The sequence below is a fragment of the Panicum virgatum genome, chromosome 2K, assembly GCF_016808335.1.
Source record: "Panicum virgatum strain AP13 chromosome 2K, P.virgatum_v5, whole genome shotgun sequence".
NCBI lineage: Eukaryota > Viridiplantae > Streptophyta > Magnoliopsida > Poales > Poaceae > Panicum > Panicum virgatum.
The window spans coordinates 56,800,189-56,869,908 of NC_053137.1; the positions used below are offsets into that span (position 1 = coordinate 56,800,189).

Sequence of the window (69,720 nt, forward strand, 5' to 3'; positions counted from 1 at the left end):
GGGGGAGATTGAAAGCATCTAGGCCCCTAATTCGAGTTTTGGTAATTAATGACAACGATTTGTGGATTAACGATTTCATTTGAGATAATGAGTATAGGTTGATCCACGAATGAAAGAGATTTGGTTGTGAATGTATGGAGTTTTGGAGATGATGAGCAAAACTCGGGCTCAAGGCAAAGGTATAAAATAGGGCTTTTGTTTTTTACCGGTCACAAGGCGTTTAGTGGATGAAAAGTGATCGGATTTGTTGGATAGATAGCCGTACTATCAAGAGGGGTTGTGTACTCGTGTTTGACGGGTCTTTAGTGCCATTTTGCTCAAAATGTCTAGTTGCATGCATGAGGGCTAACGGCATTTTGAAAAGATTTGAAAAAGACTAAGTTTGAGAGTTAACTGAGTAACGGCGGACAGTCCGCACCCGAGGGGCGGACAGTCCGCGCCTGTTCCAGAGAGCTTGCAGAGGCTCTGGTGGGCTGGCGGACAGTCCGGCCCAGGTGGGCGGACGGTCCGCCACTATATTTCAAATTGTACCAGAGAGGGTGTCTCTCTGGTGGGCTTCAAAGTTGAACGGCAGACAGTCCACCCATGGGGCGCGGACGGTCCGCCGGCTAATCTCAGATTTGTACCAGAGAGGTTGTTTCTCTGGTTTGGGCTGAAAAGTGAACTGTGGACGGTCCGCCCTTGGGGCACGGACGGTCCACAGGCTAATTCGAATTTGTACCAGAGAGCATGTTTGTCTCTGGTGAGTCAGATCTCTTAACTGCGGACGGTCCGCCCCTGGGCGCGGACGGTCCGCCCCTGGGGCGCGGACGGTCCGCCTGGGTTTAACGGCTAGTTCTCACACGCATTAAATGCACTCTGACTCACTGGTTTATAACGGCGAACGGTCCGGTTTTTGAAATGCGGACGGTCCGCGACTTCGCAGAAAAGAGTGTAACGGCTAGTTTTTGGAGGGATGTCTATATATACCCAATGCCCGGCCATTGGGTCTCTCTCTTGGCCATTTGGACTGCATACTTGACATCATAGAGCTAAGACATCCCTCTCTCATACACACTTACTTAGAGATTGCATTCTTGAGAGTGTGAGGGCATTCTAGTGCATTGCATCAAGAGTTTGAGCTTTGGGGCACTAGGGAAACTTCAAGCAAGCGTCATCGACTTGTTATTCTTGGGAGTTGCCGCTCCCTAGACGGCTTGGAGAAGAGGATTTCGTGGAGCTCCTCCAAGGAGATTGTTGAGGAGCCCCGATTTCGATTGCGATAGGTCTTATGCTCACCTCACCGGAGTGGTGAAGAGCAACTCTAGTGGAATCGAGGTGTGGAGCGGTTCCTTGATTCAAGCCGGCTCAAGATCAAGAGGTTCTTGATAGAAGAGCGGTTGATTCTTGGAATCCACCTCAACATGGATTAGGGGTGACTGGCAAGTCATCGACACCACGGGATAAATTCTTGTGTCAAGCTTGGTTACTTCTCTTTCTCACTGTAATTCTTGTTTTTACTTTGAGAAATTTACTTTACTAGAGCTTGTTTTGTATCTTGTCACCCTAGGTTGCAAACCCATCTAGAGATAGCAAATAGCATGACATAGGGCTTTCCTTTTTTACTAATTAAATTTCTCTAGTGTTGTTGGCTTTAAACCGCCTATTCACCCCCCTCTAGTCGGTGTTCTTGATCCTACAGACCATTAGGTCGCACCGAAGAGTGCCCTTGGAGTCGTACTCCCGGTAGACGTACTCTGGTGGGTCCACCACTCCAATGTGTTCCAGGCGGAGTATCAACAACTTAGGAAGGCCGGGCTCTGCGTGACAGATTCCGCCAATCCATCCATTGTCAGCCATCTGGAACAGGGCAAGAACCAGTGGTGAGTGTTTGTGTGAAAGAAGGATTAAGTAAAGAAAAGTCCTAATGTGAAATGGCCAGAAAAAGGGTTTCGCTCCTAGGGTCACGTCCTACGGCCAACCTACGGCTCTGATACCACCTGAAGTGTCCCCTCATAAGAGAAGACTTAAATGTATTACAAACATCAGTCCCAGGAGGCTGATGACTCATTTATTACATCAGATGGTTCATTACCGTACAACTCTACGCGGTAGTGAGCAGAGAAGCGCCACTATCGTGAGGATTACAATCCACACAAACGCAACGATATTAAATATAAAAAGAAATTCATCAGAGTCTTGCGCCATGTGGTATCTCATGCGGGTGACCCTAATCCACAGGCAAGGCTGGGTGCAGGACGGTACCCCTACTCAACGTCGTCAGGTACAAAGTCTGGATCTTCTTCTGTAAAAATAAAGAATGGGGTGAGTACAAACGTACTCAGTAAGTCCAACCACACCCACGGAGGGGGTATAAGCAGAGTAATATGCACAGGGTAATTCAAGGATAAGGTTAAGGTTTACTTTTGCGGAAACAATATTTTATGCAAGGGTTCATTTGAAAACAAGCATTTCTAAAACCAGTTTTATTGTACCCAGTAACACGAGGGGTTGATCCAAACAGGATCCAAGTTTTAAGCTGCTATCGGACTCCTCATCCGCCGTAGCACACGGCACAACTGCCGGACACATTTCCAAAACAACTCACGCCAACCCATCCCTCAATAAACACTAGTTATGTGACCACACCGTAACTCACCCAGTACCGTGGGCACGGCTATTCGAATAGATTCTTAACTCTGCAGAGGTGTGCAACTTTACCCACAAGCGGGGTACCGCAACTCGATCACCTTAGTGTCGGTGCAGATCCCAACAAAGCCATTACCCACCTTAGCTAGACCTGACTAGCCATCACGGGATGCACCGAGGGGTCATTGACCTATCACACAAAGGTTTTAACCGGGACATAAGTCACACAGAGCTAATCTCTTCTCCTTGATCACCCGTTGCTCTCAGCTCTCCTGATGGCTATCAGACTAACTAGTGGGGTTTATGCTAAGCCGTTGCCCATACAACGGTCGAGTGGTTTGCACGATAGTGGAGTTAGGTGAGATGACACACTAACTCAGTCCTTAGTGGTGACAAGATGGATATCTCCCTTCCTTGCTCTGCCACACAGGCACAAGCACACCAAACGGCAATTCTCACAGAAATGCCATCCATCCCATCTAGACTCATCTTTCGAGAATCCATTTTTATCCCTCCCCCCCCCACACACACACCTTTTCTTTATAAAAACAAGTTGTATTGTGTATAAGATCCTAAGCATCCTAGCAGCGATTAACGTCCAAACAAAACACATTCAGACATTAATCTAGGTGGTCAAGGAATGGTTATAACAAATCAAGGGGTGGCTATCCAACCGTGTTTTCAGCAGGCAAAACATATGCAATTTTGTAAAACAGGCCAATAGGTTGTGTTTATAAAAACTAGGACAAAACATGCATCAAAGGATGAGATTGAACTTGCCGTCTTCAAAGCCTTCGGGGAGGTCCTGGTCGAAGCACTGTCCTTCGGGCTCGGGATCGCGGAACTGGTCCTCGTTCACTGGCTCACAGTACTGCTCGTCAATGGGCTGTTCTTCGTTCACACCGTGGTCTACGACGCATACAAACAAACACACAATCAAGAAAAAGAAATAAAAGTTTTATCGTTGAGCTCGAATCGGAAATAATTAAGATACGGAGTTTGGAGTAACATTTTCGGGCGGTTTCCTAATGGTATGGACAAAACTATGTCAAGAGAAGTGTGGTAAAGTTTTAGGTAGATCCGAGGTCATTTGGCGCATGAAAATGATACGTTATATAAAGGTTTAGGGGTTAAATATGGGTCCAGGGACTTGTTTGTAAATATATTTGAGAAGGCAGGGGCTTGGTTTGTAATTTCTAGAAATATTTGGGCCTATTAGGAAGGTGTAGGGGTTTATTTATTATTGGGTTTATAAGTTGGAGGGCTTGTTTGCAAAATAAGAAAACAGGAAGGGCTTCTTGGGAAAAAGGTTAAAAGGGTAGGGGTTTCTTTCACAAAAACAGGGAAGGCTAGGGGGTTTTGGGCATAATAGCCCTTCCTCTTCCTCCTTTCTCCCGAATAGAGCAGGGGAGGGGGAATCAGGGGCGTCGGCGGCCATGGGCCTACGGCCTGGGGGCGCGGCGGCGGCCGGAGTGGACGGGGAAAGGGGCAGCGGGGTGCGGGGATTCAATTCCCCCGCTCACCTTGGCCTAGGGCGCGGCGAGGAAGCGGGGCAGCAGGGGCAGGCGGCGGCGGCGCTAGGTGGCTCCGGTGGCGGCGCTAGGGGAGCAGAGAAGGGCTATGGCGGCGGTGGTCGCTCGTGGTGGCGAAGGGCGACACGGGGGGGGGGGAGGGGAGGGGCTTTTATAGCCCGAGTAGGTCGGTGGAGCGGTGCGGGGGTAGGTGGCCGGCTTAGCGAGGTCCGCGGGCGGCCATTAATGGCGCTCGGCCGGTCTCGCGCATCGCGGAGTGGTGCGAGCAGCGAGGCCGCGGCACAGGGCGAGCTCGCTGTGCGCGGGCGTGGCTCGGCGTGTTTGGCAGCGGCCCAAGCGTTGGCGCGACGCGGACGGCGGCGTGCGTGCGGCTCGGCGGGTGGCGCGGTGATGCGGCCAGGTGACGTGATGCGTCGTCGGCTCAGCGGGCAGAGGCGAGCGGCGCGGCGGTGCATGTGGGGCGCAGGGTGAGCGGGACCGGGCGGCGTGGTGCGGCCGGCGCGGTGCAGCGTGTGCGTCTGTGCGCACGCGTGGGCATGCGAGGCGGGTCGGGGTGCACGGCCAGGGGACGCGCGCGGAGGCAGGCGGTGGCCGAGCGGCGTTCGGGGGGCGGCGGGCGTGCGCGCGGCCGAGCGGCCGGGTCGAGCGCGCTTGGCACGTGGGCGGGCAGGGGAGACGGCAGTGTCGCGCGTGCGCGTGGGCCAGGTGCGGCGGTGGGCTGAGCAGAGGTTGGGGCAGGAGGGCGCGCGCGTGCGGGACAGAGCAGGAGGAGGGAGAAGGAGAAGGAAGGGAGAAGGAGGGAAAAAGAAAAGAGAGAAAGGAAAAGAGAAAAATGAAGAAGGAAAAAGGGAAAAGGAAAAAGAAATGGAGAAAAGAAAAATAAAAAGGGAAAGAGAGGGAGAAAAAGGTAGGAAGATTGCCGGCGCCGATCCCGGCGAGCGGTCGCGCGTGGCGACATGCCGCCGAGCGGCGTGGGATGCGACGTCGGTGAGGAAAAAGAGGGAGGGTTCGGTTGGCGTTTGAAACCGGATGACAGGACAACGGAAAAACTGGGAGGGGATTAGGGTTTAGGGTTAATTGAGCTCAACGATGAAAAACAATTTTGAAAATATTTAGCATACGATTTAATTTAGTGAATTTTGGGATGTTACACCCGGCAGCAGGGCGGCAGGGGCATTTCTGAAAAAAAATTCGCAAAGAAAATTTTACGCAGGTCCCTGGGGGCCGGTCACCCGGCAGCGGGGCGGGTGGCCCCCCCCCCAGGCCGCCCGGCTGCAGGGCGACCGGCTCTCCCACCCTTATATAAGGGTTGGCTAGTCCCCCCACCCCTCATTTGCATCACTAAAATTCCAGAAACCAAGAAAAAAGAGGGAGGGAGGGAGAGAGGCGAAGCCCTGCCGGATTTTCAAGCCGGCAACTGCAGGTAATCAAAATTCTTCTACGCTTTGTTGAAACAGTAGATTAGCAATCAATTTAATATCATGATTGTGTGTCCAGATATGTTGAGCAAGCTTCATTTTCAAGTTCATTATGGTGATGGATATATTTCTCATGATGCGTATGGAGTCGATCTATCAGCTTTTGAACGAAGAGAGTGCGGAATAGATAAACACTTAGAGAGGAGTTTTGGTTCCATACGCAAATGGCTTCACGAGATATTCAATGTGAATCCAAAGACTCATTTCCTAACTGTTCAGACTGTGATGAATTGGGGAACTGAGGGAGATTTCTGGGAGTTGATGCTTATAGCAAACATCGAAAAATGGCGGACTTACATGCAAGTAGCTCTTGACCGCGGGTGGCCTCTTGCAATGCTAATTCAGATTCACCAGAAGGCAGCCCATTTCGGTGAAGGGTCAACATGTACATCATCTCATATGAACCAAGCAGTGGAACAAGAAAATAAAGATCAGAACATGTATGTCACAGAACCTGAGCCGCAAGGTATAGCTGATCAGGTAGGTGTAAGCATCTAGGCCCTCAAGGTATGTTTCGGTGATTAATGACAACCATTATTGTGACTAATGAGTTTGTGCAGCTTAATAGATCATTATCGCTCATTTGGTCATATGTCAAAAGAGGCCCCTCAATTTCTTTATTCAAAAAGGCGATCTCGGTATTCAACTCAATTTTATGTCAAGACTAAGGATCTTTCTAGTCCTAAGTGTCATAAGGTTGAGAAGGACACTTAGGTTAGTTTAGGTTTTATAGTTTTGTAGTGATCGCACTATTAAGAGGGGTTAAGGCTAAGTAACTTGAGCATGGACATGATCATTTGAAAATGGATGCACACTATGGTCACTCAGGTTTCTAGAAGTTCAAATAAGTGGTTCTCAAACTATATCTCAAGAATATTTGGATTTCATTCAAGACTCAAATCAGAAAAGACAAAATCAGAAAAAGTCTATACACCGGTTTAACCGACGCTCTCAATTTTCTATACGTCGGTTAAACGAAGTCAGCAGAGTCTGGACAAATTCAATACACCAGTTAAACCGACGTGTTTGAAATTAACGTCGGTGCATTAGTCCAGAGTTGGTTTTTCCAGGGTATTTCAAGTTCTATACACCGGTTAAACCGACGATGTTTGAATCAAGACGTCGGTGCAATTGACCAGTGAGATGGTTTTTCAGAGGATTTCAAAAGTTGTACTCACCGGTTAAACCGACGATAGGTTTGAGTTAACGTCGGTGCAGTTGTCCAGAGACTTGGTTTTTCAGTTGATCAGTGGACAACTACACTCACCGGTTAAACCGATGATACGTCGGTTAATCTGCCCAAGTGGTAACGGCTAGTTTTCAGAAGTGGCAATTTACATTCACCGGTTAAACCGACGCTGGCTATTGGAGGGACGTCGGATTAACCGGCGCTACGCAGTTTTCTGGCAGCTTTTCTCCAACGGCTCTATTTGTGTGAGCTGCCTATATATACCCCTCCAATGGGTCTTTTCGCCCATTCTTGACACCAGGCAACATCCATACACTCATACTATAGTCAAGAGCCACCTTGAGCTTCATCATTCACATACTTGTGCATTCAATCAATCAAGAAGCATGATTAAGGACTTGAGTAGAGAGAAGCTAGTGTGCATCCGTTCTTGGTGATCGGTTCTTGCTCAAGTGAAGGCCTTAGCTTGTTACTCTTGGTGACTGGCATCACCTAGGCGATCTTGGTGATCGAGGTGTTTTCTCGCGGAGCTTGCCAAGAATTGTGGGAGCCCGGAGAAGAAGATTGTACGTGGCTTGATCTCCACCACGCCGGGATGGTGAACGGAGACTCTTAGTGAGCGCCCTCGTCTCGGTGACTTGGGAGGTGACAAGACTCTTTGAGAGTGTCACAATGTGGATTAGGGGTGTGTGCCAACACATCGATACCACGGGAAAAAATCCGGTCGTCTCTTGTTCACTCTCTTTATTCAAGCATTTTTTTTCTTGCAATTTACTCATGTGCTTGACTTAGAGATCTTAACTTAGCTCTACCTTGCTAGGCTTTACTTTGCTTTTATCTCTCTTAGCTTGTGTAGGTAGCTTAGTTATCCGGTTGGTGAATTGGTGCCCTACTAGCTTTGCATAGGTTAAGGTTGCTTTACTTTGTTTTAGAAATTGAAAAAGGCCCAATTCACTCCCCCCTCTTGGTCCATCGATCCTTACAATTGGTATCAGAGCCTTGTTGCTCATTTGGATCATTAGGCTTCACCGCCTAGAGCTATGGCCAAGATGGGTGGTTCGCCGCCTCACTTCGAGGGCAAGAACTTTGCTTATTGGAAAGTTCGCATGGCCGCATATCTTGATGCGATTGCCCCCGAAGTGTGGTTGGCCACTAAGACCGGGTTCACCGGAACTCCCACCACCGAACAATTAAAATGGAATGCCAAGGCTGGAAATGCAATTTTCGAAGCTATTAGTGAGGAAGTCTTTGCTAGAGTAAATGGCATGGACTTAGCAAGTGATATTTGGAAGGAGCTCATTGAAATTCATGAAGGTTCCACTAAAGTTCGTGAGCAAAAATATCACTTGTTTAGAGCTAAGTATGATTCTTTTAAAATACTAGCTCATGAAAATTGCAATGATATGTACTCTCGCTTGAATGTCATTGTCAAGGACATTAATGCACTTGAAATATCCAAAATTGACAGTGCCTCCATCAATCGCAAGATTCTCATGCTCCTCCCGAAGCCCAAGTATAACATCATCAATGCTATGCTTCAAAAGGAGAATCTTGACACAATGGAAGTAGGAGAACTTGTGGGCGAAATTCGCGCTCATGAGATGAGTATCCTTGGTATATCCGAAGAGCCAACTTCAAGCAAATCAATTGCTCTAAAGACCAAGGCAAATAAAGCCCGCAAGCTCAAGATGATCAAGCAAAATTCAAGCTCAAGCAATGAAGAAGATGATCATCATGAAAGCTCATCCGATGTTGAAGATGATGGAGAGCTTGCTCTCATGATGAGAAAGTTCACTCGCCTGAATGACAAGATCAATAAGAAGGGTTTCAACTTTGACTCTAAAAAGGGAATGTTCCGGCCAATGGATGTCAAGAACAAAATTTGCTACAATTGTGGAGAAAAAGGTCACATCCGTCCAAATTGCCCCAAGCCGGACAAAAGAAATAAGGACAACAAGAGCAAGCATCGCCATGATTCAAGCGATGATGAAGAAGAAGAAAGGAAAAACAAAAACAAGAGACTTGGGAAGAAAAAGAGCCATGACAAGAAGACAAAGCTCTTCCCAAAGAAGAAAGGGCACACCAAGAGAAGCTTCTTGGTGGAAAAACAAGAATGGGTGACCGATGTCTCATCAAGCGAAGAGTCAAGTGATGAAGAAGACATAGTCACCATCGCCCTCACAAATGAAGAACCATCACTACCCCCACCTCCAATGTGCCTCATGGCCAAAGGTAACTCTAAGGTATGTGAGAGTGAAGATGATAGTGATGATGAGCTTGACCCTAATGAGTTTGCTAACCTCATTAATGAGTATACATCCGTTATCAAGAGGGAAAAAGGGCAAAGTCAAGGTTCTTGAGAGCACTTGTGCCAAGTTAGAGCTTGCCCACTCCGATTTGCTTGGCAAGTACAATGACTTGCTTAAAAAGCACAATGAGTCACTTGTACTTGCTAAGCAAGTTGAAGAGAGCCACAAAAAGCTTAAACAAGAGCATAGGGAGTTGGCTCACAAGTATCAAGAACTTGAATTTGACTATGAAGCAATTGACCCAAGTCTTGAGAACTTTGCTCATGAAACTATTGAGAAGGTCAATGCTTCTACTTCATGTGATGACCTACTCATTAATGCAAATGTTACTAATGTTTTGCCCGAGCTTGCACCTTCTAGGGGAAAAAAATTGATGGATCAAGTTGCAAGCCTCAAGAGTAGTGTGGAGAAGCTCTCAAGAGGAGAATACATCCACAAAGAGATTCTCTTCAACAATGCCCGTGACTATGGCAAAAGAGGTCTTGGTTCATTTCCGGAGCCAAACATAGCCACTACTCCTTCTCCGGAGATAAAGATTAGCTTCATCAAGGAAGTTGGATCATATTGCCAACATTGCCAAGTCACCGGGCACCACACTAGGGAGTGCACTTTACCATCACGTCCTCTTCCTAAATTAGCCAAGAATTACTCTTCAATGTTTCAAAATAACCATTTTCTCTTGAGTAAAGTGAAGGGCAAGGTGAAGGCCAAATTCATTGGCAAACTCACTAAGGAGTCAAAGAAAAAGCTCCCCAAGCAACTTTGGGTCCCAAAAGCTCTTGTCACACATGTGCAAGGCCCAAAGCTTGTTTGGGTTCCTAAAACTCAAAAGTGAATTCTCATGTGTGTAGGTGAACTACAAAGCCGGTGGAAAACATTGGGTACTAGATAGCGGTTGCTCTCAACATATGACCGGCAATGATAGCATGTTCACCTCCCTTGAAGACCCCGGCGATCATGAACATGTCACCTATGGTGATAACTCAAGGGGAAAAGTTTTAGGTTTGGGTAGAATAGCTATCTCTAAAGATTTATCTATTTCTAATGTCTTGTTTGTAGAAGCACTTAGTTTTAATCTTATTTCTATTGCTCAATTGTGTGATCTTGGACTAACGTGTACCTTTGACAAGAATGGTGTTGTAGTAACTCTTGAAGAAGACAAGTCAATGGTATTCACGGGGTTTAGGCATGGCAACATCTATTTAGTGGACTTCTCTTCAAAGCAAACAAGTACCATGACATGCCTCTTCACCAAGTCTTCTCTTGGGTGGCTTTGGCATAGAAGAATTGCTCATATTGGCATGAGCAACCTCAAGAAAGCCCACAAGAGAGGGATGATCACCGGCTTGAAGGATGTCACGTTTGACAAAAACAAGCTATGTAAAGCATGCCAAGCTGGGAAGCAAGTTGCAACACATCATCCCATCAAGACGATGTTGTCTACCTCCAAGCCGCTCGAGCTTCTTCACATGGATCTCTTTGGTCCAACTACATACAAGAGCATTGGTGGTAACCTCTATTGCCTAGTAATTGTTGATGATTTTTCACGTTACACTTGGGTCATGTTTTTAGGCGATAAGGGTGAAACTCCGAAAATCTTCAAGACTTTTGCAAGAAGAGCTCAAAGGGAGTACAACTCTCCAATTGTGAAGATTCGGAGTGACAACGGCACCGAGTTCAAAAATATGAAGATTGAAGAATGGTGCGATGAAGAGGGCATCAAGCATGAGTTTTCCACCACCTACACACCTCAACAAAATGGAGTGGTGGAAAGAAAGAATAAGACACTCATCACCCTAGCTAGAGCAATGTTGGATGATTATGGCACGTCCGAGAAGTTTTGGGCGGAAGCAATCAACACGGCGTGTCATGCATCCAACCGAGTATATCCTCACCGACTCCTCAAGAAAACTCCATATGAGCTCATCACCGGGAAGAAACCAAATATATCATACTTTCGAGTCTTTGGTTGCAAATGCTTCATCTACAAGAAGAAAAGGCTCGGTAAGTTTGAAAGTAGATGTGATGAAGGTTTCTTTCTTGGTTATGCATCAAACTCCAAAGCATATAGAGTATTCAATCAAACCTCCGGGTTAGTTGAAGAAACATGTGATGTGGAGTTTAATGAATCTAATGGCTCCCAAGAGGAGGTTGTTGGCTATGAAAATGTAGGTGATGAGGAGATTGATGAAGTTTTGAAGAATATGTCCATTGGGGATATCAAGCCGGAAGAGTTGCATGAAGGCAATGATCAAGGGGGAGGACCTTCCTCATCTACACCAAGCACCTCCACGGCGCCCCAAGTGGATGAAGATCAAGAAAAAGATAATTCACAACGTCAAGAAGATGTGCCAACGCCAACACCCCAAGTTCAAGAACAAGAAGAGCAAAGTGTTCCACCACAAGCACAAGTCACCCATGATCCACCCCAACAAGCATCCACGCAAGTACCGCTAGTGAAGCATGGTCGCATCTCCAAGGATCATCCAATTGGTCAAATCATTGGTAGTCCATCAAAGGGAGTAAGAACTCGCTCTAAACATGCTTCATTTTGCGAATATCACTCGTTTGTTTCTTGTATTGAACCCACTAGCATAGAGGAAGCGCTTGAGGACTCGGATTGGGTGATGGCCATGCAAGATGAGTTGAACAACTTCACCCGCAATGAAGTTTGGGTCCTCGAAGCTCCTTCGAAAGACAAAAACATCATCGGCACCAAGTGGGTCTTTCGAAACAAGCAAGATGAACATGGGGTGGTGATACGCAACAAAGCAAGACTTGTGGCAAAAGGGTTCTCTCAAGTCGAAGGTTTGGATTTTGGTGAAACTTTTGCTCCGGTCGCAAGACTTGAAGCTATCCGTATTCTTCTTGCTTACTCTTCACATCATAACATTAAGTTGTATCAAATGGATGTGAAAAGTGCATTCTTAAATGGCGTTATTAATGAACTTGTTTATGTTGAGCAACCTCCCGGGTTTGAAGATCCGAGGAATCCTAACCATGTTTATAGGTTGCACAAGGCACTCTATGGGCTCAAACAAGCTCCAAGGGCTTGGTATGAGAGGCTTCGTGACTTCCTAATCATGCAAGGCTTCAAGATCGGGAGGGTGGACACCACTTTGTTCACTAAAGACGTCAACGGCGATCTTTTTATTTGTCAAATTTATGTTGACGATATTATCTTTGGCTCAACTAATGATTTACTAAGCCATGAGTTTGCTACCATGATGTCTAGGGAATTCGAGATGTCCATGATTGGCGAATTGACCTTCTTCCTTGGTTTTCAAGTCAAACAAATGAAGGAAGGGACATTCATCCATCAAGAAAAGTACACCAAAGATATCTTGAAGAAGTTCAAGATGGATGAGTGCAAGCCAATCAAGACACCCATGGCAACCAATGGGCATCTCGACTTGGATGTGGACGGTAAACCGGTTGATCAATCCCTCTATCGGTCTATGATAGGGTCTTTGCTTTACCTTACCGCATCTAGGCCCGATATAATGTTTAGTGTGTGCTTGTGTGCCCGCTTTCAAGCTAACCCAAAGGAGTCACACCTCTCGGCTGTGAATAGAATCCTTCGGTATCTCAAGCACACCCCAAGCATAGGCTTGTGGTACCCCAAAGGCGCTAGCTTAGATCTCTTGGGATACTCGGATTCGGATTTTGCCGGAAGCCGTGTCGATCGCAAGAGTACCTCCGGGGGTTGCCACTTGCTTGGGCGTTCTCTAGTTTCTTGGTCGAGTAAGAAGCAAAATTCCGTAGCTTTGTCCACCGCGGAAGCGGAATATATAGCGGCCGGTGCATGTTGTGCCCAAATCCTATATATGAAGCAAACCCTTTTGGACTTTGGTGTGAAACTAGATAGGATCCCACTCCTTTGTGACAATGAAAGTGCCATAAAAATTGCCAAGAATCCGGTTCAACACTCTCGCACAAAGCACATTGATATTCGCCATCACTTCTTGAATGATCACGAAGCCAAAGAAGACATATCTCTTCAAGGTGTGAGATCCGAGGAGCAATTGGCGGATATTTTCACAAAACCATTAGACGAGAGTACCTTTGTTAGGCTAAGGAATGAGCTTAATGTGTTAGATGAGGCAAACGTCATGTAAGTTGCGATGTCATATAGAAAAATGCATACATATAGAACACTTGTCTAACCATGGTAAGATAGTGATGAGCAAGGATTTAGCTAGAGGTGGTGGTCCACTTGTGTTCCTCTAGGCTTGTAGAAAGGCTCATCATGAAGAAGCTTCCCGTGGGTTCAAACTTGACAAGTATATCTTAATTTCTTGTTATGCATTTCTTGTCATATAGATGTGCACTTCATGTTTACTTTACTTTCGCATGTGGTTGTAGCTTGCATTATCATTGCATGCGTAAGGGTCACAAAGGAGATCACTTGATGAAAATGAGACTTGTTTTGATATACAAGATCTTAATTCATGAAAAGTGAAAAGAGCAAAGAGTTAGGTGCGTTATTGCCTAGTGAGCAATGTCATGATGAGTTTGAAGCTTTCTATCTTCAATATTCCTATGACATGGCTCATACATTTTATTTGGCGCTTTGTCTCTCTTGCGGCTTTTCCTTGTGTTTAAAAAGAAATTTATTTAAGTAAGTGTGCTATCCTATTTATTTTGAGGGGTAAAGTCGCCTATGCAAGTCCATTAACTTGAGTTTATTTGAGTTTTGTAAGATTATTGGACTTAGCATAGAAGAGTGAGCTGAGTGTGGGGTTTTTGGCTTCACCGGTTAAACCGACGTTCAAAGGATCTATACCCATCGGTTTAACCGGCGTTACTAAGTTGTGGCTCAGCTCAGTCAAGTTTCAGGCGTTTAACCGACGTATACAAAAGTCAGAGCATCGGATCAACCGGTGATCATAAGTGCAGATCAGACCAAGCAATCAACCGGCGTTTTGATCAATCAACCGACGGGTTCACATTTGGCATCATCGGTTCAACCGGCGTTCAAAAACAGGTCTGGTAGAGTCTCGGGTGAACTACACCGACGCAATCAACCGGCGTTCAAACCCTACGCGTCGGATCGACCGGTGTTAAAGAAAATCGCGGGTCCCACCTGTCATATATGTGTCTTGCCCGCGGACGCCTGGCTCCCCTTTTGTTTTCCCCGACTTCCCATCGCGCCGCCGCCTGATCCTGTTACGCCGCCGCCGCTCCGCAGTCGCCTCCACGCCGCCACCAGTCGCCGTCACTCGCCCACGACTCACGCCGCCGCTCGCCTGCACGCCGCCAGCAGAGCCGCCGCTCGCCTGCACGCCGCCAGCAGAGCCGCCGCCGCCTGCGCGCCCTCCTGCGCCGCCTGCGCCCGCGCCGCCACCATCTGCGCCGCTCCGCTCCCGCACTCGCGCCCGCGCTGCCAACACGCCGCCCGTGCGCTGCCGCCACCGTGTGCCTCCACGCCGCCGTCAGGGTCAGAGCCGCCGTCCCTACACCACACCCCTTTCACGCCGCAGCAGCACCCGATCAGCGCTTACCAGGTGTTCGAGGTTTTGACTGATAGAGATGGGTCGCGAGAAGAGGAAGGGGAAGGAAGTCGTTGTCGAGAAGCCCGCTCGCAAGCGGACTCGTGTAGAGAAGGAGGCCGAGAGGGCCGAGATGGTGACCAAGGCCGCCGAGGAGCAGGCATCAGGCCGTGCTCGTCCGTTCCAGATCAGGGAGGACCCCAGAGGCAGAGGCAGAGGCAGAGGCAGGGGTATGGGCAGAGTGAGAGGTGCCAGGGCCACCAGAGCCGCGACGGCAGCAGCAGCAGAGTCAGATCAGTCAGATACAGCTGCAGATTCAGATTCAGAGGCAGAGCAGTCTGAGCAGTCTCAGGGGCAGAGCACACAGGAGTCACCGACTCTACGACGGTCTGGCCGCACTCGGCAGACATCCCCAGCAGTAGAGACTTCACCAGCGACCGAGCATCGCACTGGACCGAGGACGCGAGGAGGTCACCAGCCACAGGAGCCTCGCAGGTCCGCAGCTGCAGCAGCAGCAGCAGCTCGTAGAGCCGAGGCCCTAGAGGCCGAGCGCGCAGTGTTCCGTATGGACACCGTTGTGCGTCTGGAGCCAGGTGTGCTGCTCCAGAACTTGACCAAGGCCAATGCGGCGAAGGTCAAGAGGCTCAGGTGGAGTGTTCAGGAGGAGGACTGGTTCCCCGTGACCCGTGACAGCCGAGTCGACCGTAGGTTCTGGACGCTTCTTCAGGCCAGTTTCTACGAGACCTACCAGAGGCGGGGTCACAGGATCTTCCCACACAGAGTGCTTGACTGGGTGTCTCTGAGGACAGCAGCAGGGGGAGCAGATGTCAGAGAGCACTTTGCTCACTTCAGGGGCCTGCCCAGGTTACTCCAGATTGAGCAGAACAGATATATTGAGGATTGGGTCAGAGTCTTCTATGCCACGGCCTGGATTGCTCCCGAGCGTCGAGCAGTACACTTTGTTTATGGAGGCCAGGTCTTTGGTTTGTCGAGAGCGACGATAGCAGGGATTCTCGGAGTTGACTTAGTTGACGTCTCCCTGCACGAGATGGTTTACGGAGATGCAGATCCACCGCGCAGAGCGATGATTGGCGGGATTGCACCTTCTCATGAGGCGATCTCTCAGTGTTTCCGCCAGCCGTTCCCTACCTCCTACGCCAGAGTTCCCAGCCTGCTGACCCCAGAGGCATACGCAGTACACATGGCACTCCGTAGGACTTTGCTACCGAGGAGTGGCTACCCAGAGGGGTTTACAGGACTGCAGCAGCTCTTGCTTCTACACATCCTCACTCACGAGCCGTTTGACATAGTTGACTTTATTCTGGCTGAGATAGAGGATGTGATCACAGACGGGATGGGTGTGGTGCGACAGTTTCCCTTTGCACACTGGATCAGCTATATATGTTCTATGATTGTGCCAGCAGAGTCACCCATCAGCGCTCCCTACCGTCACGACGAGGCTCCCCGGTTCCCAGTTTACCGACCGACAGCTCCACAGGACCGGAGGAGGGGCAGACAGGCAGAGAGAGCTGCCATGGCATAGTTGTCACCAGAGGCACAGGCCCGTGTGGCACAGGAGGACGAGGCACTGCTTGCCGCCGAGGCACAGCTTCCCGGAGGAGAGGATGAGATACACTGGTCTGAGCTTGAGTCAGACTCCTCCGAGGACGTAGAGTACTTCCCTGCAGCAGCCCCAGCTAGTCACGACCACGAGGCAGGGGGGTCTAGAGAGCCAGCTCCAGAGTCACCAGCACCTGCTACAGTCTCTGAGTCCCAGGTGTCTCAGCCGTCCGAGCTCACCGCACTTCTACAGCAGCTCGTGACTCAGCAGAGAGAGGACAGGCTTGCACAGGAGGAGGCCAGGAGAGCCCATGAGGCTCAGCTTGCTGCTATACAGAGAGAGGCCGCCCGAGAGCGGGCTGCGACCGAGGAGCGTTTTGTCGGGCTTATCGACAGAGTTTCACAGAGGACAGACGCTCAGTTTCAGCAGATGCAGCAGGGGATGATGGCGATGTTCGGGATGATCTCACAGCTTTACTCTCACACCGGACTCGCCCCGCAGCAGCCAGGACAGCCATGCCTTCAGGGTGTTGGAGCACCTCAGCTTGCCGTTACACCAGCTCCAGCCCCTACTGCAGCTCCAGCTACCTCAGCGACACCGGAGACCACATTCTCGATGTCCGTATTACTTGGGTCTGCCGGTCGTCCACTATTCTCTCCACTGCCAGCGACTTCACTCTTCCAGGAGTCTCCTTCAGCAGTCCAGTCAGTCGCCCTCCCCGTCGTACCACAGACACTACCTTCAGGGGGAGGAGGAGAGGGTTCCTTGCTTCAGCAGCCGTCACAACCGGCAGCTTCAGCACTCACTACTTCAGATGTTGACACATCTTCTGCTGAGCCGGTTACTACTTATACGGACCCTCTTCCAGGCAGTGCCAGCACGCGAGCCTCTACCACAGCTACACCCCCAGTCACTTCAGATCCAGCAGGCAGTTCTGACCAGCAGCTCCCGTCTGTCACCGAGGGTACACCGTCCGACGACGACGACGATGATGACCCGGACCGCTTCCTTGCAGTACCACGACAGCCGAACCAGTAGCTCGCCTTTTTGGTGCTTTGACGCCAAAGGGGGAGAGAGTCAGGGGGAGTCAGAGTTAGGGGGAGGGTAGAGCTAGAGAGAGCTCGTAGTTATCAGGACTTTGATTCTTTGTATCACATTTGGTGTTAGTTCATGGATATGTACATTTGTCGCTTGAGTATGCCGTGCTTTGAGACATATCTATGGATTTCGTTTGAGTCGTTGTGCTCTTTGGTCCTTCTTTTCGAGTTCGCTTGTGTTTATCTTGCTTTATCTTTCTCGCTCTCTCGTTATTTATGGTTGTGTTGTCATCAATCACCAAAAAGGGGGAGATTGTAAGCATCTAGGCCCTCAAGGTATGTTTCGGTGATTAATGACAACCATTATTGTGACTAATGAGTTTGTGCAGCTTAATAGATCATTATCGCTCATTTGGTCATATGTCAAAAGAGGCCCCTCAATTTCATTATTCAAAAAGGCGATCTCGGTATTCAACTCAATTTTATGTCAAGACTAAGGATCTTTCTAGTCCTAAGTGTCATAAGGTTGAGAAGGACACTTAGGTTAGTATAGGTTTTATAGTTTTGTAGTGATCGCACTATTAAGAGGGGTTAAGGCTAAGTAACTTGAGCATGGACATGATCATTTGAAAATGGATGCACACTATGGTCACTCAGGTTTCTAGAAGTTCAAATAAGTGGTTCTCAAACTATATCTCAAGAATATTTGGATTTCATTCAAGACTCAAATCAGAAAAGACAAAATCAGAAAAAGTCTATACACCGGTTTAACCGACGCTCTCAATTTTCTATACGTCGGTTAAACGAAGTCAGCAGAGTCTGGACAAATTCAATACACCGGTTAAACCGACGTGTTTGAAATTAACGTCGGTGCATTAGTCCAGAGTTGGTTTTTCCAGGGTATTTCAAGTTCTATACACCGGTTAAACCGACGATGTTTGAATCAAGACGTCGGTGCAATTGACCAGTGAGATGGTTTTTCAGAGGATTTCAAAAGTTGTACTCACCGGTTAAACCGACGATAGGTTTGAGTTAACGTCGGTGCAGTTGTCCAGAGACTTGGTTTTTCAGTTGATCAGTGGACAACTACACTCACCGGTTAAACCGATGATACGTCGGTTAATCTGCCCAAGTGGTAACGGCTAGTTTTCAGAAGTGGCAGTTTACATTCACCGGTTAAACCGACGCTGGCTATTGGAGGGACGTCGGATTAACCGGCGCTACGCAGTTTTCTGGCAGCTTTTGTCCAATGGCTCTATTTGTGTGAGCTGCTTATATATACCCCTCCAATGGGTCTTTTCGCCCACTCTTGACACCAGGCAACATCCATACACTCATACTATAGTCAAGAGCCACCTTGAACTTCATCATTCACATACTTGTGCATTCAATCAATCAAGAAGCATGATTAAGGACTTGAGTAGAGAGAAGCTAGTGTGCATCCGTTCTTGGTGATCGGTTCTTGCTCAAGTGAAGGCCTTAGCTTGTTACTCTTGGTGACTGGCATCACCTAGGCGATCTTGGTGATCGAGGTATTTTCTCGCGAAGCTTGCCAAGAATTGTGGGAGCCCGGAGAAGAAGATTGTACGTGGCTTGATCTCCACCACGCCGGGATGGTGAACGGAGACTCTTAGTGAGCGCCCTCGTCTCGGTGACTTGGGAGGTGACAAGACTCTTTGAGAGTGTCACAACGTGGATTAGGGGTGTGTGCCAACACATCGATACCACGGGAAAAAATCCGGTCGTCTCTTGTTCACTCTCTTTATTCAAGCATTTTCTTTCTTGCAATTTACTCATGTGCTTGACTTAGAGATCATAACTTAGCTCTACCTTGCTAGGCTTTACTTTGCTTTTATCTCTCTTAGCTTGTGTAGGTAGCTTAGTTATCCGGTTGGTGAATTGGTGCCCTACTAGCTTTGCATAGGTTAAGGTTGCTTTACTTTGTTTTAGAAATTGAAAAAGGCCCAATTCACCCCCCTCTTGGTCCATCGATCCTTACAGTAGGAGAAAAAGAAGATCAGAACGTGCATGTCATTCAACCTGAGCCGCAAGATTTAGCTGATGAGGGGGAGCGGATACATGGAATAGTGGAAGCTGTACAGAATGAAGACTAAGAAGCTCGAATGATGGAAGAATGTGGGGACTCATTAGACGATGAGGACTACCCGTTGCTAGGTGAATGGTGAGACAAGGGTTTTGGAAATCCAGTGATACATGATATTAGGAGTAATGAGTACGAATCCAGAGAGAATGAGGTTGTGCAGGGGGCAAAGTATCCTAGCATTGAAACTGTGAAAGATGCTGTGAAGCTTTGGGCTATATCGTTGAGGAAGGAATTCAGAGTTGTGAAGTCTAGCAGCAAAGAATATGAGGAGAAGTGTGTCAATGGCGATTGTACATGGTGAGTACATGCCTACAAGGGCAAGTACAAGACACACTGGGAGTGTTCAACTGTTACACCACATACATGTAGATTAACTGCTGCTGCGCAAACTCACCGTAACATCACATCCACTTTCGTGGCCAAGAAGATGTATGGGGTGATTCTGGATAAAATTGATTATGAGCCAAAATTAATAATTAGGGACATCGACGACCATTTTCAATACAAAATGCTTGGGAGGTGGAGGCCTAGCCTGCGGACGGGGAGGAGGAGCCCTCTTCTTCTGGGCAACCTGGGCTGCGGCAGTAGGGAGCGCATCGAGGAGATTCCTCAGCTCATTGGGCTTTGGAACCCAAACCTGCTTCTGCGGAGGTGCTTTCGGTGGTTCTTTAAGCACACCATCCGCGGGATCAACAAGCGAAGGCTGTGTGCTCGTGCTAGCAGTGTTTCCAGCAGCCTTACCAATCTTACCATACAACCTGTCAAAGTCTGACTTCGTGTATGTGTGACCGACCCCAAACCCATCACCACGCTTGAACTGCTTAATCATCATGCCCAACTGCGGCTCACTGCTAGAAACCCAACTCAGAATCGCCCTAAGGTATGTGTTCTCATTCTCCAAGTTGGCTTTCTCTACCGCAAGATTATCTAAATCAGAGATCAAACCAGGGCAAACAGAGCAGTCAATAGGTAGGCTAGACTCTACGACCTTAGTCTTTCCAAAAGACTTGATCAAAGCATTCTTCTCCTCTAGCTCCGACCTAAGCGTGGGACAAAGCTTACAAGCACCAAGCAAAGCAGGCCTAGATCTAAGCTCCTCTAGTTCACAAACAACAGTAGCAAACTTGGACTGCAAAGAAGCTAGATCAGACTTGAAGATAGGACACTTATCGCATTCAAGCACATCACTAACAATGGGAGCGTCCTTGATAAGTTCAAGCTCATGCTTGGCCTTAGCTAGCTCGTGAGACACGTCAGAAAGCGAAGTCTTAGCAACATCTAAGTTCGCGACGTTCTCATCATGCTTGGCACGGAGAGCAACAAGATCATTCATGTGAGATATGCAGCCAGCGCACTCATCCTCACTAGATTTCTCCTTAGCACAAGCCAGCTCAGCCCTAAGCTTTCTACGCTCTCTAGCTGCTTCCTTAAGCAGCCTTTTCTGGTTGTCGAGAGCGGCGTACAACTCCCTAACCTCTGTATTAAGCAGGTCAATTGTGGAGTTTACCTCTAAATCGCTCTCGGATCCAGGAGAAGAGCCGGAGACCCGGAGTGCGTCGGTGTAGCATGTCTACCCGAAGACGCACGAGCACCATCGGCTTCGCCCGCCATGGTGCAGAAGCTCTTGCGCCGACCGGCCGCCAAGCAAAGGTCGATGAAGCCGGTGGCTTCCTTGTCCCGCTTCTTCTTCTTTTTGTCGTCGTTGTCGGAGGTCGGTGAAGAAGAGCGGTCGGTGTCGGAGCTCTTGTCGAGGTCGCTGAGCTGCGCCAGGAAGGCCTTCTCCCGCTTCTTGGCCTTGTACTGGAAGCGCTTCTTGAGCGACTCCTTGTCGAAGCATCCTCCCCGGTCACGACTGCGGTGCTTGTGGCGCCGACGCTCCTTGTTGGAGCCTCCCTCGTCGCGGTCGCAGTGGCGGTAGTAGTCGAAGGAGTTGTTCTGGCCACCGCTGGACTTCTTGGGGCAATCGGTGATGAAGTGGTTCAGATCGCCGCAGTTGTAGCACCCGGGGTTCTTCTTCCTCTGCCTGTTGTGGTAGACGCGCTGGAACTTGCTGATGAGGAGGCACAAGTCGTCGTTGCCCAACGTCTCCAGCTGCTCATCTGAAACAGAAGGCAAAGAGGCAAGAGAAAAGCCAAGAGCAGAGTTAGCGTTAGAGCTCGATCCACCACCTGGGCCAGTCACAAGAGCGATTCTCTTGGAAGGAGGGGCACCATTGAGCTTGGCTCGTGTCTGGTTATCCACCTCCATGGCCTTGAGCTTGCTGAAAAGCTCGTTCACGGTCAGAGTCTCATAGCCTGCAGACTCAATGATTGTGTTCACCTTGAGATCCCACACAGAGCGGTCAAGTGCATAGAGCAACTTGAGAGCCTTCTCGTGCTCTGTGTACTCAAGGGCACCAGCAGATCTGTTCGCATTGACTTTGTTCACAATTGACTGAAAACGACTGAACATCAAGTCAATGCTCTCACCCGGCTCCTGTGTGAAGTTCTCATATTCATGCCGGTGAGTCTCGAACAGTCTGGCCTTCACCTGAGGTGTACCCTCGTGATAGTTCTCAAGGCACATCCAAATCTTGTGGGCTTCTTGAAAACCCTCGACGCATGAAAACTCCGCACGAGAAATGCCAGCGAACAAGGCATTGACGGCCTTGGCGTTAGTCTCGTGCTGGGTCACCTGGAGAGGTATGGTCTGAACAGCAAGCACCTCGTAAAGCTGGTTGGTGGTAATTTCCCAGACATCAGCTCCCATGCTCTGCAGGAAGGGTCTCATGCGAACCTTCCAGTAGGCATAGTCCTCGCCGGAAAACACCGGGATCTTACCAAGACTCGCCATGATCGCCGAGTGGTTTTCGAACCGGTTAAGGTACTGAAAACCTCAATCGAGCTCTGATACCAATTGAGGGACTGAAACTGGCGACCAGAGGGGGGTGAATGGGAGCCGATCAAAATTTCTTTCGAAATTCAACCCATCGGCCTATATCCCAAAATCACCCAAACCCTCAAGCGTTCTAACCAAGGTTTGGAATAGCTATTGAAAAGCTAAACCAACACAAAAGGCCCAGAACGAGCGAGCAAAGACTCAGAAGCAAATTGGAAGCGAATCGAAAAATTACAGAACTGATCTGCCAGGACCGGTCTGACCGGTCACGGCTGTGCAAAAGCTAGCAGACCGGTCTGACCGGTCTTGCCTACCGGTCTGACCGGTGGCACCAAGAAAACCCCCAAAAACTTAGATTCAAACTGTGAATCTCCATCAAACGACCACGAAAATCGATGAAACTTGGGGGATAGCTTCGCCCCTACCCCGTGAACATATCCCCAAGAGATCTCGACCTAAAAATCAAAGAAACTCGAGAATTCGAGGGGAGATAAGAAGGATTGGGGTTTTCTCAAAAGCTCAAGAACTTTAATTCTGAAGCACTGGTGATTCCAGAGGGTTTGGCACGAGGCTAGAAGCACGGGAATCACTCCAAAGAGCTCTACGAACCTTCACAATCTAGTGCACCAAAATCGAAACGAGAATCCATCACAAAAAGCACAAGAGGGACGAGATTGGATTGATTCAAAAGCCCAGAGGGCACAAGGGGAGGATGGGGCCTCCTTTCCCAATCAAATCCGATACAAAGTCTCACAAATCCATAACAAATCCTACTCTAAAGAGAAGAACAGGGGGAGGGAGACGCAGGGGTGGCGGCCTGGAGAACAGAGGAGTCCACAAATAGATTACAAAAGCCGCATTTGACCTAACACAAGTGAAGGGGTATTTATACCTGCGGGACCGGTCAGACCGGTAATCCGGTGCCAGGGACCGGTCAGACCGGTTTGCCTGCAGCACCCCCTGTACACGATCTCATCCGACAGCCGAGGTTCTTTCTTCGAAACAAAGTCTTCTCCGCGATGCCGCCATCTTGATGAAGATCAGGTCCGCGGTTTTGAAGGGTCCGCGAAACCCGGGTAGGTGGCCGGTTTTGAGAAAACCGCCAAAACCTCACGCGCGGGAAGATTCCCGCCTCCACGCTGTGGCCCTAGACGCTGTTCCCGCCTCGGCCTTCTGACGGCCCTAGACGCCGCCCGACGCCCGTCACCTCCTCGCCCGCAACGAGGCCCTAGACGCCGTCGACGCCCATCGCCTCCGTCAGTCCCTAGACCGACGCCCGTGCCTCCACGACTTGGCGTCTTCAACCGCCGTCCGCCTCCTTGGTTTTGTGGCGCAAACCAAGAAAACCGCTTTCCGTCGCCGCTTGCGCCCTCGATCCAGGAATGGACGCCACAGCTGCCTCCCGGCCTGAGCTCCGGTCCCGGCTGCCCTTCACCGCCGTCCACCGCACGGTCCATCGGCCACAGCACCTCCACGGCAGCTCTCCGTCGACACTTATCGCCCGTGTACCTGCAATCCAAAGACCAAGCGCACGATCACACCGCACGGTTGACAATTCACTCATCACAAACAGGATAGAGTACTCAACATTCCTCACAAACACCTATTGTCTGGTCCTTGTAGTTGTAGAATTGAGCAACGAAAAAGTAAAAGGAAAAAAAAAGTTCATGACAGCTTACGACCTCATCACCGTGACACTGTATAACAAGCAAGCACATCATCACGTAAGCGTTTCAACTGTAGCTTGAGACAATGGCATTTATTTCAATTCAGACGAGGCCGCGGCGAGCCTCCACGGATCAGAGTTACTATATCACAGAAATATACAGAGTATAGCCATAACAAGTGTGATTGACTTCTTGTTCAGTTTATTTTTTTTTCCCACGAAGGGCCTAGCCTGAATTTCATTACTTTTTGGGTAACGAAATTACACAGTCTGCAAACGTTGCCAGTATGGGAACGACCAAGCAAGCTTTTAACGAGCTACAACCAGGAAAACAAGGCCCATCGGCCAAAGTCTGAACCAAAAAAACAGATACGGGCTCCACACCCAACGTTGAACTAAAACTACTGCAGAAAGGACACAAAGGCACTAGAGCTCTCACTGAAGCTGCTAACCCCAGAGCAAAGAACCAACACTACTGAAGAAGAGCTATTCCCGCGCCATTGCCAGAAGCCTGTGTGTGGAAGTGCAGCGCCGTCTTCAAGAGGGCCGCCGCATCGGCTTCGAATTCCTGCTTGTTTCGTCCCGTTTGTAGACCTGCCCAATATTTTATAAAGGAGCTGGCTGAGAAAACTATTTCTGTTGGTGATCTTATTGCTTTTTTCTCAAAACAACTATCATTTCTGGTCGTCCATAGCGCCCAGCAAATGGCAGCCAACCCAATTATATGAAAGTGTTTCCTATTTGGCAACAGAACAGAGGCCCATTGCCAAAATTGTCCAAATGAGATGGGTCTATGGCTGGCTCCCAAGACAGAAGCCACCAGACTCCAGGTATATTTCGAAGAGACACATACAAAAAAGAGGTGGTGGATTGTTTCCACCTCATTGCAGAAAAGACAATGCATGTCACCTGACCAATTTTTTTAGCCAAATTATCTTTGGTAAGAATTGCATTGTGTTCGATCAACGAAAGCCATATCTTGATTTTGAGGGGGAGCTTTGCTTTCCAGATCAAGTTATATTGCACTCCCACCTCATTGATGCAGAGCTGGTCATACATCGACTTGACAGAGAATCGACCATTGTTCCCCCAAATCCACTTAGGTTTATCCTTGTCACTATTTATCGCAAAAGACGACAGTAAATCTCTGAGCTGCCTGAACTGGGTTTGCAAGCCCTCATTTAACCATCTCCTGAAAGACATATGACAGCCTACATTTGCAGCCCCTGCCACTGTAATCTCTGGTTCGTTACTGATTTGAAAAAGCTGAGGGAACTTGTCTTTCAGGGGAGTTTCACACACCCAAGTATCTCTCCAGAGGCTGGTGGCATTACCTTTCCCTACAATCATTTTCCTCCCCTGTATGTAAATGTCCTTGACAGATAGAAGTTGGTTCCAAACAGGAGAATTAGTAGATTTCTTTTTGAGGCGAGATATAGCATTGCTTTTCATATACTTCTTTCTCACAATTTCTTGCCAATGTCCTTCATTTTGCTCCAACTTCCACCACCATTTGCACAATAGGCTAATATTCATTTTCTGAAGGTCTTTCACCCCAAGTCCTCCTTTTTTCTTTAATTGGCAAACTTTTTTCCACTTGACCAGATGATATTTCTTTTTGGTTCCACCGCCTTGCCAGAAGAATCTTTTTCTAATAACATCTATCTTTTTGAGAATTGTTTTGGGGGAGAAGGTACATTGACATGATGTATATAGGAATGCTACTCAGACATGCATTCAGCAGGGTTAGTCTACCTCCAAGGGATAGAACTCCTCCTTTCCAACCATCAAGTCTTTTACTGATTTTTTCCACTAAGGGCAGCCAGTTAGATACTTGTATTTTGTTCCCAACTGGGACTCCAAGATATCTAATAGGCCAACATCCTGTTGCACAATTGAACATCTCTGCATAATTCAGACTTTTCTCATCATTTTGTGAAATCATGATTACCTCACTTTTACTGAAATTTATTTTCAGACCCGACATGTTCTCATATAAATATAATAGGAGCTTCAGATTTTGAGCTACTTCCATGTCATCTTGAATACATAAGATTGTGTCATCAGTATATTGTAAGAGGGCTATGCCCCCTTCTATGTATTCAGGAATCAGACCTCTGATCAGTTGACTATTTTGGCCCATATGCACCATCTTGGCTAAAACATCAGCAGCTATATTGAAAAGCAGTGGTGACAATGGATCTCCCTGCCTTACCCCTTTAACACTTTTGAAGTATGGGCCCACCATATCGTTTACTTTAACACTGAGAGTGCCACTAGTTACAATTCCTTTTATCCATTCACACCACCTTTCTGGGAAACCTCTTTGTCTTAAACAGTCAAATAAGAATTGCCAGTTAATTTTGTTATAATCTTTCTCGAAGTCCAACTTTAATACTACACCATCTTTCTTTTTGACTTTGGTGTCATGAATTATTTCATGCAGGATCATAGTTCCCTCCATTATGTTCCTTCCCTTTAAGAAAGCAGACTGCTCTTTATTGATGATCCTCTCCAAAACTGACTCTAATCTGAGCATGAGTGTTTTAGTGAAAATTTTGAAGACCACATTAAGAAGGCAAATTGGTCTGTATTGCTGTATTTGGTTGGCTTCTTTTAACTTAGGGATCAGAGTTATTATGCCATAATTCAACCGGTTAAGCTCCAACTTGTGTTCATGAAATTCTTCAAACATTTCCATTAAGTCATCATTTATGACCTCCCAACAGACTTGAAAGAATTCTACAGGTATGTGATCAGGACCTGGAGCAGTTTTTTCTCCATGTCAAAAATGGCCTGTTTAACTTCATCCATCTCAAACTTTTTGCACAGAGTCTCTTTTTCTGCTTGGGATACCTTCTCATCATTAGTCCAGCAATCTTGGTTTATTCTTATGTCAGTGTTGGTTGAGTGTCCAAAGAGATCCTTATAGTATTCAGTTGCCAGTTTAAGAATATCTTGTGTTTCTTCTATTTCCACTCCATCTTTATGGATACTAAATATAGTATTTTTTCTTCTTTTGCCATTTGCTACCCTGTGAAAGAAACCAGTGTAAAGTCACCTTCCAGCAACCACTTGTTATTTGATCTCTTATGCCAATATAATTCCATAAAAGTTTCACAGCAACCAGCAACCAGGGTTTATTTTTTTTGAAACGGATTCTTGTTCAGTTTATGGAAACACCACAAAATCAGGAACACATGAGATCCCAATAAATTTTTCTGAAGAAAGTTTCACAGGGAACTCTGGCACCTGCCTTTTGTTCGGGATAGGACCTCCCCCTACTCGACTGCATAAAACCCTCTTCGTGCCTCGTGAAAAAGGTAGCACCCGCGCTTCAGCTCGCCCTTGCGCCTCCGTAGAACCCCCCCCCCCCCCCCCCCCCACCTCCGGCGAGGGCTTGCTCGAGGCCTCCGATAGCGTCACGAGGTGAGCTCTATCACCGCTCTTCTCGGCGCTTTGTTCCTTCGTTGTAGCCTGTACGGCGATCCTGGACTGTAAAGCCGACGGGGAGCGGAAGGAAAGGGGGAAGGGTCTAGAGAATCTTGTAGCGTCTCACGATCGCGGAGTTCCTGGATTTTCCATGGATTTCAGAGCGGTTTCAGGCTTTGAGAATGCAAGTTCTTGGCTTTAAGTCCTTTAAAAAAAGGTTCTTGGCTGTCTTGATAAGAAGGATTGTTCATTAGTTTTCGACAGCTGCTTTTGATGTGAGGTGTTCCTGTTCGTGGACTTGGCTTACCTCTTCTTGAAATTGAGACCCTTTGAGTTTTTGTTTCCTACTAATATGCTAGATTTCTTAAGCTAGTAATCCCGCAGCCTGTATCTTTTTATCTTATGGCATGGAGATTAATATCAATTGCAGAGAGCTTCTGTGAAGAGGAAGCGGGTGAGCCATGGGCAACTCATGCGCCAAAGGTTCTGGTACTGACAGATTCTTTACCTAGTTCAGCTTATTGCTTGCATCATTGAGAGCGCCAGAACATTTTTGCATCATTCAGAGCGCCGAAGGTTTCTCCTCTAGATTGCAGTACTGGCTTTTGCTGTTTTTGATCTTTCTTACTTTCTCCTTGTTTTTTCTCCGGCAGAGCATAAAACCTTCAAGTGGACCATTGACGGCTTCTCCTCCCTTCTAGACAAGGGTGCAGGATGGACATGCTCCAGCGTGTTTGAGTTCATGGGCATGATATGGTACGGTTTTGATACTGCTCTTGTTGCATTGCTTAGTTCCTACAACTAGAACTGCTCAGATCGACTTTGGTTTAAATCCTGCCTGAAAAACTGAATGGCTTCAGAAGTCTAGCCAACAATGAAACGCCGGGTTTTGTAAAATCTCCCCAAACTTGTTATGGGTTGGTCATAATTTCCATGGGGACCTTTCAAAAGAGATAACATTGCCGGCAGGCAGGCATCCATCTCATGAACAGATCCTCAGTGCTGTATCTTGATTCTTTTGCAGGTGCCTAAAGCTGAACCCAAAGGACAGAAGGAGAAATGATGCGAAGGAGCATGTCTCTCTCAAGCTTAAGCTGATGGGAACTTCAATGAAACCTGACACTATCATAGAGGCATCTTTCAAGTTCTTGATATATGATCAGTCCTTTGGAAGGCACAGGGAGCATCTAGGTAAATAAAATAGCAGCTTATACCTGATAGAAATAACTGATTGCTTCACGACTGAATCAACATTCCTGGTTACACAGTGAGATATAACTTCCAACCTGTTTTTATGTTTTTTTTCTCTGAGAGTTCTTGACAGTGCTATACTCATTGACTAAAATGCACCCTTGTTAGGCTGCCAGCTATTACTTAAAAATTTTAATGCTTTTTTTAGTACAATCTTTGTTTTTTCATGCTTCCATTTAGTTTTTCCATGTGAACATCTGTGCACTTATTCCATTTGCAGACATCTTGTTGCGGTAAACGCTATTTCTGAACAATATTTCTGCTTGAATTAATCAGGTAACCACAGTTTCCAGACTGCAAGCACAACTTCTGGCAGCTCATGCATGATACCCCTGAAGAAACTGAAGACCTCTGGATTTCTTGTCAACAACAGCTGCACCTTTGGTATCGAGTTCATCAAAGTCGCCACTGTCAAAACCAGTTCGCCATTAGAAACACTCTTTGTCACGAAGATGAACGTTTTCAACGAGGCCAAAGTTTACACTTGGGAAATTGAGGACTACTTTGCACTTAAGAACCCGAGCTACTCACCAAAGTTTGAAGTCGGTGGATACAGATGGTAATAGCCCTTTCAGTTTACAATGCTTAAAATGAGTACATGAATGGATGTCGATAATGTCGTCTGAGTTTTCTTACCATCCTAAGCATGGTTCAATATTTCAATGCTTTTGAAAATTGACCATAAAGAGTACATAGTAGTTGTATATAGATCATTGACTGAATTGTGGTTTGATGTTTGTTTTTTAGGTTTATCAAAATGTATCCAACTAGTGAAGGAAACCACCTGTCATTGTTTCTTATCACGAAGCAGCGAAATGATCTCCCAAAAGACTCTGGGAATCTGGTCGAATTTACCATATCCATCAAGGACCTAGAAAATGGCAAGGACAAGAAATCAACCGGTTTGCATCTTAGCAGAAGTTCGCTTGATGAACAGAAGTACTGTGGTCACATATTGTTAACTTATTTTACTGGGAATTGCAGGCCGGTTCCATTTCTCAAACAATGCTACTTCCTTGGGATGGAGGAAATTCATCTCTCTAGAGGATTTCAAGCACAAGTCAAAAGGCTATCTCATCAAAGGCAAGTGTTGCATTGAGGCTAAAGTCGCAATTGTTGGCCTCTCCAAGACGGTAGTTTCAGAAATCCGTGAGAGCTGATGAGATTATTCTAACTAGCACCAGCTATATGAAGTGCTCCATAGCACCGTGACATATTGAGACTGTCTGCTTGTTTGGAACTATGGATATCTCATATCTGAACATACCTTTAGGCCCCGTTCTGTCAAAGACGCTCCCATTCTGTCAAAGACGCTCCCAAAATTATGCTTATACATCACCAATTTAGCAAGGGAACATCTACCTCGTGTCCGACTGTTTTGGGCCAGTCAAGCATTCCTGTGAATTTTGGTAACAAACCAAATCTTGTGAAAGATACTTCTTCCCCTCTGTACTATAGCACTGAAGAGTAAGACATGTATGTGGCTAATGAACTGGTACATCAAGGGATGCCCTTCCTTCCCTACAACAAAAATCTGATAGGAGCCAACAAGAAAATTTGCAGGACAAACTGGAAGTTTAAGGAAAGCAATTAACGCCCAAAGCGCTTCTATTTCAGTTTCTTAATTTACATCACGCTCGACTTGACATAGACAGGGCTTTTCTTATTCGTGAACCACAGACTGCACACCCACATCATGTCACCGGGAAATACCTCAAATAAAACATCACACTCAAACCAACACACATCACTCATACATTGCAAATCACCACGTTCAGGATATAGTTTACAATAACACACTCAAACTAGGGACCAACTACAACTGCAGCTCCATCAAAGCAGCGATTGCAACCCTCATTCAGACGAGGCTCACAGCTTGACACCAGGAACATGAACCCACTCCAGCTGCACCACAATCAGGCCACTCTCGACCTTCTTCAGCTTCAGAATCAAGTCCTGGACAACCTTTCCATCCTTCCACTGAACATGGCTCTCACCGCCAAGGTAGTTTACACCGACTGGATATATTGTCTTGATCCTGGTTCCGTTAGTGGCATGGCTCAGATCCAACTTCGCGGCATCGTATATGTCAGTTATGTTGATCTCAGCCACACCCATGCTATCGTCGGCTGTGAATTTGTCCTCATCAAAAACTTCCTGCATGGTATTAGCAATTCAGAAATCAATATACTCCTAGTTATTGCATAGTTGGAAATGTTTATGGTCAACTTTGTTCATATCAGCAGTGATTGTCAGTGGACCTATGACGGAACTGGTTAATATCATCAGTGGCGGAGCTTGAGCGAGTAATCAGGAGGGGCCAGCTATGGTACTTTGTTTTGAAAATCAATGAATAGTAGCTGGTTTACTGTTCATTCCTTTCAAATGCACTAAGCTCCGCCAGTGAATATCATCCATATTCTTTAGGAGGGGTGAAGATATTTATACATATTCTTTTTTTTAGATTAAGAAAATGTTAATTAAAAAATTAAATGGTCTGTCGCTCAGTACCGTAGCAATCAAGTTATATATTTCCATAATATGTATAGTTTCCGGAGAGCAAAGGTGTCTTGACTCTTGAACCAATTGAAATAGCAACTTACAAGGTGCACTGGCTTTGTAGGATTTGTGACTGAGAGCTGCAGTACTTCATTCCAGACTGGATTAGGATTCTTCTTCTGGACACTAGTCTTCACCTTCTGTGCCACCAGCAAAGCAAAAGTTTCCATCAGGCAAATATAGAATAACAGAGATATAAATTGGATAGGCATCCAAGACGTTGGAACTGAAGTCAACTGGATAAAATAGAACAAGAGGTTTCAGAATCCTAAAAACTAGTCAGTGGATTATATTATGCATTCAGTTGGGAACCGTGCAGTTCAGTAATCGTTGACCTAATTGCTTGACACCACCCAAGCCAATTATACAGAAACTAAAAAGTTACAAAAATAATTCATGAGTAACGGCCCTGTTCGCTTCTCTTTTCCCGGCTTATTTCGGCTTGTTTTGGCTTATTTCTTCTCACATGTTACTATTAAATCAGCCGAAATCAGCCGGCTTTTAAATCAGCCGAACAGCCCCAACACCAAGAGAAGTCACGTTAGCAAAATATCAGGAGTTTAACCCCTGGGAAAATAAAAAGGCTAGTAAGTAATTCACTAAGGCTCCGTTTGAATGTCGATATTGGAGGCCTTAGCATTGAATTGGGTTCAATGCCAAATCAGCCTAGTATTGGTATTAGGTTATAATATCAAAGCCATTGTTTGGATGTGGATGAAATCGCATGATGGAATCGAAGCAGCTGGCGAATACCAACGCCGAGGGAGGCAGGGGAGGAGCCACGCGGCCCGCCGGTGGAGGAGCGGCGCAGGGCTCGCCGTGGAGGGGGCTACGGGAGGGGCGCCGCACGGCTCGCTGTGGAGGGAGGCAGGGGAGGTGTGCTGCGCGGCTCGCCAGCGGAAGGAGAGATGGAGCCACGCCACGGAGGTCCTCCTTGTCGTGCTCGAGCTTCTTGCCCCGGAGCTCCTCCCTGTCGTGCTCTTGCTCCCCGTTCTCCTTCGCGTCGATGGAGAAAGGTAGGAAGGGGCAGCACGGCCTGTCGGAGAAGGGAGATAGGGGAGGATGGGCAGCCCCCTGGACGTGTACCCCCGCCGGTGAAGGGAGGAAGGAGAGGGGCGGCTCGTCGGAGAAGGAAGGCAGGGGCGCAGGGTTCGCTCGCCGCTGGCCGTCGGAGGGGGTGCCGCTGGCTGTCGGAGGGGGAGCGGGGCTGGCCAATTCCTCCCAATACGGAGGGGGAAGGGTCTGTTTTGAGTAAGGGGTATTTTAGTTGTGGGTTAATTCTATGGTATTGACTCCTCAATACCAACTCTCAATTCTACTGACATCCAAACAGCAGTATTCGTGGTATCCAATTCCAATTCTCAATTCCGAGCTCCAATGCTGACATCCAAACGGGGCATAAGTAATATGCCATTTTGATCCTGGAAGTAGTATGCAGATCACAGAGGTACTGATTAAGTACAGGTTCAGGCTTATCTTCTGCAAACTTGCGCAGGAACAGTCCTCAGTCAAGTAGAAATGTTATCACCCAGTTATTATTTGTTATTTTTATTTCGAGGTGAATTCGATGCTAACATTCCCCCAAACTGCGCCAGATGGGGGGCTGGTTAAGTGAATCCACGAGCAAGCCACAACAAGCAGTCAACACTTCATTCCCAGGATTCCGATTCCCGCATCGTTAGACAGGAGTAAACGGATCACTCGACAGGAACAGGATCCTGTGATGAGACGGCATAGCACGTCCTGAAAAGGCCCAACGCGAGCAGATTCGCAGCTCATTCAGACAGACGGGCACCTAGAACTAGGAGATCGCGCCATCGCGGAAGATCGACAGTCCCGACCCCGATCCCCATCGACCCGCCTGCTGCAAACGGGGCCCCGTCCGCCGGAGGCACGGCTGAGGGGGCCCTGGCCCGATCGACCACGGGGGGATCCAGCAGGCAATGAATGCTGCGGAGAAGAAAGGGGGCGAGGCGGCGGAGGAAGAGCGGAGCGGGGGAGTGGACCTGGGCGCCGTACTGGAGGACGACGTAGGGGTCGCTGGTGTGGGTGAGCGGGTCGGCGATGATCATGTTGTTGCCCCGCAGCACGCGGACGTTGAGCTTCCCGATCACCTCCTCCTTGGACGCCGACGCCATCCGCTTGGTCCGGCGGCGAGTGGGAGCTGAGGAATGGGGACAAGTCGATGGGGGAGCGGAGGCTCCGACACTGGGGAGGGGATGGCCGGATGGGGGGTCTGGTTGGTCACCGGTGCATGCGGCCAACGGCCGGCTGCCGGCTGCCGGCGCCGGGTTTTATAGGCGGCGCGGGCTGCCAGAGGGGCCGGGCACGGCCCTGCCTCGTGGACACCAATAATTGTGTCTTTTCTGCTGACGGAGAAAGCCGAAATCTAGTACCATGCGAAATTGATGTGTGCAAAGGCTAAATTTCTAGTGTTATGGAACAACATTTAAAGTTTCTATATATATGAAATGGAAATGATACAATCTTTAAATGAATAGATATTCGTATATTCGAAGTTTCTATATGAAATGGAAATGATACAATCTTTAAATGAATAAATATTCATATGTGACTCCAACCTGGATATACAGGTACCACCACACACACAAGAAATCACACTTTTGTAAATCCTCCCTCCCCACCTCTCTTGCAAATCCTCCCTTCCTTTGGATGTTGATCTGATGATTCAGATTGAAATTTTCATAGTTTGTACGGAGAGGTTAATTTGCACTTGATATATTCCCAGCCAAATTGCTGTAAGAAAAATATGGGTATACCTAAAATGCACACACGCACACAACAAGGGATACCCAATACTGTTTTTGCGGTTGGCCAGATGAACGCCTCCTCACGGTCGATGCCTGGGCCCCACATGCACGTGATTATGTCGGCCCCTGGGCTTCCCCGGCCCTTTCCTTTCCTCTATATCCCGACAGGCAGAGCCTCCGTCCGGCGAGCTGCGCGGCAGGCTGGCGGCATGGAGGTGCAGCGCAGCGTCGAGCTCCGCCCCTCAAGGAGCAGCGCGGCGGCTGCGGCACGAAGGTGGGGAGCGGCGCGGCGGCTGCGGCGAGCCTCCGAGGGAGGCGCAGCGGCGGCGGGCTTCTCGGGGAGGCGCGGCGGCGGCGGCTGCGAGAACCTCGCATCGGGCGCTCGCCCCCCATGGCAGCAGCGAGCTCCGTCGAGTATTTTTTTTGTTTTTGTTTTTGTTTTTTTCTTTTTGATTTTTGGATGCAGATTTTTTTACAAAACTTTTTTCCCAAACTTGTTTTTTAGTTTAGATTTGGATGTAAAAGTTTTTCTTCAATTTTTTTCTAATTATTCTCAAACTTTTCTGTTTCAAAGTTGTTCTCATCAATTTTTCTTGAGATTTTTTCCAAACTTTTTAATTTAGATTTGGATGTAAAAGTTTTTCTCCAAATTTTTTCGAATTATTTTGAAATTTTTCTGTTTCAATTTTTTTCTCAGCAATTTTTTTCCTTTTCTCTCTTGAAAATATTTTTTGTCACAAAACGACAAAAAATACTAAATAAGGGGAAGAAAATTTGTTGAAAATCGACCGTACGGAAATCTGCGTATGGTCGCCCGGAAATTAGAATGCCCCCACGGGATAGGGTGGATTTTCTCTTCGCCCCCCCCCCCCCCCCCCCCCACACACACACATTAAAGCCAATTCTCGTCGAAAAAGATCCTGAAGAGTTGCTTGATTTTACCACATCAATTCGAGCTGTTACCTGTTAGCTGTAGCTATGGATTTCGCCGTCCCTTCTTGTCATCACTTGCTTGTTTTCAAGCATCCACGGTTTCGTGGGTTTCCGACATGTGCTGGTAAAGACATAGGGGACCGTACCCACATTTGATTTTGATATCCACTAGCCACGCAAAATATCTAAGGGACGAGAATTATTAGGGCTCATCATTTTTTTTCTTTTTGTCACGTATATGAAAATTTGAGCAAAGTGTAGACACGAGGACGACGGAAGAGAGCGCTGAGCAATAATCACGTGTTGCTCGCTCTCGCGCACACAGCCGGAGCATGATCTACTTGCTGGGAAGAGAGAAAATTCTAACCCAACAAGGGTTGGTGTGAAGGCGCTCTGAATTCTGAAATACAAACAGGCAAGCACACATGTAAGGGGGTGGATGAGCCTGATTGCTCTGCACATCAGCAGATGATGCCCAACAGCCCAAGAAAACGCCATGCCAATAAAGAGAACCAAATCTGCAGACGACTGTTGACATTGTTATCCTTACTGCAATAACGCTTGGTGTAGGATGCAAAAATGAAAATCATCTTTTTTTTTGCGGGTAAAAAATGAAAATAATCTGATCCTGAGTTCCTGACCCCATGCAGAACCACAGTGATTAATTTTCACGAAATTATTAGTGATCCAAATTTTAACATCCGATAGCAATTGAACTCGCGACCTGCAAACAGTGTCGTTTTCTGCCAGGATCACGGCCCGATCTCCCCGGATAACCTTGCGCCGATTGTTTATCTCCTCGTGCGTGGCTCCCGCGCTCGGAATTCGTCGCCGGGGATCGGAACTACCTCACCCGCCCCGCCACTTGTTGCCGGCGACCTCGCTCCCAGCTCAGTAGGTGCGCGGCGTGCCAGCTCAGATCCTGACATTACAACCGCTCGGAATACATTATTCTGGCCGTCCGATCGGCGCCACTGTCTAGCAGTGGCGGATCCAGATCACAGCCATAGGGGGTTGAAGTCTTCTTCTTCCTCCTCCTCTTCTTCTCCCTTCACTTTCTTCTCCTCTAGCTCCCCTTGTTCTAATGGAGGTTGCAGCCCGTAGGAGGGTCCCCCAGCCCCCCTTGGATCCGCCACTACTGCCCGGCGCACACGTCCAGCTCCGGCGACGCCGTTGCCGCCGGATTACAGCTACGGGCGGAGTATTCTTTGCGGCCTTGCGCAGGCGCAGCTCGTGTGCCTTCGCCGTCCGTGGACTCGAGGATAAGTCATGCTCAACCGGCGTCACGGGACATTCTGCGGCTCACAGTCACCACGACAAATTTGCATTTCTATTTTCCACAAAACATTTATCCAGCTAATTTGTATGATGCCTATGATAAGTTAACTTAAACATTATATATATATTAAAAACGATGAGTTGCGGACGAATGATGGTGTGAATGTGAACTCTGCAGACCGACTCGTTAGTGTACAGATAAAATGTGCATCACATGGTGCATAACCACTGTCGCTTGAAGGAGTCCGCCATTAATTGGGTCATTTTCGACCAGCTGGCTCTCTGGCCCTCAATCATGCTACAGGGGTTAGCAAATCAGAGCTCAGAACCACGTCGTACCAGTACCACACCCTCTTTCTGAACGAACATGTCCTACTCCTACCCAGCTACCGACTTATCGTATGTGCAATTTGATGGCTGGACGGATCACGAAAATATTTCCAAAGTCAATATCCTCTGCCAGAAGATACTGAAAAGCTATTTGCACCTGCGAGAAAAAAAAAACGCAAGTTTTATCGAGCAACGATTTGTTTTTTTTTTCCTTTGCCAAGAAAGGACAGAACAGGGGCAAAGTGTTGCAAGGATTTGTTTAGCAATTAAGTAAAAGTTATCTAACTCTAATCAAATCTACAATACCAAATAAATGCGCAAGACATAATTCATAGTGGATCAAACCAGACTAATTTGATGTTGTAGATGTTGGTATATTTTTTCTACAGATTTTATCGAAGTTGGAGAACCTTTTTGATATAAGGAAAAACCAGGATGTCTTACATTTTAAATCAAAATGAATAGTAACATCTGTTTACAAGATTTGATGGTTCTAAAACACTCGAATTATTCTGTAAACTTTGACATAAGACTATACCAGAAGTTGAGATTTTTGCGTGACGCTACCAAGAAAAACGGTTTGGATGTTCAAAACTCAAAAGGCTTTGCGTTTAAAAAAAAACTCAGAAGGTTTAAACTGTTAGCAGGCCAGCCTCTTCACGGGCCCATAAATAAAACCTTTGGTTCACAAGGAGGTTTACAGTCCCATAAGTAGTAAGTAGTAATGTCGAATGCCCGAGTTGAGGCGGTTTTTTTTTATTTTCGTTTTTTACAAAAATATATTTTCGTTTTCGAAATTTACAGGAATATACCCCGGCCGCCCCGCTGCCGGGCGGCTGGGACCTGGTCGCCCCGCTGCGGGGCGGCAGGGGCTTCTCTGCAAAAATTTTCGCGGAGAATTTGCAGAAAAATCCCTGGAGGACCGGTCGCCCGACAGCGGGGCGGCCGGCCCCCCAGGCCGCCCGGCAGCAGGGCGACCGCCTTCCAGAGGCCGTCGGCCCTCGTTTGCTTCACCAAAAATTCAGAAAAAAATTCTCGGTTTGTCGTAATACTATTCATATAACATATAATGGTCTAACAGTTCATTGGTACTGCAAAAGTGTGCTTGCATTGCAAGGTAGCATAAACGAAATTTGAGTACAAAATATGAAAACCAAGACGACAGGTCCATAATAACAATAGAGAAACAAGTGGCAACAACTAACCACCCCTACCGTGCCGACCTCTCTTACGATGTGCGTGTACGTGATCTGTAGGGTAGCTATGACGGTCCGGTAGCCTCACATCTCTGGCAGGACGGCGTAACTGAGCCAGAGGTGTATGCAAGCTGGGATCATCATCCTGGGCAGGCGTAGCAAACAACCGTGTAAAGTCGTCGAAGGAGACCTCGTCGTTGTCTTGAGACCACCCTACGGATCACAAAATTTTTTTTAAGTAATGTTAAATAGGTGAATGCAATTCCGTACAAATGATTGTACGTACCCTGTGTTGGAGGTGGTGTTGGTGGTGGATAGGAATAAACTCCTTGATATCCTCCTGGTGGCGGCATAGGGTGATACGAAGAAGGCCCCGCTCCGGTAAACTGTTGTGATCCTGAGTGTAAATACTAATATATGAGCTTTCGACCATAAAACATAAAAAAATAAAATTATGCACCACATATTTACCTAAAGTCCCTGCAGCTGGTGTCATAGAGGTAAACTGTGTCCCTTGAAACGAAGCCCCTTGCGAGGCACCTGACCCTCCATAAGGCTGAGAATCGGGGTACCCGTACCCTGTGTGGAGTTGTACTTAAATATTGTCTACAAACATACGGATCGGTAAATATCACACCATACCTTCGTAATGTGGGTGGTATGGGGAGGCTGCTGCACTGCGGCACCACAAGGAACCGACGTGGACGCTTGCGACGATCCGTAGGAATCCTCGTACATCGTCCGCGTACCAAAGGCCTGAAGGATGCCTCGGGCTCTATCACGTTGAGTGGTCCAGGCCTCGAGTTGCGCCGGCATGCTCATCGTAGACCCGCCATGAATCCTCATTACATTCAGTGAGCAATCTAATTCAAGCAACCTACACATTTCGAACTGCAATCAAGAAAACTTAGTCCACAAATCTTAAAAGATTGAAAATGCCGTCAATATTTACTCACTACCCCAGCTAGTGCCTTATCCCTGTGTCGTGCATAGCCATCCTGCGAAGTCGCAACATGCGGCTGTGGATGCATGTCAACATACGTCAAGCGGCAACAAGTCTTAGGTTCGTGCCAGGTCACGTACGCCCTAAACGAAACCTCAGTGTGTGGACCGGTGTCCTCAGCCAACTGCTCCTCTGCATTATCCCACGCAGCCACCCACGGTTGTAACCTAGTGACCCACATGGTGGAGAAAGGATGTCCAGCCCTTGACAAACTGCACGTTAAATAGAAATTAGTGACACATTATTAGTACATGGGGACTTATACATTTTTGTTACCTATGATCGAGGTGCTGAACACGATCCAACGCTGAAGACACATGGAAAGACTGGCATTGACCAAACTGCCTCATGACTCTGTCCGGGCAGTGGGCCTCAACTGCAACGTCGTACACCAAAGCTGCAGTAGTCATCCATAGGCCCTGGTCCTATGTGCACACCGAAGATATCCCAAGCGGTGCACGTGTGACTATAGCCGAAGGACTGTATGGCTCCCACACAATATCTTCTGGGGTCAATCGATCAAATTCCGCAACAAACTCAGGATAAGACCGCCGGGTCTGTACATGTGCCCGTATTTTCTGAAAAATAAAAATTATGTGTCCATAAGGAAGGTATTGAGGGAACAATGTATGACTATAGTATGCATAGAATACAAATTTTTATCGGGTGCATACCTATCGAGAGTACCAGAGAGTCCCCATGGTGGGCCTGTCGTCCTCCGTGTCACCGTACATATCCGGCTTGTATGGTGACTGGTCAATCATGGGACGACCAATAGCAATCCTCTCGTAAGACCAAAGCTGCAGCAGAATTGGGCACCCAGTTAGGATAGCATTCCTATTATTCTGCCGTGATGCCTTGCAGAGTCCACGATATGTGCATGCAAGAACCACTGAACCCCAACTATATAAGGGTATGACATCCTCATCTGCATCGGCGATCTCCTGTGCGTAGGGCACAAGCACCCTATCCACACAGTGGTCGTGTGAGTTGTTGAACATGATGTACCCAAACAACCACAGCAGGTATGCCTCGAGTGATCTAGTCACGCTGTACTCATCAGCATCGGCTTCTAACAGATCCGGCTGCAGTGAAGTACGAACCTTGAGAATAAGAAACACATGAGGTATTTCAAAGCCATAAATGCATCAACACATCGTTTTGTATGAAGTTGTACCTGAAACTATAGGAGCCATGACTTGGAAGGGTCTTTTGACTGTGGGTGCTCATTGAAATCTTCAGAATCAATCGTGGTGGCAACACCTGCAAAATGTTGCTCAAGATCCTACCATCTGGTTCAACTACACATACATACATAATAAAATTATATTGTTACATGCTACCATCTGGTTCAAATACATATCCATACATAACCGAAACTAAATCCTTAATCTAATACTAATCACTACTAATATTAATTAAAATAATTGCTAGTCTATTGTGTCAACGCTAATCACTACAAGTAACTACACCTACAAGTAACTCACTATAGTAACTGCACCTAAATCCTAAATGTACCACTAATCACTCCTAACAATAATTAAACTGGTTGCTAATCTACTGTGTCAAAAAAATAATTACAACATAATTTATTTGTAAAGTGTAGAAAATTTTGGTTACCTGCAGTCGCCGGCTTGAAAATCCGACAGGGCTTCGCCGCTTTGCCTCTCCCTCACCCCTCCTCTCCCTCCCTTCCTCTCTTTTCATTTTTTCTGGATTTTTAGTGAGGCAAATGAGGGGGTGGGGGCAGCCAACCCCTTATATAGGGTGGGGGGAGGCGGTCGCCCCGTTGCCGGGTGACCTGGTGGGCCAGCCGCCCCGCTGTCGGGCGACCGGTCCTCCAGGGGTTTTTCTGCAAATTCTCCGCAAAAATTTTTACAGAAAAGCCCCTGCCGCCCCGCAGAGGGGCGACCAGGTCCCGGCAGCGGGGCGGCCGGGGTATATTCCTGTAAATTTTGAAAACAAAAATATATTTTTGTAAAAAACAAAAATAAAAAATATAAAAATATAAAAACCGCCCCGAGCTGCGGCATCTCTTCTCCCCCATTTCCGGCCCATGAAGATGATGCCAAGGACCAGGGTGGTCATGATGCCGGCACCACAAATTTATGGCGCCAAGCAGGGGCGGGCCCGGGATTTAAAATTTGGGTATTTAACATTTTCAAATGATAAAAAAATTTGGCCGCCAATGTCCGTGGCGCAGTTTTCAAAGCCGCAGGCCGCTCGCGTCTCATCACAGGCAGTCGTCGCCTGCCGTACCGTTAGAGTTTGTTGCTGATGATCGAAAGCGGAAAAAACGCGGCTACGCGGGAAGGAGAATTGGAATCGGGATGGATAGAGAGCTGGGGACCTGTAGTCAGTGCCAGTTGGGAGTCGCGCTTGGACTTAGAGGAGAGGAAGTAGGCCATTTGAGCCCAAAAGGCAATATGAGATTGGAAAGTCTATTTTGTGATGTTAGATCATATCTAAGATACACTCTAAAGACTATTCTAATTACGAATTTAGTATTTTTAGTGGAAAATCTCTCACCAAAAGTTCTCTAAAACCAATCCCTTAAAGTAGCAACATCTATTCTAAATCATTTTTCTCTGTTCTCAGATCTAAAAATAAAAATCCACACCCTATCCCAAATACTTGCTATTTTAAAATCGGATCTTAGACCTTCATCCTTCAAACTCGTGAGTCACGTTTCCTAATATGTCGAAGTTCAAACAATGGGATATGTGGTATATGGAAATTGTCGTGGATACACGATAATATATACATGACGAAGTAATATTTAGGGTGACCCTCTACGTAAGGATATATAGAGAGTTAGAGATTAGAATATAAAAATATATAGAAAAGTTAGAGACTTGGATTTAAGAATTCTTTTAGAGATTATACATGTTGTATACTATGTATATATATTTTTTTTCACAAAATTTTAGGTATTCAACTGAATACCGAGGCATCAATAGCAGGCCCGCCCCCGGCGCCAAGGCAAACAGAGTGGGCACGAACGCCGCCGCCACTAACGCGCGAGCGTGCCATCCACCACTCCGCTTCTTCTCGGCGTCAAACCCATAACCCGATCGCCATGGGCTTACTCTGCTAAAGCTCCGATCCGATCACCGTCGCGCTCTCCCTTCCGTTTTCGCCGCTGCAGCACGCGCGCGCGCGTCCAGCCATGGCGAGGGAGTCCATCTACGGAGCCTCGTGGGAAGAGGCCTTCCTGTGGCAGCGCCCGCAGCGCCCGGATGAGCCGGAGGTGAGGGACGTGGCCGTCGACCCCTTCTCTCTCCGGCAGTTCTCCCGTCTCAACATCGACAGGCCCCTTCCCATCCCCTCCGTCTCCGTGGACGACCGCAGCGCCCACGTGCCGCCGGCCCGGTTCGACGACGGTGCGAGCGTGCCGGCCACCGCGGCGGCGGCGTCCCCGCGCGCGTCGAAGGCTCTGGCCGCCCCCACCGGGTTAGGCGCGGACGATGCGCGCCCGGCCGCGCGCTCGCCGCCCTCGGCGGCGCCGCTGAGGAGCAAGCTTTCCGACAGCTGGGAGACGGAGCTCGCGGACGCTGGGTTCGACGTTGCCATGCCCTCGTCGCCGGAGCGGAAGGTGAGCGAGCCGCAGCGCTGGGGCAGCGACGTGCCGCTGATCGCTGCCGCAGACGCCGAGGAGTACTCCTTCGGCGGCGCCAAGGACGACGGCCGGGGCAAGCAGCAAGCGAAGCACGGCGGGAAAGTGCCACCGTTCACCTGCTGCATGTACGTCCCGGGGCTCACCAGGAGGATCAAACCTCCGACATCCACGGCGGCGGCGGCGGCGACGGCGACGGCTGCGCGCCCTTATTCGTCAGGCGCATTCGGTAGCAAGAGCGCCGCGGCCGTGGAGGCCGCCGGCGACCGAGGCACGTGCTCGGCGCGACCCAGCACCATGTCGCTGGCCGTGTCGCTGGAGCGGTTCGACTGCGGCTCCCTGTCGACGTCGTCGTCGTGCTCGCGGGGCCTGGGCCTCGACGACACGGAGGCCGCCTCCTCGTCGTCCTGCTTCGAGCTGCCGCTGGAGCTCATCCTGGGCTGCGACGACGGCGAGGAGTCCGACCTGCCCGTGTGCGCCGCGTTCTTGTTCGACAGCGACGGCGTACGGAAGAGCGTGCTCAAGAGGAGGCTGGAAGCTGGCGCGGGCATGGAGCCGCGGCGACCGTCGCTGGGGAAGGTGTCCGCAGACTCTTCCGGCAGGATCTCGACCCATCACGTCCGGGTCGCCTTGAAGTCGAGGTCTCCAGCGGCATCCACATCGCCGTAAAATTAAAGTCCCCGGCGTCGAGGACAAGTATCTTGCCGGTGTGAAGGGCCAGAGGAAAATTCGGGGGGGGGGGGGGGGGGGGGGGGGGGGCAACCCTTGTAGTTGTGTTGTGCATTAATCTCTTCTCTGATTAGCATCGCGGCATTCAGCAACGCAAACATGTTTGAAGCCAATTTCGATCGTCCTGTGATTCCAAGTTCAGTTTTCTAAACTTTTTGAGTTCTTGCTAATCATGTAAATAATTTACATAATTTGCAGAATTTAAGCGACACCAGAACTATCTGAATGCTGATCACGCGCATCCCATTTTTTTCCGTGCTCTCACATAGCCTCATATCCTCTACTCTGAATATTTGAGGATCTTCTTCTGAACCTCAGTACACATGATCTCCGAAGTCTGAGGCCCCAACTCATCTTTGCACTCCTGCCTTGTACTCGGCGAGTAGTTCATCCAAGCATCCAGCCAAATATTAGCACTTGATCCAAAAAATGAAACCTAAAAACCAATCTGTTGTAGTAGGGGTATGTGACCACGACAGTCAGTTTGAGCTTCAGATTGGCGAGCAAGGGTTATTGGTGACAAACGCTTTCCACAGTATGCTTTCCTGAGCACTGATCTTTGAGGAAATTGTGATGAACTCGTCTGCACCTGGTTCAGTATTCCTGCCTCTATGGTACTTGCAAAAGGGAGGGTCCTCTAAACTCTGAAGATGTAACCAGGATTAGCATCTGATTCAAGTATCCAAGGTATTATTATCTCTGATTCAGAAATTAACCAAGATCAAATTTACTTCAGTAAGAAATAAGCCCTGCTGCCGCTGTGGCGCTGCTTCTTCATTCGCCAAATGTAATGTCATTTCAAATTATAAATAAAATTCGTTTCCTCAGAAAATTGAACTAGTTTGATACTGAACTTTTGCAGCAACAGGTGTACATCTAATTCATGGAAGAGACAGAATTAGCTGGAGGGCAATCAGGGCTTGACAGAACCAAACAACGTTGAATTGAGCAAACACCAAATAAACACAGTTGAGTTCAAGTCAGAGTGAGACCGTTACCAAAAAAGAAAAAGAAGTGAGTCAGAGTGAGATATCCCGCGCCTGTATATATTCAGACTTTGATGGCTACATCTACGTTCCATGATCTTTTCAGCTTCACTACTTGCAGACGACAGCCAGAGCAAGTGGCCATCGTCATCGTCATCAGTTGCAACAATCTCTGAGACCAGTCCAACAACAACTATGTTTTCTGAAACTCTGTCACGTTTAAGCCAACTGTAATTCCTGAAGAAGCTACCACCACGGCTTACACAAGGGCTTGGACTTGCAATGGCAGTGGGCTCATAGCTAGTGTCCCCTGCACTGGCCGGCGCGCACCAGCACTAGTCCATTGGCAGTGAGTCACCCTGGACCTCGGCCACGCGCCCGCTTGCCACCGACGCCACCCGCTTCAACTCCTCCAACCTCGCTCGCCACGCGGCAGTAGCAACTCGGAGCAGCCATGGCCGGCCACCGCGGCGCGCCCGGCGCCTGGCGTACGTACCGCGCGGCGATGCTGCTCCGGACCTGTCGCTGGCGCGTGGCGCCGCTGCTTCTAGGGGTGGCGAGGCTCTCGGCTCCTCTCCATGGCACATGGCTTCCCTCTCCGGTTCTCCGCCTCGCAGCTGGCCGGCGGGCGGCGCTGGCATCCCCCTCGCCACGACCAGGGGTGGACGGTATTTCATTTATCGTCCACCCCTGTTACCTGTGAGCCGTTCAATCCTCAACCAACGGTCCAGATTAAGCAAGGAGACCCCGTACTGACTGGACGTTGAATGGGACCGAGCGCTTCGCCGCCCTCTCGTCATCCCGTCGCGCTGCTTCGCCGGCCTCGCCGCCGCCGCCGGCGCACCCGGAGCTCCTCGCAGGCTTCGGCGCCGACCCGCGTCTAACGGCGTGTGCACCACCGCGCGACAACTGGCATCCGCAAGACCATGCTCGCCGAGTGACCAGCACCAAGGCCATCGTACGCCCCCGCCTGATGTGCGGCGTTCAACCTCGCCGCTAACGGCGCCTAGCTCGTCGACAGGCTCACCATGGTGCGCCGTACGCGTTCCAGCTCGCCTGGGATAGTGTGATACGGCCGCTGCAGCGGGCTCGGCGGCCAGGTGCCTGCTGGGGATGCGCGGCGGCTGCGGATCCCGTTCCACGCGTCCGATAGCTGCGCGGCATGAACCTGGAGGCTGGACATGTCGACATCGAGTCATCGAGACGGCACGACATGGGAGGTGCCCGTCGAGGCGTGCGGCGTCGAGCTCTGGCGCGGCCGTCATGCGGGCGGCGACCGGTGCGTGGCGTTGGCGGCCCGCGCGGACTTCAGCCGCGACAGCTCTCTCCAATCTCGGCCGGGCAATGCTGATCCAACGGTTAATAATGAACCTAGGGGTGGACGGTAAATGAAACACCGTCCGCCCCGGACGGTATTATTCGAGCTACCGTCCACCCCTGGGCCCTGGGTGCTCCGCCGCCCGCCTGGCTGCCATCATCGGCGGCAATCACACGCCGCCGTGACCTGTGTCATGTGATGCCGCGCAGACGCAGGAGGTCCGCCAGGCCGCCGAGCTGCCGCTGCACTGGCCTCGTTCTCCTCTGCGCAGCCCGTCCCGCCCGGAACGGGAACACGACCATGCTCGCCATGGCCATCGCGCGCCGGCGACACCTTGGCGGGCGGGATCCATCGGCTTAAACGGCGTGGAAGTCGAGGACTAGCATCTCGGCGAGAGTCCCAGGCTGGTGCGCGGCGTGTTCCGGCTTCCGCGTCACCTGGGGCCTGGGGCTGGGGGACGGAGCGGTCAATACTCAATAGCCTTCGTCCTGGAGTTGGGCTCCGTCCGTCGGGATGGCGAAGCGGTTCGACGCCGACGGCGAGGCGCGGCGCGGCGCCTGCTGACGGACCTGATCACCACGCATGGACGCGCAGGACCGGGATTCGACGGTGGCGCGGCGGACAACTTGCGTGCGCGCCGCGCGGCGACGGGAACGAGCCGCGACGACACGCGGACCTTGTGAGCTCCGGCTGCCCGACGGCAGCATAAGCGGCTCGTGTTCCGGGGGTACTCGGCGGGGATGAGCCTGGATGGAAGATAGATCGGCAGCCGTGTCGCCGCCCAGAACCAGAGGTCCGATCGAGTGCGCTGCGCGCGTCTTCAAGGGGAGGTGAACACCGTCCGTCCTCCGACCACGGGAGGGGGCTCGATGTCGAAGAGCCTTGCCGTAGGAGTATGCAGTCGTCGCCGAGCTTGGGCGCCGTTTCCTCCCCTACTACCGGCCCGGCCCGGCAGGCAATCCAAAGTCTCCTGTTTCGGTCAAGTCAAACAACAAATTTTTTTTTGAAGCAAGTCAAACAACATTCAACTCTCCTGCGTATTCAACTCGTTGGATCTTGCTGCTGAAACGCTGAATGAAAAGTACCTGGGTCTCCCGGTTTTCATTGGGAATTCCAAGGTTAAAACCTTCTCATATTTTAAGGATAGAGTGTGGAAGAGAATCCGGGGATGGAAGGAGAAGCTGCTATCTAAAGCTGGGAAGGAGGTTCTTATAAAAGCAGTGGCTCAAGCAATACCATCATATGCCATGTCCTGTTTTGATATCACAAAGACTGTGTGATCAGATTGGGGCCATGACATGTCGCTACTGGTGGTCAGTCCAGGATAAAGAGAACAAAATGCACTGGTTATCATGGGAGCAGCTGTGTAAGCGTAAGCAAAAGGGAGGGCTTGGATACAGAGATTTACACCTCTTCAATTTGGCTATGCTAGCTAGACAGGGGTGGCGTCTTATAATGGAGCCAAACTTGTTATGTGCTCAAGTTCTGAGGGCTAAATATTTTCAGAATGGAGATCCGTTGACAGCTAGTGAGAAGCCTGGTATTTCCTATACATGGAGGAGTATTCTGCGCTGTCTGCAAGCGTTGAAAAAAGGGCTGATTTGGAGGGTTGGTGATGGCTCAAGCATCAATATTTGGAGTGATGCATGGATTCCGAATGGAGTTTTACGACGACCAGTTACGCCTAGGGGAAGAATAGTTTACAATAAAGTGTCTGATCTCATTGATCCACACTCTGGAACCTGGGATGAGGAACTTATTAAGGAGATCTTTTGGGAGGAGGACGTTAAACACATACTATCCATTCCCATCAAGCATGGAAGGGAAGACACTCTAGCTTGGCATTTTGACAACAAAGGTATTTTTTCTGTGAAGTCGGCCTATCACGTTCTGGAGGACGCCAAGGAAAGGGATCAAATAAGACAAACAGGTAGCTCAAGCTCTAGTGTTGAAAGGGAGCAGGATGTTCGCTGGCATCAGTTGTGGAAGATTGCCTGTCCACCGAAGGTGAAGCTTTTTCTGTGGAGATTGGGGCACAACAGCTTACCTTTGCGCATGAACATTTTGAGAAGAGGTATGGAGATAGATACCAGGTGTCCAGTGTGCTGGCGTTTAGATGAGGATGGCGGCCACTGTTTCTTGAAGTGTAAGATGGTCAAAAAGTTATGGAGGCATATGAATTTGGAGCATATACGTATCCAGCTATTGTCACTAAACAGTGTAGTGGAGGTTTTAATGTGCGTCCTTGCTCTGAACGATAGCCAGAAATTCCCTGTCATTGGTCTATTATGGGCATGGTGGAATGCCAGGAATAAATGCAATGTGGGAGAACAGATGAAAAAGATCGATTCAGTCAGCTTCAGTGCACATGAGATTATTGCTAGCTGTGGTAAAAAACAAACTAGGCCAAGTCGAGAGGCTATACCTGGACGAAAGTGTTGGCAACCACCACCAGTTGACTTTCTAAAGGTGAACTTTGATGGCGCTTTCAGGGCAGTGGAAAAGGATGGAGCATGAGGTTTCATTATTAGGGACAGTGATGGTCAGGCAGTCGTGGCAGGATCAGGCCGGCTATCTGCAGTTCCTGATGCTATCTCGGCAGAAGGGGAAGCATGTTTGGCAGCACTGGAGGCGGCCATGAACCGTGGAATATCTCGAGTGATTATTGAAACAGACTCGACGAATCTGGTTTCGGCTCTTCGCGGCAATGCTTATGATCAAGCACCTGGTGGAGTCATCTTTAGTGAAGCGCGGGGTGTTTTAGAGATGCATTTTGATCATGTTATCTTTTTTGCTATTCCTAGAACTTGTAATCAAGCGGCACATGAGCTCGCTCGTTTTGGTCTTAGTCGGGACCCGGACCTCCCAAGTGTGTGGGAAGATCCCCTCCCTGGTTTTGTAACGACTTTGGTGGATCGCGATCGCGCTGATCCTGGGTTTGCTTAATTAAAGAGCGAGTTGACTATCAAAAAAAAAACTCTCCTGCGTATTAAAAAGAAAAGAAAAGCAAGCATATCATATCACTCCTCCGTTTGTTCACTGATACCAATGCATGATCACCAACGACAGACAACACGCAAGGAATGTCGCCAGGGAGAAGCAGGGAACATAAACGTTTACAATTTGTGGAAACTAGGAGTGATGCAGCTTCAATCGACCTTTATTCCAACCAAAATGGAGAAGGTAGGATGAAAAGCAGGAATATGAGATGATGCTACCTCTGCTTTACTCTTGGCAGCTGCAGATTAAGAAATACACAAGACATGAGTGCTCTCGAGGCCGGCGTGGTTCAGTCGGTAGGACAAGAATCACAAGTTGTTCCTTTTTGTCTTTAGACTTGCTCGCTTTTCAATTTCTGTCTAAATAAACAAGTACGATTAGATTAGATGGCCTCGTAATCACGTCTCCTGCTGGTCACGTCGGCTGGTTCTTCTTCCTTAATGTCCTGGGCTACGTTAGCTATTTGTTCTAGCATACGATGAGATCTTCTTCAGCCTTTTAGTCTGCCACTACTACTCTGACGAGACAGAGAGCCAAATAAACTGAATGCCTTGATCGATCCAACCGATCCAGGATCGAATCGAGTCAAAGAGGGAGGCAAGAGATGGCCGTGGATCTGTCGAGAGCTGTGGGCTGGTGGGAGGAGTGGCAGCTGCGGATCCTCGTGCTGGGCAGCCTCTTCCTACAGCTCGTCCTCTTCGCCGGCTCCATGGTGCGCAACCTTCGCATCCCAATGTCCAGGCTGTGCATTTGGCTGGCCTACCTCGGCGCTGATGCCCTGGCCATCTATGCGCTCGCCACCCTCTTCAACCGCCACAAGCAGCCGCCTGGCGCTGGGAGCAGCAGCGCCCTGGAGGTTCTGTGGGCGCCTGTCCTCATCCACCTCGGCGGCCAGCACGCAATCACGGCGTACAGCATTGAGGACAACGAGCTGTGGAGGCGGCACATCGTGACCGTGGTGTCCCAGGTCACGGTCGCCCTGTACGTCTTCTGCAAGTCTTGGCCCCACGGCGGTGACAAGAGGTTGCTGCAGGCAGCGATCTTGCTCTTCGTCGTCGGGATTCTCAAGCTCATCCGGAAGCCATTGACTCTGAAGAGCGCAAGCCTTGGCAGTGTTATGACCTCTTCGATTGTCTATCCAGAAAGACGAGAAGAAAATGAAGAATCACTACGTCGCCTCTGTGCTTACCTCTGCCTTCCTCTTCAAACAGTGATTACTTCTACTAAAGATGCAGCAGAAATGAAACGAGAGGAAGAACATGATTTATCACTTGAAGAATATGTACAAAAAGCAAGGGAGCTCGTGCAGGTGACGCAGATAGATAATGACGAGCGAGGAGGTGGTGTCCGTGAGGACATTGAGAAACTATTTGTGGACCTTTCAGCTCCATATTCTCGTCGGGTTCGCCAGCTAAGCTCTTACTTCAAGCTTCATCACAAAAACGCGTATTCAACTGTGGAAACCGAGCTCACGTTAGCATTTACTATGATCTACACCAACTTTAAATTGGTGTTCGCTTTGCCTGGTATGCTGAGGAATGTTGAGTACTCTATCCTGTTTGTGATGAGTGAATTGTCAACCGTGCGGTGTGATCGTGCGCTTGGTCTTTGGATTGCAGGTACACGAGCGTCGAGTGTCGACGGGGAGCTGCCGTGGAGGTGCTGTGGCCGATGGACCGTGCGGTGGACGGCGGTGAAGGGCAGCCGGGACCGGAGCTCGGACCGGGCGGCAGCTATGGCGTCCACTCCTGGATCGAGGGCGCAAGCGGCAACGGAAGGCGGATTTTTTGGTTTACGCCACAAAACCAAGGAGGCGGACGGCGGTTGAAGACGCCGAGTCGTGGAGGCACGGGCGTCGGTCTCGGGACGGGCGTCGACGACGTCTAGGGCCTCGCTGCGGGCGAGGAGGTGACGGGCGTCTAGGGCCGTCAGAAGGCCGAGGCGGGAACGGCGTGGAGGCGGGAATCTTCCCGCACGTGAGGTTTTGGCGGTTTTCTCAAAACCGGCCACCTACCCGGGTTTCGCGGACCCTCCAAAACCGCAGACTGGATCCTCATCAAGACGACGGCATCGCGGAGAAGACTTCGTTTCGAAGAAAGAACCTCGGCCGTCGGATGAGATCGTGTACAGGGGGTGCTGCAGGCCAACCGGTCTGACCGGTCCCTGGCTTGGGGTTTGTTACCCCTTTTGATCGCTGACTTTTGTTTTGGTTAGCTTGGTAGGTCTTTGTTTTGCTTCTCTTTGTTTTCTAGGCTTGGTAGTTGCATTGTGCATATGCATTGTATATTTTTGCATTTTGCATTGTCTCACTTGCACTAGCATTCTTGTATACATTGCTATGATCTTCTAGTGCCTGCTAGTGTGAGTTGATAAATCTGATCATGTATAGCTTACTCCATTGTGTATATGACATCATCTGAGTTAAGCTATTTTGATTTGAAAATCTGAAAACATGATCACCCTGTCTTGGCTACTAGGATGTTAGGGCGTGTTGCTATGCTTTGCTATCTTATTCATGCTAGTGTGGGTTTTCGTTCAGCAATTCATAATTGAAATGATCTTAATTTGATAAAATTGCTTGAACTGTTCTTGAAATGGATTGAAAAGATCCAGGTGAGATTGCTTGTCGCACTGATCGAGCTTTCGGGACGGCTCACTTTGCACTTATGAGAACCCGGGCAAGGCTGTGCATGACTGAAATGAGTGCTTTAAGCTTCTGATTGTCTTTGACATAGGCTTGGCATCGTTGCTAAGTAAAACATGACAAGCTTTCAACCCCTGGCATTAAGAATTGCTTGATATGAAATTGATTGAAAAATAAATATTAACAACTTATTTTTGGCTGAGTTTGGATCACCTGTATGAGTATGATTAGCACTGCTTTCCATTCCCTACTTGCTAGTACTAGATCATGGGTGATGCTTTTATTTCTCCTAAACTGAACTTGCCTAGCTCTAGACTGATTTGATATACCCTGTTGAGCTAGATGCAAGTCTTGTTTATGGATGCACACGTGCTTGTGACTAGATGTTGCTCATATAATTGTATCCCTGAATGCTTTCACTTACACCTCCTGCATTGCATTCATGGCATAACATCTGTTCAGGGGGAGTTTTTGCTTCAGTGGGAGTTTAAGGTCTTTTTAGACTTGATGTGTGCATGTGCCAACAAGGGGGAGAATTTTGAGAGAAGTGATCGAACAAGGGGGAGACTTGTTTGATTTTTGAAAAACTTGTTGTGCACAGGGCTTTGAGAGTGCATCATTTTGTGAGAGTTGCACTGGTGAGAGGGAAAAGCTTTGCTTGGGGAGTTTCTGCTTTGTTCTTGGCTCCTAGTTTTCCTCGTTTTCCTCTGCTTCTTGCATGACTGCGTCGAGCGTTACCTCTGTCTTTGAGGAGTCATGTTTTGGCTTTTGATCGATTGCATCAAGCCGTTGCCCTTGTCTTAGGGAATCGATCTGTGCTTGAGTAAGTGACTATTCTTGACTTTTTGAGCTTTTTGTTACTTGCTTGAGTTCTTCGCTTTCTTGCTTCTCTTAGAATCATTTCTCTGCTTTCAGGTGGTGTGTTGACAATGCACTCATCAAGGGGGAGATTGAGGAATGTTGAGTACTCTATCCTGCTTGTGATGAGTGAATTGTCAACCGTGCGGTATGATCGTGCGCTTGGTCTTTGGATTGCAGGTACACGGGCGTCGAGTGTCGACGGGGAGCTGCCGTGGAGGTGCTGTGGCCGATGCACCGTGCGGTGGACGGCGGTGAAGGGCAGCCAGGACCGGAGCTCGGACCGGGCGGCAGCTGTGGCGTCCACTCTTGGATCGAGGGCGCAAGCGGTGACGGAAGGCGGGTTTCTTAGTTTGCGCCACAAAACCAAGGAGGCGGACGGCGGTTGAAGACGCCGAGTCGTGGAGGCACGGGCGTCGGTCTCGGGACTGACGGAGGCGACGGGCGTCGACGGCGTCTAGGGCATCGCTGCGGGCGAGGAGGTGACGGGCGTCGGGCGGCGTCTAGGGCCGTCAGAAGGCCGAGGCGGGAACGGCGCGGAGGCGGGAATCTTCCCGCGCGTGAGGTTTTGGCGGTTTTCTCAAAACCGGCCACCTACCCGGGTTTCGCGGACCCTCCAAAACCGCGGACTGGATCCTCATCAAGACGACGGCATCGCGGAGAAGATTTCGTTTCGAAGAAAGAACCTCGGCCGTCGGATGAGATCGTGTACAGGGGGTGCTGCAGGCCAACCGGTCTGACCGGTCTAACAAACCGGTCTGACCGGTCCAGCGTACCGGTCTGACCGGTCCCGCGGGTATAAATACCCCTTCACTTGTGTTAGGTTAATTGCGGCTTTTGTAATTCGTCCGTGAATTGTTCTCTTTCCCAGGCCGCCGCCCCTGTGTTCCTCTTACTCAGTTCATCTCTTTAGGGTAGATTTGAATGTTGTTTGTGTGAGAACTCTTGTGGATTTGATTGGGAAAGGAGGCCCTAACCTCCTCGTGCCCTCTGGGCGGTTTGAATCAATCCATCTCCTCGTTTTGTGCCTTGTTTGATGAAATTTCGATTTCGTTTTTGGTGCACTTGATTGCGAGGAGTCCATGAGTTCTTTGCTGTGATTCCCGTGCTTCTAACCCCGTCCTAAACCCTCTGGAATCACTGGCGTGTTCGAATTCGATTTCTTGAGTTCTTGAGAAAACCCCAATCCCTTTTGATCTCCCCCATAATTCTCACGATTCGTTGATCTTTAGTACGAGATCTTTTGGGGATATGTTCACGGGATAGGGGTGAAGCAATCCCCCAAGTTTCATCGATTTTCGTGGTCGTTTGAATCTAAGTTTTCGGGGGTTTTCTGGGTGCCACCGGTCAGACCGGTAGGCAAGACCGGTCCAGCGCACCGGTCAGACCGGTCCAGCGCACCGGTCAGACCGGTCCAGGCAGATCAGTTCTGTAGTTTTCCCGATTCGCTTCCGATTTGCTTCGTGGTTTCGCTCGCTCGTTCGAGGACTTTTGTGTTAGTTTAACTTTTCCATAGCTATTCCAAACTTTGCCAAGAACGCTTGAGGGCTTGGGTGATTTTCGGGATATAGACCGACGGTTTGAATTTCGGAAGAAATTTTGATCGGCTCCCATTCACCACCCCTCTGGTCGTCGGCTTCGGTCCCTCGTATGCTTTTGCACTCGTTGCTTCCGTTCATGGCCTTAGCTTCCGTTGTGCTCTTTGCGAAGACACATCACAAAGATCGTCATTACAAGGAGAGTGATGTCAAAGTAACTGCTGTATTGTTCTGTTGTACAGCGTTGCTGGAGTTTTTACCCTTGTTCCTCAGTCCTTGTGTTACAGGAGCTATTATTTGTTCCAACAAGGTTGCCCAGCATAACCTCATATCATTCTACGCTCGCCGGAGCAGGCCAACCCATTTCATGAAGTTTTCCGCTCTCATGTGTTGTAGTGGCTACATTAACAAGCATTGGTACATAGAGCAGGCACCTCAATCTGCATACATGGTAATCAAACAATTGATTGTTGAACATGTCAAAGATGGATGGAAGCAATGCATTATTGATGCTCCCAGTTACAAGAGATTCAACAATTTGAGAGGGCAGTGGACCCTGAGCAGGCACAAGTTACATGGCCAGCAGCAGTGGTGGAGTTTACAGCAGGTGCCATTCGACTGGAGCGTCCTCATCTGGCACCTAGCTACTGAACTCTGCCTTCACCACCCAAGAACATCAGCTGCAATTGAATTAACAGCCGCTCAATCCAGTAAGCTAATATCCAACTACATGATCTACCTGCTCTTTATTCGTCCAGAGATGCTTATGCCTGGCACCAGGCAGGGTCTTTTCATGGCAACCTGCCATGATATCGGGCTCATGCTCAAGGGTGAGAACGAACCTCTGTCAGCAGATGCAAGAACAGTTGCGCAGCAGATTCTTCGCACATCACAATCTTCGTCGATAGGGGATATTGGGACCATGGTTCCAGGAGCCTGCAAGGTCGTCAAAGAATTGATGGAGCTGCTGGAGGACGAGGAGGAGAGGTGGAAGGTGATCCAAGGCGTGTGGGTGGAGATGCTCTGCAGCTCCGCCAGCAGCTGCAGGGGCTACCTGCACGCCAAGAGCATGGGCGAAGGTGTGGAGTTCCTCACCTTCGTGTGGCTGCTCTTGTCTCGCTTGGGGATGGAGACCTTCGCCGACAAGTTCCAGAGGCTCGAGCCTGGCCAAGGCCAAGGAGGAGACCTCGCTGCAGGTGTGTCAGCTTCCGAGCCCCAAGAAGCAAGAAGGGAAAATTCGATTCATGCCACCACAACTCCGTGAAATTAGGTGTCATGTTGAAAATCATGCCATTCAATGGCATGATTTTCAACATGAGATCCAATTTCAAGAAATTGGAGTGGCATGGATCCAACTGACCCAAGCAAGAACACATGTCCAAGAAGAGATGATTGATATGATGATCTGAGGAGAAAACAAATAATAATCCTGCTATGTGCTGTGTTGGTGCCTTACACACATGCATTGGTAACTTTCTCTTTCGAAATTGCATCATTTAGTATTTGTTGATTGTTTGTTTAGGTTGGCGTGCTTCATTCCTTGTGCATTGTTTGCTGCTGCTTTTGTTTTGCACCAGCTTGACAGCAGGACTCATGAGTTGAGTGCACTGGTCTGATGTGTTCATATATTGTTGATACTGCCTAGCTGATTGAGCTTGTGAGCACAGGATAATTGTATACCATGAATGAACAATATCCCTCTCCAAAATGAATGAACAATATAACGAATTTATTCCTTTTTTACCATCCTGTGATGGATGCTTTGCTGTTGTCTGTTGATCAATAATGATGGTCCCAATTTCCATATGACAGTTGCAGTCTTCTCGTTGGCTGATCCAATCCAATCAAGGACATCTTGAGTAGCCTAATGGTTACGTTCCCGTAGACACCATGACGCCTGTGGTGACTTTATCAATTTTGAGAATTTGCCGACTCAGTATTCGAAGATGCTCATAGGGATAGGATTTGCGCGTGTGTATTTATAGGGATGTTGTGAGTATCTAAACTATACTATTATGAATTTAAATGAGCAGATCGCGGCTCCTCCCTGCATCGGCCCGCGCCGCAAGCTATTGTGCGGGCAGTTGCGGTAGCCCGCATAGTGCCGCAAGTTTTATGTGGGCTTTGCGGGAGCCGGCGCATTTTTTAGAGAACGTGACTGAGCACGTATTTCATTAAGAGGGAGGCGGGAGCTGTGTCACACCTGGTTTATGAAGGAAACCGGATGTATTCTCATATGTGCGTCAGGATCAGTTTACACACATACGATAGACAATAAAGCGAATATCATAACAATGTCATAACGAAAGAGAGTATTAAAGACTTTATTACATAACCGAATGTCTTAAACTTAAGCGAATAAATAGCATCTCAGAGTAACAGCGGAATCCTCTAGCACAAGCAGTCGACTGGGAGACATACGCCTAGAAATCTTCAAAGTCTTCTGGGTACTCCAGGCAGTCGTTATGTTGGTCTGAACAGCGTTATGCAAGGGTGAGTACACTTATGGTTGGTACTCAACAAGTGGCAAGAAAACAATTATATATTACATGCAAGGCTGAAACAAGTAATAGCTGACATGGTTTAACTGCAATAAGCATTTTTAATTAATCAAGTTTTATTAAGCAAGCATTATCTACATGTAAGTTTATACCATTAATCCCCAGAATAAGCTTATAAAGTAACCATAAAAAATCATAAGTAATCATCTCCAACATAAATAAAGCATCAATTTAGATCATCTTCAAGTTCAATTATCATGTGAGGGTCCAAGCCGCTCTTGACCGTGAGCACGGCTAACCGGTTAGTTTTAACTCTGCAGAGGTTGTACACTTTCACCACAATTCGCGTAAAAGTCCCAAAGAACTTTGAACCCAACCACGTATGTGTTGATCAGACACAATACCACACTTCCGAGGTATGGTTGCATAGGGACGCTACGAGGCCTTTCCAAAGAATCCCTATATGTAAGTGTTGGTCCCAACAATTGCAGTCCCTCAGAAGACGCCGCTTCCTTCACCTGCTCCACGACACAAGCCCAAACACCACCAAACTAGCCACCCCAACACCATATATAGTTCATCTAGTTACTTAGCCAAGACCAGAGCCATGTAGTATTGTGGTTGTACGGTTTTCCTGGGTGGTTCTCCATGTTCCAATTAATCATATGATCTTGCTTAACAACGTTAACCATAGAACATGAAGTAACATGTGTAGCATTTGTTTCAAGTATCACTAACCTTGATCTATGTATAAGCAACTAGCAATACTACACATCTTAATTAAAGTACCCGGGTTGATCAAGGCATGGATAAAACAATCCAGGTAAAATCCTTACTTGGGTTCCCATCATATTATAGACACATGCATGCAATGAAGTAAATGTGAATAACTTGTGATTTATTTGGGGACAAAGTATGATCAAGGGGCCACTTGTCTTCCTCGAAACGCTGCTGGTGATTGGCGTCTTCAAAGTCTTGCTCTTGTTGACCCTCGAACGGCGCGTCATCTACGCATCACACGAGCACATACAAACAAACACATACAACAAATGAGAAACAGTACACCAAACAATATAAACAGTACAAAATGAGTGTATAAAACTATTCTACACGTTGCAAGGATCGCGTGAGCGCAAGAATCGTTGAAAACGGATTTAAAACGGTGAAGTTATGGCCTAAACAAGGCTCTAGGGGTTTATTTGCGAAAGACAGAAAGAGACCGAGGGCGTAAACATAATTTTGTATAAAAACTCAGGGGCTAGGGTGTAAAAAAAAGAACTCCTAGGACGGCGGGTTAGATTTTAGAAGATTCTAGGGGTGAAAACATAAATAACAGGGCTATTTTTGGAAATACTTTCCTACAGGCTTGGACCGCGGGTTGATTTATAGAAACTTGAGGGGCTCTTTTGCAAAAAGGCCAAGGTTGACCGGTATCTGGAAGTTTGACTCGGGGCTGGATTAGATCCGGCGTGGGCCAAATTGGCCATCCGGGATTGGTTTGACTCGGGTTTTGGGACGGGGCGAGAGAGAGCGAAGCGGCGAACGCGCTAGCGGGATCTACGCGATGCGCAGAGGCGGCGGAAAGCAATCGCGGCGGTGAGGGGTGGCGAGCTAGCTCCGACGAGCTAATGCGCTGGCGAGAAAGCGAGAAAGAGAGGGGGATGGAGTCGGCGTGCTTCCTCTCACCACAGCGAAGCTCCGGCGGTGGTCGAGCTCGACGGAACGGCTGCGAATCGACGACGCGGCGGCGGCGGGTCACGAGCTGGGCGTGCGGCGGCGCAAGCTAGGGTTTGCGCGGGCTAAGGCGGCGGCTGCGGGTTTGGCAAGGTCAAGGGGGCGCAGGGGCGGTGCTTTTATAGGGGCCAAGGGCACCTGGGCGTGCGGGCCCGGGAAGGCGCGGCGAAGTCGGTGCTGGGTCGGACTCTTCCCTGAGCTCGAGTCCGGCTCGGGCGGGAGATGGAAGGCGGACCCGACAGGCGGGGCCCGCGTGTCAGAGAGAGTGAGGGGGCGCGCGGGACGGGCTGGGCCGGGAGAGGAGAAATGGGCCGGCGGAGCGCTTTGGGCCGTGAAAAGGAGCAGGCCGGCTACAGAAAAAGAAAAAAAAACTGGGCCGCGGGCTGGGCTGAAAAGAAGGAAGGGAGAAGAAAAGGTTTTCCATTTTCTAAACTTATTCAAACACTTTCCAATTAAATTTGAATTCAAAGAATTCAAACTCAATCTGAACAGCAGATAAATAAAAGATGCAAAACGGCATGAATGCTCACAACCTATTTTCCTTATATTTATTTTAAGGCTAAATAAATTATTTAGTTCCCGATAAATGCTCTAAAATGCAAGATAAAGAAAATAAAACTTTATCGGCCTATAACAAAATTAATTAAATTTATTTGGGTTCCTGATTCGAATTTTAGGGTGTTACAAGCTGGCGCATTGAGCCACGACAGCGAGAAAGCTGGTGCAAGCGGCGTTCACCCTCGCCGCCAACGGCGCCTAGCTCGTTGACAGGCTCACCATGGTGCACCGGACATGTTCGAGCTCACCTGGGATAGTGTGATACAGCCTCTGCAGCGGGCTCGGCGGCTGCCTGCCGAGGATGCGCGGTAGCTGCTGCTCGCGTTCCACGCGTGCGATAGCTGCGCGACATCATCCTGGAGGCTGGACAAGTCGACATCGAGTCACCGAGACGGCACGACGTGGGAGGAACCCGCAAGGCATCGAGGTCGCCACGGAGAGCTCTGGCGAGGCCGGCATGCGGGCGGCAGTGCGGCGACTGGACCAGACGGCATGGAACCTCCTGCCTCCTGCCTCTGCGCAGTATCGCATGGCAGAGGTCACGACGGCATGGTTGCCACCGATGATGGCGGCTAGGCGGGCGGCGGACAACCAGGGGTGGACGGTAAATGAAATACCTCGCACGGTATTTCATTTACCATCCACCTTCAGGCTTGACCGGTCGAGATTGACGAACGCTATCGTGGGGCTGTCCTTTCCCCCCTTTCTCTCTCTCTCGTTTAAGTCCGCGCGGGGCGCCCACGCCATGCACCAGTCTGGTCCGGTCGCCGCACCGCCGCCCGCATGCCGGCCGCGCCAGAGCTCTCCTCGGCGACCTCGACGCCTCGCGGATTCCTCCAATGTCGTGCCCTCTCGATGATTCGATGTCGACTTGTCCAGCCTCCAGGATGATGTCGCGCAGCTACCGCACACGCATGGAACGCGAGCCGCAGCTGCCGCGCATCCCCATTCCTCGGCAGGCAGCGGCCGTATCACACTATCCCAGGCGAGCGGGAACACGGACGGCGCACCATGGTGAGCTCTACGAGACTACGACGAGCTAGGCGCCGTTGGAGGCGAGGGTGAACGCCGCAGATCAGGCGGGGGCGTACGATGGCCTTGGTGCTGGTCACTCGGCGAGCATGGTCTTGCGGAAGCCTGCGAGGAGCTCCGGGTGCGTCGGCAGCTGCTCGACGGCCGGCGGCGGCGAGGCCGGCGAAGCAGCGCGACGGGGATGACAAGAGGGCGGCGAAGCGCTCAGTCCCATTCAACGTCCCCTGTGTACGGGTCTCCTTGCTTAATCTGAACCGTCGGTTAAGGATTGAACGGCTGACAGGTACCAGGGGTGGACGGCAAATGAAATACCGTCCACCCCTGGTCGCGGCGAAGGTGAGGCCAGCACCGCCCGCCGGCCAGCTGCGAGGCGGAGAGGGAAGTCATGGTTCATGGAGAGAAGCCGAGAGCCTCGCCACCCCTAGCAGCAGCGGCGCCACGCGCCAGCGACAGGTCCGGAGCAGCATCGCCGCGCGGTACGTACGCCAGGAGCCGGGCGCGCCGGGGTGGCCGGCCATGGCTGCTCCGAGTTGCTACTGCCGCGTGGCGAGCGAGGTTGGAGGAGTTGCAGCGGGCGGCGTCGGTGGCGAGAGGGCGCGTGTCCAAGGTCCAGGCCTCCAGGGTGAGCCGCATGGGACTAGTGTCGCTGTGCCGGTGCGCGCCGGCCAGTGCAGGGGACGCTAGCTTATGAGCCCACTGCCATTGCAAGTCCAATCCCTTGTGTAAGCCGTGGTGGTAGCTTCTTCAGGAATTACAGTTGGCTTAAACGTGACAGAATTTCAGAAAACGTAGTTGTTGTTGGACCTGGTCTCAGAGATTGCTGCAACTGATGACGATGACGATGGCCACTTGCCGTGAGCATGGTCGTGTTCCCGTTCCGGGCGGGACGGGCTGCACAGAGGAGAACGAGGCCAGCTCGGCGGCCTGGCGGACCACCTGCGTCTGCGCGGCATCACGTGACACAGGTCACGGCGGCGTGATCGCCGCCGATGATGGCGGCCAGGCGGGCGGCGGAGCACGCAGGGGTGGACGGTAGCTCGAATAATACCGTCCGGGGTGGACGGTGTTTCATTTACCGTCCACCCCTAGGTTCATTATTAACCGTTGGATCAGCATTTCCCGGCCGAGATTGGCGAGAGCTGTCGCGGCTGAAGTCCGCGCGGGCCGCCCACGCCACGCGCCGGTCGCCGCCTGCATGCCGGCCGCGCCAGAGCTCGACGCCTCGACGGGCACCTCCCATGTCGTGCTGTCTCGATGAATCGATGTCGACATGTCCAGCCTCCAAGTTCATGCTGCGCAGCTATCGGACGCGTGGAACGGGATCCGCAGCTACCGCGCATCCCCAGCAGGCACCTGGCCGCCGAGCCCGCTCCAGCGGCCGTATCACACTATCCCAGGCGACTAGGCGAGCTGGAACGCGTCCGGCGCACCATGGTGAGCCTGTCGACGAGCTAGGCGCCGTTAGCGGCGAGGGTGAACGCCGCACATCAGGCGGGGGTGTACGATGGCCTTGGTGCTGGTCACTCGGCGAACATGGTCTTGCGGATGCCGGTTGCCGCGCGGTGGTGCACACGCCGTTCGACGCGGGTCGGCGCCGAAGCCTGCGAGGAGCTCCGGGTGCGCCGGCGGCGGCGGCGAGGCCGGCGAAGCAGCGCGACGGGATGACGAGAGGGCGGCGAAGCGCTCGGTCCCATTCAACGTCCCGTCTGTACGGGGTCTCCTTGTTTAATCTGGACCGTTAGTTGAGGATTGAACGGCTCACAGGTAACAGGGGGGACGGTAAATGAAATACCGTCCACCCCTGGTCGTGGCGAGGGGGATGCCAGCGCCGCCCGCCGGCCAGCTGCGAGGCGGAGAGCCGGAGAGGGAAGCCATGTGCCATGGAGAGGAGCCGAGAGCCTCGCCACCCCTAGCAGCAGCGGCGCCAGGCGCCAGCGACAGGTCCGGAGCAGCGTCGCCGCGCGCCGGGCGCGCCGCGGTGGCCGGCCATGGCTGCTCCGAGTTGCTACTGCCGCGTGGCGAGCGAGGTTGGAGGAGTTGAAGCGGGCGGCGTCGGTGGCAAGCGGGCGCGTGGCCGAGGTCCAGGGTGACTCACTGCCATAGTACTAGAGCCGGTGCGCGCCGGCCAGTGCAGGGGACACTAGCTATGAGCCCAATGCCATTGCAAGTCCAAGCCCTTGTGTAAGCCGTGGTGGTAGCTTCTTCGGGAATTACGGCCGTGTTTAGTTCCACGTGCAAAAATTTTTGCGTTGGAATCTTGTTTAGACTTCATTTAGTGCATGGAGTACTAAATGAAGTCTATTTATAAAACTTTTTACACAAATGGGTTGTAAATCGCGAGACGAATCTAATAATGCTAATTAATTTATGAGTAATCAATAATTAGCGGATGGCACTGTAGCATTACTGTTGCAAATCATGGATTAAGTAGGCCCATTGGATTCGTCTCGCGATTTACAGCCCATTCATGTAAAAAGTTTTGTAAATAGACTTCATTTAATACTCCATGCATGTGTCGAAACATTCGATGTGATGTTTTTTTTTGTGTTTACGGGTTTTATGGGGTATGATCTAAACAGGGCCTACAATTGGCTTAAACGTGACAGAGTTTCAGAAAACATAGTTGTTGGACTGGTCTCAGAGACTGCTGCAACTGATTGAGTGACATCTGAAAAAATGAATCCTGGTACAGGTACAACAACTGAATAATGAAGAGTGCCTGCTCTCACAGATTCAGACAACACAACTCCAGAGTTTATGAAGAAGCAAAGTTTACTCTGTTCGCTGTGCTGTGACTGGTGCTGATTAAATGTGAGAGAAAAGTACTGCTGGCTGGCTGGTGCTGATTTGGTGTGAGAGAAAAACACTATTGGCTAGATGCAGCGAACAGAGTAAACTTTGCAAGTAATATCCGCAAACAAAAACACAGTTTTATCGCCATAAACATTCCTGTGGTGGATACACAAGAGCTGAGAGTCTGAGATTCATCAGAAACTGGATCAGCATTTTGATTAGAACTCTGTTTTGTTTTCCCTTTCCAGGCAATACAAGCAAACCGCTTTTGCGCAAAAAACATATTTACATTTCTCCAAGAACTAGCTCGTATACTTTTTAGTGGTGGTTAACAAAAAGTAAGAAGCCTCCTCAAAACCAGGGCTTCGCAAACTCCACATCTAAAGCTGGGAGTGCCGGCTCATTTTTGTTTCTTCTTCCTAAATCCTAAAGCTCAAAAATTCAGCTGCGCCCGAACAGCATCATCAACAGGAGATTGACAGATTGGGCAACTCCTGCCGCTCGATTTCAGCAGATTGGCGCAATTGAAACAGGTGCACATATGCCCACACCTGATGGATCATAAGGAACTTGGTTAGAAGCGTTTTCACAAAACAATGTGCACATTTTATATCAGTAAGTATGCATTAGAACTGAGGTTCTTGTGAACATGTTGCAATTCATAACAAGAATAAGATATGACTTGGTATTGATTAAAGTGAGTCGAAGTACATGATCTATCCCTGCAAATCATTACCTGTAAAGTAGAGAGTCAACTTGCATTTGATGGCAGATGTAGCAACTGCCCCTTTTTGCTGCTATTGTGTCGGGTTGGCTTGGCATCAACCCTGTTCAAGAAATGGCATCAGAAAAAAGAAGCATGCGAGCATAAAGGTGCCCATCAATCATTACAAATTAATTGCAGTTAAGATGGTATTCATGAGCAGTGGGTCAGAGCAAAGATAGCCAAAGTTCATGTGGCAGTCTACATGCTTCATTACAGAATCAGTTAATTCGGCAAAGCAGCCAAAAGGTGCCATAGAAAGCATTGAAGATATGCAGCAGTGAGCTGGTCCAGGCCAAGATCTAAGCAACAAGACTGCAGGACAGTCTTGCTTCAAAGACTGGAACAACTCTTTCCCAATATTGCCCCCCAAAAACCATAGCTATACCCTTTTTTTCTTATAGACCTCAGCTGGCTGGCCTTTTAAGGCAACCTAGCGCACTTGCACTGGCAGCTCAGCAAAAGAACAGTGTTGCCTTGAAAGCCAAATGTAACATTTCACATTGAGGAGACTGAGGATAATTCCCACTAAAGCCAAATGGAAACTAGGTTGCTTTAAGTAGAGTACTAAAGTTTAGTTCGTTCCACATAGAAAATACAAACTTACAAACATTGTATCGCAACTCACCTGCCTCACGAAGTGCACTGCACACCTCTTCTTTAATGGAGTGCTGCATCTTTACTTGGGATGCAATACAACTTTCCACTAGCTTCCGCAGTTCATATAATTCATGATGAATCTGGGACATCTCACCCCTTACCCTCACTTCCATTTCCTAAAACAGAGAATATAGTAAGAATCTGAATTTTCCACAACTGACATTGAACATCAGCTCACTTACAAGTATGTTTTGGTTATCGTGATGTTGACTTCCAAATGAAGAATGCTGCCAACTCTCTTGTTGATGGGCTCCAAGATGTGTGACAGGAGGTAACGAACTTGGCGCAGATGTCTCCTTATCAGCATCCTGGATTTCATCATTCTGTCTCCAGTACATGCGTTCATCATAGTATCCTCCAAAATCGTCCATCATTCGTTGTTGCCTTTGTTTGTGCAGGGCTGTTAGCAACAGCTGGTTCATTCTATTGCTGAAGTCACTTTCAAGAGACTTTGAGACCTTTTTGCTGCAGGGAAAGAAAGAGATATCATGGCATGGTTCAGTTGCGCCAGTAAAAAAACAAGTCTGCATATGCAAAATTGTTTGAACAAGATGGCAAACAAGGATTTTGAGGTTTGTAGTTTAGAAACTTGTTAGCAGATTACAAAGCCACTGATGCTAAAGCTAAAAGGGTATGTTGAGATGGATAGCAAACTAACAAAAGTAGCATGGCTAACTTGCATCTCACTAGTGTCGTCATTGTGGCAATGGTGTGTAATATACAACTGATTTTGCAAAAGCGATATGCAAAACAGTTATGACTGGGACTAAATCCAAATTACCTTTCAAGAAGATTGCAAATGTCAGCGTTACGGGACAACTCACGATAGTCTGATTGTGTGACGATACATAATGATCTCCACGAGTTCGGGGAGTCTATCCAGGGGCGATCATTAAATTGAATCTGAGTATGATTCTCAATGTCCCCCATTGCATCCTGATGCCAGCTATCCGGACTCATTGTATCTATTGGTGCAGGCCAACCAAGACTGCTTATCCATAATCCTCTCTCTTCCCAGGAACCATTTATGCTTTGATTGTCTTCTTCACGTAGATTATCTCCTCGAGATGATGGAGTTTGTAGTTCGTTCAATGTGCTTGTGGTGCTTGGGGAAATGTCTTCCACATACTGATTATCTTCGATGGTACTATGCCCATACCTTGGAAAGCTGGGTGCTTCAGAATATTTTTGACTACGAACACAAAAGTTTCCCTTGGTTTTTTTCTGCTCATCACACTGCAGATTTGCTGAAGCATCAGAATTAACAAGGCCTTCAACAGATACATCATTTGACTTTTCCTCAGCTGGAACTCTATCATTACAAAATTGTTCATCAGCCCTGCGCTTGCTGAAAAGAATATTTACATTAGGCATAGGTAAAGAACAATAAGGTATAAACCTACAGATATTTGAAATAACCATAGCATGCTGTACACAAGCAATTTCTTTACCCATTAGTTTGTTGATTGTAATTGTTTGCTTCCTGTAAGTCTGTGTCGCTGCGACCATACCTGCCCATCCATTGAAGAAATGAAATCAGATATAATAAGTTATGAAACTCTATGAACATGGAAGCTTCTATGAAAATTAGCTATAAGAAGTTATGAAAATTGATAGTTAAGGAGTTGCTTACTCATTGTCATCTTACAACTAGAACTAAATCATTTTTCTTTTAATTGACAATCTAAGGAGAGAGAAAAACTAGGAAGAACAAGTTGACATGAATGCATTACAAAAGAAGAAACTTTCTGCGTGTCAACCTAAACTCCCTCTATAGCTACCTAACAAAGAGACTTAATTTCAAAAGGTGACATACCTCAAGGTATTATTCTCGGTCACATGTTTTGGTTGGTGTGGTCTAACAGGTTTTAGTGTAGTCCACAGTTCATCCTCGACTGTACCTTGCTGGCGCAATAACCTCAGACGAAGCATGGACTGCAAGATGGGCAAGAGCATATGAGCATCATGTACGGTTGAATACTGCATAACATGCTAAAGTTACTATTTCAGGGAAATAGTCTAAAGCATAAAACAGAAGTGCCCATATCTCTCAGGTATTACATCAGAATATTGCAGCATCACTGGCGCACTATGATTTTACCAATCTTTGCCTCAGGGTCAGAGGAAAGAATATTCTTCTTTTTTCTAAAGGAAAGAATACTTTTGTCCTTGAGCAAAGAATAATGACACAAAAATAAATTATTTTTGTTATGCTCCTGCCCAGCGTATGCGACAGGACCTCAACCAACCAAAATACTTGCACAACGCTTTCCACAAACAAGACCCACTTCCAAAAAATGGTAATACTTCCGCAACACACCATATCCCTACTGACATGCCAACAAACCTGCACATCAGTTTCCCCGGCACGACCACGCACATCACTATTTGCTGGAGTTGGAGTAAAGAATAGCCAAAAGGGTTCTGAGTAATTGAAGGTATAGTAACAACTTAACCTAACCTAAAAGACAATGTCATTAAGGATTGTTGAAATTTGCATGGTACTTGCCCTTAACAAACCACCAAGACATTACTCATATTTATGTGTCACAGGTACATGACATGATATACTAGCAATGAACCCAAGCATGTGGTATGGCTCATGTGTCCCTTGACGACAGACGTGCAGCTTCCACAAAACATTTCAGTTTGTGGACGAATCAGAAGAACCAGACAAACGAGAGATGTTATTGGCTCGAGACATCTCACCCACTAGATATGCAGAGTCACAACCTGAAATTAGACTGACCCATCACCGCTGCTTTTCATCAGTGTTTTTTTTTTTGGCAAATGCTATGTCAAGGTTGCATCTTTTTCTTAGTTATTTCCCTTTCTCCGGTCCATAATGACATCCTAACAGATCCATCTCTGAAAGTGAAGTACGTCCATATAGTTCCAAACATTTTCATGACTTGTGGTGGAACTTTCTAGTTTCTACACAGTTGCACCAGAGTCACAAGTGATAGATAAATAAATAAACACACACATACAGTATTTTTTTTCCTTCACAAAAAATAGCCCTCAATTTATTTCATTTTGGTTTGTACTGACATGTCAACGAACCCGGCGAAACCAAGCACCATAATGGACTGCGCACATGACATTGATCAGCAGCGCCAGTTGGGAAGAAACCGATCTACCAAACTCAGCATCCGACCCCATGTTTGGGGGTCAAAATCAACAGCTCACGCTTTTTTGGCTCGCTTTAAACAAGGATTTCTCGAGCGAGAAACGAAACAATAATATCCGAGTGATGATTAATTAATAATATAACGAAGTACATGAATTCATGATGAACATTTGTAATTTGATCCAAAACGCACAATGCGACAAGAAACGTTTACCTGGATCCTGCCCTTGTGCGCGAAGCGGGAGACGGCGTGCCTCTCGCCGAGAGCTGCGACCTCGCGCCTCCGGCGGTGCGCCATGGCAGCGACGAGCTCCTCCATCGCGCGGCGGCCGCGCACGGTCCGGACGACGAGCTGCGGCTGGCGGGGGACGCAGGGGACGTTGATCGCGGACGAAGGGTACTGCGAGGCGCCGCTGCGCATCCGCGCGGGGGACGGCGGCGCGGACTGCGAGAGTGAGAGCTCAGACTTGGCCACGTCGTCGAGCTCCTCCTCCGGGAGCGAGGACGCTCCGCTGAGCTTCTTGACGATGCACCCGACGCGGCCGCGCGGCGAGCCGGTGTCGGAGTCGGAGGCTGCCGGGTCGCCGGCGCAGCCGGGCCGCGGCGTGACGGGGCCGACGGCCTCGATCTCGCGCCAGCGCTGGATGAGCGACGAGGCCCGGGGCCCCGACGGCGGGAGCTCGGTGGGCGCGCCGGCGGCGGACGAGGAGGTGTCGGAGGGCGCCGGGGACGGCTCCCGGAACACGGCCGCGCGCGCGGCGACGGGGCGCGTGGCGGACGCCAGCTCGGAGAGCTCGGCCTCCCTGGCGCGGCGGCGCTGGTCGGCCGGGGCGGGCGCGGCGGACGCCGTGACTGCCGCGGCCGCCGCCGCCCAGCGCTCGAGGATCTGGCGGCGGCGCCTGGGCGTGGGTTCGCTGCTCGCGGGGGCTCCGGGCACGGAGGAGGAAGCGCCGGCGCCGGCGTCCGGGGAGGAGGGGGAGGAGGTGAAGGAGGACGCGGGCTGCGGCGGCGGGATGAGGATGTTGAAGAATCCCCTGGACGGGGTGGGGCGGGAGGGGTCCCTCCACTGCGCGGGCTCGTGGGGCATGGCGGCCACCGAAGAGGCCATGGCCGTGGCCAGCGAGGCCGAAATGGGGCGGGGGGAGGAGGGAGGGACGGCCAGTGGCCGCTGGCGGACGCGTGTGCGGCGGTAGATATACCCGCGCGGGCCGCGGCCCTCCGCGCGCGGTCGCGCCCCCCGCTCGCGATCCTCGCGGAGGAGAGAGAAGGCTAGCCCTGCCCAGTGAGTGGCAGGGTTAACCAAACCGATCCGTCCGGTCAAACCGTCTCACTCCGGTAGCAGTTTACCGGACCGGTTTGACCGGTAACTGGTTGAATTCAAATCCAAATTTAAATAAATTCAAAAGCTCCTGTGCAACCGGTTTCGACCGGTTTACCGACCAATTTTATCGGTTAACCGGTCGGTTTGACCGGTTTGAATTCAAATCCGAATTCAAAAGCTCCCGTGAAATCGGTTTACCGGCTGTTTTGACCGGTGGGTCTTAATGGGCCGGCCCATTTTTTTATTTAACTTTAAATCCCCACAAACTATAATAAATAAACGATTTTTTGAGAAAATTTTATACCATTAGATTCATCGCACATTGAAGTATTTTTAGGAATTTTTGGGAATTTTTAATTTTTTGAATTTAAATTTAAATTTTGAATTTTGGTCGGTTGGGTACCGGCCGAAACCGGAACCGGCCCGGACCGGTTAGGTGAACCCTGGTGAGGGGAGGGTAGGGGAGGCGAGAGGAATCGGTGGCTCCCGGCTGCTAAATTTAGGCGGGGGAGGGAAGACAGACAGCCAGACAGACACGACGGGGAAGGAAGGGAAGGCGCGCGGGAGGGGAGGGGAGGCTCCCGTTGCGGCCTCGCACGGTGCGCGGTTTGAGGATCCCGGTCAGGCCGCGACGGGTTTGAGGATTTCCAAGTGGCCGCGGCGCGCGCCGGCAAGGCAACCGTGGGTGGCGGGGGTTAAGGATGGATTCGGATCGGATACAGATGAAATCGGATCCGGATGTCACCTTTTACCACATTTTAATCCAGATACGAATGTGAATGCGGATCTCATCGGATACGAAAACAAAACGGATAGTTTGAATTCGGATCCGGATACCTTCTCGATTTGAAACATAGAGCTATTATGAGTATCAGTTTATTTTGTTAACAATTTTATAGTAAATCAAAATCATTATACAAGTAGTGAGTAAAAGATTAGAAGGTAAGTAATAGAAAAAGAATATAATTATCTATGCATAGCTTTTATATTAAATATATAATACTAATTATAAATTTAAAATAAATAAATATTTAAATACTTAATAATTAAGATATATAAAAAAAGATTTTATCATTAAATAAATAATTAATTTGACTCGTATTAAATAATTTTAATCATGAAATAAATATATTAAATAGTTAAAGTTAATTTTTATATCATTACTAATTTTAATAAATATATTATTAGTTATCTAGCTTTCTAAGTAATTTAAATAGTGTACATCATCAAGTAATTAGGTATAAAGATAAGTTTAACATTATCTCACTAGTCACTTTTTCTTTGTGGATACGGATGTGATCGGATATTCCTCGAATACGAATATGAAATCGGATAGAGAAAAGTTCTTAAAATCGGATTCGGATGCATCCATATGACATCCATATTAAAATCAAATATGAATACAGATATCTATATTTACGTTTTAAGCGAATGCGAATACAGATAATTCGGATGTTCAGACATCCAGATCCATCCTTAGCGGGGGTGCCAGCGCGGCGCGGTGAAGCCGTGGCGTTGCCCGGCAGGGGCAGGGTGCCGGGGTGGGTGGCCTCGGTGCTCCCCGGCCGGGCCGTGGCGCGCGGGAATGCGGCCGTGCTCTCGCTTTCGAGGAGAATGTACGCCGGGGGCTTATCCTGGCCGCCTGGGAGTAGCATGATAGGTGTCGCGGGTGTCGAGACACCAAACCTGGTCATCAGTCGCCTCAAAAGTTGTTAGCCGCTTCAGACTACTTTACTTTTTCGTTTCCTCGTCCACTCTTAGCAACGATTTTTTTTTTTTTGAGTCACTCCCCATGGTCATGCTCATGAGAACTCCCAAAAGCATCTGCGACTGCAGGGAGCTCTCTCATTTCCACGCATGCAAGGTCGCGGACAGGGGCTCGGACTTGCCCACGCGCGTCGATCTGCCGCTGC

General features: G+C 49.0%; 5 protein-coding genes and 1 long non-coding RNA gene across 8 annotated transcripts; 3 read left to right on the plus strand and 3 right to left on the minus strand.

Annotated features, from left to right (window-relative positions):
* The first annotated feature begins 27,251 nt into the window (after positions 1-27,251).
* Positions 27,252-30,222, plus strand: LOC120688391 (ubiquitin carboxyl-terminal hydrolase 15-like). Of its 3 annotated transcripts, none has more exons than XM_039970707.1 (7): positions 27,252-27,302; positions 27,736-27,794; positions 27,959-28,061; positions 28,330-28,496; positions 28,833-29,115; positions 29,304-29,458; positions 29,541-30,222. In XM_039970707.1, the coding sequence occupies exons 2-7, from the start codon at positions 27,767-27,769 to the stop codon at positions 29,714-29,716; spliced, it is 912 nt and encodes a 303-aa protein (XP_039826641.1). In that variant the 5' UTR covers positions 27,252-27,302; positions 27,736-27,766; the 3' UTR covers positions 29,717-30,222. The 3 variants fall into 3 exon arrangements, with proteins under 3 accessions (XP_039826641.1, XP_039826657.1, XP_039826648.1); XM_039970723.1 differs by having other exon boundaries at positions 27,264-27,302; positions 27,736-27,788; XM_039970714.1 differs by lacking the exon at positions 27,252-27,302 and having other exon boundaries at positions 27,339-27,794.
* Positions 30,133-33,472, minus strand: LOC120688411 (protein C2-DOMAIN ABA-RELATED 8-like). The gene is made up of 3 exons (XM_039970729.1): positions 33,122-33,472; positions 31,160-31,255; positions 30,133-30,713 (listed from the first exon to the last, which is right to left on the minus strand). The coding sequence occupies exons 1-3, from the start codon at positions 33,251-33,253 to the stop codon at positions 30,426-30,428; spliced, it is 516 nt and encodes a 171-aa protein (XP_039826663.1). The 5' UTR covers positions 33,254-33,472; the 3' UTR covers positions 30,133-30,425.
* A 4,044-nt stretch (positions 33,473-37,516) lies between these two features.
* Positions 37,517-38,024, minus strand: LOC120696163. Its single transcript, XR_005684029.1, has 2 exons — positions 37,910-38,024; positions 37,517-37,836 (listed from the first exon to the last, which is right to left on the minus strand). It is a non-coding gene; the product is annotated as an uncharacterized LOC120696163 (long non-coding RNA).
* A 3,589-nt stretch (positions 38,025-41,613) lies between these two features.
* On the plus strand, positions 41,614-42,963 carry LOC120696164. The gene has a single exon (XM_039979303.1). The coding sequence runs from the start codon at positions 41,796-41,798 to the stop codon at positions 42,909-42,911; it is 1,116 nt and encodes a 371-aa protein (XP_039835237.1). The 5' UTR covers positions 41,614-41,795; the 3' UTR covers positions 42,912-42,963.
* Positions 42,964-48,820: 5,857 nt separating this feature from the next.
* Positions 48,821-55,174, plus strand: LOC120695493. Its single transcript, XM_039978726.1, has 3 exons — positions 48,821-49,801; positions 53,465-54,511; positions 55,128-55,174. The coding sequence occupies exons 1-3, from the start codon at positions 48,880-48,882 to the stop codon at positions 55,172-55,174; spliced, it is 2,016 nt and encodes a 671-aa protein (XP_039834660.1). The 5' UTR covers positions 48,821-48,879.
* A 6,949-nt stretch (positions 55,175-62,123) lies between these two features.
* On the minus strand, positions 62,124-67,724 carry LOC120688419. The gene is made up of 8 exons (XM_039970741.1): positions 66,701-67,724; positions 65,173-65,291; positions 64,808-64,867; positions 64,138-64,704; positions 63,539-63,821; positions 63,325-63,472; positions 62,670-62,760; positions 62,124-62,484 (listed from the first exon to the last, which is right to left on the minus strand). Exons 1-8 carry the CDS (start codon positions 67,592-67,594, stop codon positions 62,367-62,369), a joined length of 2,280 nt encoding a protein of 759 aa, XP_039826675.1. The 5' UTR covers positions 67,595-67,724; the 3' UTR covers positions 62,124-62,366.
* Positions 67,725-69,720: the final 1,996 nt, after the last annotated feature.

Coding starts and splice junctions, on each gene's coding strand:
- LOC120688391 (XM_039970707.1), top strand. CDS start 27,767: ATGGGCAACTCATGCGCCAAAGGTTCTG. Junction 27,795..27,958: donor CTCATGCGCCAAAGGTTCTG/GTACTGACAGAT, acceptor TTTCTCCGGCAG/AGCATAAAACCTTCAAGTGG. Junction 28,497..28,832: donor AAGGCACAGGGAGCATCTAG/GTAAATAAAATA, acceptor TGAATTAATCAG/GTAACCACAGTTTCCAGACT.
- LOC120688411 (XM_039970729.1), bottom strand. CDS start 33,253: ATGGCGTCGGCGTCCAAGGAGGAGGTGATCGGGAAGCTCAACGTCCGC. Junction 31,256..33,121: donor TCCTCCAGTACGGCGCCCAG/GTCCACTCCCCC, acceptor CTGGTGGCACAG/AAGGTGAAGACTAGTGTCCA. Junction 30,714..31,159: donor CTACAAAGCCAGTGCACCTT/GTAAGTTGCTAT, acceptor AATACCATGCAG/GAAGTTTTTGATGAGGACAA.
- LOC120696164 (XM_039979303.1), top strand. CDS start 41,796: ATGGCGAGGGAGTCCATCTACGGAGCCTCGTGGGAAGAGGCCTTCCTG.
- LOC120695493 (XM_039978726.1), top strand. CDS start 48,880: ATGGCCGTGGATCTGTCGAGAGCTGTGGGCTGGTGGGAGGAGTGGCAG. Junction 49,802..53,464: donor ATTGGTGTTCGCTTTGCCTG/GTATGCTGAGGA, acceptor TCATGGCCTTAG/CTTCCGTTGTGCTCTTTGCG. Junction 54,512..55,127: donor AGGAGGAGACCTCGCTGCAG/GTGTGTCAGCTT, acceptor TCCATATGACAG/TTGCAGTCTTCTCGTTGGCT.
- LOC120688419 (XM_039970741.1), bottom strand. CDS start 67,594: ATGGCCTCTTCGGTGGCCGCCATGCCCCACGAGCCCGCGCAGTGGAGG. Junction 65,292..66,700: donor CGCACAAGGGCAGGATCCAG/GTAAACGTTTCT, acceptor CCCATCTTGCAG/TCCATGCTTCGTCTGAGGTT. Junction 64,705..64,807: donor TACAATCAACAAACTAATGG/GTAAAGAAATTG, acceptor TATTCTTTTCAG/CAAGCGCAGGGCTGATGAAC.